The following is a 72,089-nucleotide window of genomic DNA, read 5'->3' as shown; positions in this document are numbered from 1 at the left end:
AATGTCACAGCCTCTGCTAGGCTATGTAGGGACATTTATCAAAAAGACAGCTGGTATAAGATTGCTATGGTCTCTGCCCCAATGCAATAAAAAGTACTTTAAAAATGTTTTTAAATAATTAAGTTGAAGCCTATTTTCCAAAATACAACAGAATGAGGATTTCATTCCTCCAGTTGATGAAGTTGTTCCATTGATGCTGAAAAAGTCTCAGAAACATGGTATTATCCTTCCTCTCAACCTCCACATAGGCCAGCAGGTATTTCCATTAGGTACACTGTGCACAAAGCACTTGGACAAGAGGTCAGAATCACGGTTTACTGCTCCAACAAAACATTAGGCTGTTTCTTGAGAGAAACAGGAATCTGTTTCCTTGAGGTCAAGGAAACTTCTCCCTTACTCTGATACATTTTGTATCTCAAAATGCAACGGGGGCAGAAAGTTGCACAAACATCAGTGAAACTTCAGATTGCAGTCCCTCATTTGTGAATAAGAAATCACATATTTTATCTAACAATGAACAAATGCAACGCATGCAAGAAAAAGAGATAAAATCTACATGAGAAAATAAACAGCAGGGGAAAATAGTCCGAAAAAGCTTCATTTCTAACATACTTATGTATCTGGCATGGATCAAGCACCAGAAAAGATGCATGAAAGAGGAAAGTTGTGATGGGCACGGCTCTGGAATGCTGCAATGTATGTTTAAAGAAAGCCCCTCTGAGAATTGCAGGATCCCCATGGCATGGTGCACACATGGTGCACAGTACAGCATTATCTGAGGAGCGGATCTGAACACGAAAAACATCTGCATTTCCTCCTGTTTACATGGCTACAATTTCTCCTTCATGAGGGAATTAGGAGTCCCATCTGCATTAGTGCTAGCGCTAGCCAGCACACAGTTTTGCTCTGGAAGGGATTTTTTCTCTAAGGACAAAAGCTGCTTTGAGAGTTGAACTTGAAGCAATACTGATCACAATGTATAATACTTCAATGACATAAGAAAAAAAATCAGCTCTGCTACAGTTTTTCTGAATGTTAAATTATTATGGTAATATTGTCACTTTTCCAATGTGTTTCCAATGTTGGAAAGCCACCAGAAGGTGAAAAAAAAAAACCTGATTGAGCATATGTAAGTACCATGAAAGACCTGGCAAAAATAACAGTTAACCAACAAGCAGGCGCCCGCAGAACAAATGCATGTGGGTTTACCCATTTCGCTGTGCATGACTTGGCTGTGTAATACATATTTTGCATTAGCTTATGCCCCAACTTTGCTCACCCTTGTAAGAAGATCAACCAGCTCTTAGAAGGATATGGAATTACTGACACAACAGAACCCACATAAGCCATGACTTAATTCAGCCAAGTGTCCTTAGCTGGCTACCTTTTCCTAGAGTATTTCCAGCTTCCACAAAATTTCTGGAAAGCAAGAGTCCAGTATTTAAGAGTCAGCAACAGTTTCGCTGGAGTTCTGGGCTGTTCACTTCTATTTATCTTTTTTTCCCTGTAAGATTTCCATGTGACAGAAGAGTAATTTGCAACTGATACCACTGAAATACATGACTTTGCATACATTACCCACTATGGTGCAGCACAGAGATATTTCAAGCTAGCTTAAAATAAACTGGCTTGAGCACGAGAAATGGGTCTAGAGGTAACAACATGGAGTTCTGCCATGCCTCCATCTACCCCATCAAGGACCAAAAGCAACTGGCACAGCTTGGAGTCACATTAGGCTTGGATCAGTGCCCACCTCTGAGCTCAGCTTTGTGCTCAGGTTCTGGCTGTCCTACTCCATGTTTGAGCTGGCATTTTATTCAACTTTAACAGCATTTCTGGAGAGAAAGTGTAGACTCCTGCTTACCCACGTCCTCAGTGCACAACCACTTGTCACCAGCCCTTGCAGCAGCAAGCACATCAGCATCAAACAGGCAAGTTCACTGTGCCACACATGGTGACAGCAGCTGTGGTGTCCGCAGAGAGCAGGAACCTGGAGCCTCCCTCATAGCCCTATGGAGACACTACAGAGCTGTATGGGGACATTGTCCTGGAACAGTGGGCATCCCGCATCCCTGCCATGCTGGGCTGGAGTCACAGTATTCATAAAAGTAAGGAATAAAGTTTTTATGCACCTCAAAGGTGATTTACAACCAAGGAAATGGGAGAGAAAAATTCATTCTTTTTCTCCCCATCTGTGTGTCACAGGGAATATCTGGATATCTGGTTCTTCTTTATATCTTCTGGCTATAAAAATTGTAACAACTGGAAAAATAGCAAAATGATGACATAAAAATTGAAATGAAAATTCAGCATCTGAGAAACAAAAGGTTTTTTGAAATTATACTAATTGCTTTTAATTTAAAAAAATGTTTTGTATAATATTCAACATCCTCTCCTTTTTGGCCAGAGTAAACATATGCTAAATGCTCTTAGAACTGCAAAAATCAAAGAAAGGGGATCAGACATGAAATTCCTGATTATGTAGGATGAAAGTCTGTAAAACCCAAAGAGTGAAAAGACAAAATGTTTAGTGTACATTCAAAGAGGAAGCCCATGAAGCCCATACTCAATAATTCACTAAGTTTAGCTCTTCCCAGATTTGGGGATCCTTTTTTTTGTGGCTTTAAAGCACTTCCTAAACATCACCTCCACACCACCACCTGAACAAACAATGCACTCGTATGCATAGTGCATGTTTTATGACTTGCTAGACCAAGATTTCCTGAAGCATGTGCACAAAAGAGACCACATGGGTGAGGATTTCTTTCCATATGCACAACTTAATTTAATTTTCAGTTGCTTCTGTATTTTAATATTTTTTTTTTATGCTTCAGTTAAATTTCTGTTCCCTCCCCCACACAAGAAAGGAATCTAGAAATATTAAGTCCAGGAAAAACTTGCAATTTACTACAGAGGTTTACTTAAAAGAAAACCAGCCACAATGGATTAATGTATTTCCTTTCCCACAGTTTTTTCACTTAAACCATAACTGTGCGTATTTACTGCAGCTTTTCCACCTGCCAGTGCTGTTGTTCTGACACATCCAGTGCAGAGGCTGCGGGGACCAACAGCAAGGAGACAGGTCCCACCATTGCTCTCAGATGTTGTGATTAATATGGCATGAAGCCAGGTGAAAAGCTCCACTTATGGACATTGTTGACTATCAACAGCAACCCAAGTCCTTGTTATTCCAGCCATTTTTCCTAGCAATAATTCTTCAGCAACAGAAAATGCTTGTGAACGAAACCCAAAACATTCTTGTCGAAATCTTAAGTCAAGGGATAGAATCAGATTTGCTCCTTTTTCTTACAAGAAACCCTGCATACCCTGTGCAGTGGAAGAAGAAATGGTCAGTGTAGGGTTTTGCTTTTTCTTATAAGAAAAGTTGTACAACCGATGAGGAGATACTTACCATGCACAGGGTCAAATTGAGTCCACATCACTGTCAGAGTTTATCCTTTGAACCCAATCATTTCAGCAGGCATAGACGTATATAAACACACACACATTTGACAATATGGGAAGTGCTACTGATAGGTAAGTTATGTAAATGATACAGCATACTATAATCACCTTTAAACTTATTCTTGGAGTCCAGAGGTTTCTGGAAGGGATCAACCTGTCACATTGTCACTCCAGTGCTCCAAAGTGACAAGCCCATTAACTGCAGCGATGTCACAGTAATTCTCCCAACAACTTGGTGACCTCTTCACAAACCTCTCTCCAGCCTAACACAGGCCTGAATAAACCTAGCTCTTCCACAAACTGAAAAGAAAAAAAATATGCAAAAGCCTGTAAGTTGCCTTCAGGTAGCAAACTTCCAGAACAGGTGATGTTTCTCTTCTTGTTTGGGATGGCAGGTCTGGTTTTGGGTGGGTTATTTCTCAAATGTCACTCTTAATTACTAGTAAGCAAGTTGACCACAATTCTGACACTGACTTCAGAAGTCCACTACTTTCAACAAGGGTTTCATCCCTCTTTCATATTTCCTTTCTAACACTTTCTACATGAGTTATGGCGAACCCCCAGTTGCGACTGGCTGAGATGGGCAACCTCAGAACAAAACCCTGAGAAGGCCACTGAAAACCACAGGTAAATACTCGTTGTCTAGAAAGCTGAAATAGAGAGATCGTCCCTCAGTCTACAGGGAAATCCAGCCAGGCCACCAGGATCCTACTGATCCACCAAACAGCAACAACACAGCCAGGAACATAAAGTAGATACAAGTAACTCCCACACAATGGAGAACGTTGACTCCTTCTAGAGATTAAAGTAATGCAGTCTCCCTTTGCTGAGACCAATAACCAGGCTTTGTGATACAGATGCTTATTCACTGGAATCCAAACCAGACCTATCGGTTTGCTGTGCAAGAGTCACCCAAAATGCCCAACCTCAGATATTCCCAATGAGGCTGTACGCTCAAAACCATGGCCTGAGCACAGACAGCATTTCCCTATCCCCATGAAGCACCCAGGCAGGTGCCTTTTTCTTAGAGCTGACTATTACTGTTAATGACCCACATCAATGCTTTTCATGCTCATTTGGAAAAAAAAAAAAAAAAAGAAAACCAAAAGGCACAAGCCTTCAAGCCTTCTTAATTCTCTGCCATAAAACTTACATCTTAGCACAAAGAAGATTCCCATATGCGGAACACTCGTTTCATCTGTCATCAAGCTGCACAAAAAAAAGTCTGCTGCTCTTGACAAGCTAGAAGGTAAGAAAATGACTTTTGGTCCAGAGTGTCAGATGATATGGCAAACTCATCAATCTCATCGAGGAATCTCCTAAGAAATGCCACCTATAGGTGTTCATAAACCTGACACTGGTTTGGCTATATTCAATTACAAGCAAAGAAGGATAATTAAGCAGCTCATGATATGGAATGGCTAAAGCATGTGCAATCTTATTTATGTTCTTTGCACCTGTGTTTTCTACAGTTTAAATTATAATACTGATCTTTTAAACTGCACTCAGGGAATATCCCAGTTCATTCACATGAGACAGAGTAATATGTTCTATTTTTAATCAATATGTAAACAAAAAAGGATGCAATATCTTGTAGAGCCTTACCAGTAGCCAAATACATATATTGGCAAATTACTATTAAATTGTTTACTATTGTCTCAAGGCAACTTGAGTACTGCCAGAACTAGTCCGTGAGCCCAGTTTACTTGTCACTGTAATTCACCCCTTTGTTCTCTCCACATTTATTATCTTCTCTGTTGTATTTCAACTCGCATTATTTAATTCACAATATTATGGGAACCTCTTGTAGCTCATCTTTCAAACTGGACTGTAACCTCTACCCGCGTAAAGCCACAACTGCATTTCCCAATGCACGGAGCAACAAAACCACACGATCCTCGCTAAAGCCCTCTAATCCTTGACAAAGTCTTTGAGGTGTAGGCGGCTGCCCCCACTAGATGTGCACAGCGCCTACGGGAACAGCACCGCTCAGCCCGGCGCAATCCGCATCCCCGCAACGCTGAGAGCTCCGACTGCGAGGCCGTTGCTGCAGCCCCATGCCCTGGGATGCCTGACTGTCCTGCCTGTCCTGCCCGCCACCTCTCAAGCGATGCCACCGTGGAGTGAGCGGCAAGCAGCCCCTGTGCCTGGGGTCCCCTGCGCACACCTATGGCCAGGTGGGTCACACAGCAGGTTTGTCACAACTGCCCAGTTTTTTCTATCATCGACAGACTGTTCAGCCCCTAAACAACCTAGGAAAGACAATATTTTTACTGAGTTATTACATTTTTGATTACTTATTGCAGTATAACAGTGGATTATTGCATTGTCTGTCATTTCATCCTCTCTATATTTGTCCTCTCTATATCCTAATTCTTTATATTCCAGTCATTACTCTTGACAGATCTCACAGGAGTTATCAGCTATTTCCCAGGTATTTTTTTTGTGTGTGTATCCCTTAAAACTACTAGGAAAGAAAGCACTGATAATCGGTCGGGATATATTAAAAACAAATCTAGTGCAAACTCTATTTTTTGAAAAAGCCAGCTAGGTTCAAGCCTCCTAAATTCACCTCAAAAGAAAAAAAAAAAAAAAAACCAAAACACCAAACAAAAAGACCCAAAACAAACATCATGTACAAAAGAAAGAAGAGATTGTATGATATGTGTGTATCTGGACAGGGAATTCGTGACACATGCAATGCTTCTGTATTTCCATTCCATTTTAAAGTGTACTGGTAACACACTATGGAATTTTTGTACGGTGAACACTTTCTCTTAAGTTAGAAGAACAAAACTGGCTCCATAAAGGAAAAGTATAGCTATTCAATTGAAAGGAAATTAAACTCCTTTCAATATATTTAAATGCACGCAAAGTTAAACAAAGTTTTTAACCTTCAAAATTTGACATTAAAAACATTTTAATAGCTAAACATAAACATTAGTTGACTTCTGTACTATAACATGTGGATTAATTATAATTTACAGTATTTATGTAATACAGCTTTTATACATCCCCCCAAAAAATCTAATGCCAAACACATCAAAGACTTGGCTGACATTAAAAGCTCGTATTGTTCAACTGTGGTAGTATACTGACATTTAATTATAACATCCAAATACTCTTACATTCATTGCGTGTACCCTCTGGACAGCACAGAAAAAGACTTACTGAACTCAGTGAGGATTTTAAGAAAATTTACTTCATTGCCAGCATTAATATGAACATAGTAACCTCAAAGAAACAGAAATTTTGTAACATTTTAACTACGCTCATATGCCGCTGAAGTGCCCTGTTCAATAGATTCGGTGTTTTTCCTCACCGTCATTCAATGATCCTTCATCTTTGCTATGCTTCTGTTATATTGTGTCTCTTAGAAATACAGAAAAATATACTTAAAAACTACTAAAAAAATTACTTCAAAAATATTTGACTGAAAAGGATAAAATGTGTCAGTTCAAGCCATGTCTTACTATTTTTAAAAAACAAGATTCTAACATAAACAATTTACTTTTAGGGTATTCACAAAGAATGGGATGGCTTTTAAATAAGCTGTTTCTTCTATAACAGTGAACTTCTAGGGAAAATTTCCTTGTACATTTTTCCAAAAAGCCAACAGTGTAGCAGCTTCTAACTACGTGCGCAGCTCAAACCTCTCAGAACAGCAATATAGAAAATCAGTTTTCTTAAATGTTGAATAGACTGCAAGCAGTATGCTAATGGAAAATTATTCTACAAGTTATAGATACAGTTATATTCTATGGTACTGTCTGCCAAGTAATTAGAAAAATCTCTGTTATATACAAGTGTTTTTGGTTTTAATTGTTACTTCCCCCCCCCCCACGTCTCTACCTTGTATTTTGTTCCACAGAAAAAAGCAGTGCATACCCAGTTTTAAATTACAAAGGATTACGAAGTGTTGAGACTGTCAAAAGAAAGAGTGAAGGTAAACTCTGAGCCAGATTAACACAAATGCTTTGTCACCTGGGTTTTCCTCTCACCACCTAATTTCATAGGGTTTTTTCCATTCAAAATATTCTCTGCTTCTTAAATTTAAAAGTAATCCTTCAAACAATCTTACTGTTATCTTTATTTGAACTGATGAAGTAGGAATGTCCTGTGCTGAAGTTTCAGTATTTTGCAGACTTCTCTGTTGAGGAGGATGTAACCAGCCCAACTGACACATTAACTCTACTGTAGTTCATGGGAATTTAAAGATTTTCTTTCAAGATTACAATTATACAAGAGATGAAATTGAACCTTCATTCTTTACAATCGAAACTGACTTCTAAACCAACCAAGCTTTACAATTCTGAACACATCGTTCAGACTCGTATTTGAGAAAAATCAGCAGAAACTCAGCAGACCAAAAAAACCACGAACATCCTTAACATTTGGTATTTACCATAAAAATGAAACAACAAGAATTAATGTACTCGATTGCCTCTCAATCCGTACTGCATACCCTCCTTAATAGACAGGGGGTTTATTTCAATATTAAAACCATCAAACACAAGTCGATGAACTTTTAAGATTACATGCTACAATAAATGACGAATAGTGAATACAAAAAGCAGTCATTAACATACTCACCTACTAGTTTCAAGAACACATAATTACTGTCAACCTTCCCATTTCAGAGTTTTCCTGCAAACTTTAAAATTCCAGAAATAAAGACGACTGTAACCACATTTTTTACTATGACTCCTTTCTAAAAATATATTGTAACGTATTCTGAACCAGATTCTTTATGTTTATATCAAGAAATTCTACATTTATTAATATGCAGTTAATTAGGCCACTGATTGAAAGAAACTATCTTTGAAATACAAAGCAGAGCTTTTGTAAGTTGCCCAGACAAGTTTCATTATTGCTGTTCCAGAGATCTAGAAGTGTTAGAGCCGGGACATGGTAGCCCATTATTGTTTCCCCATTGCAAATTAAACAAACAAAATAAAAGAAACCAAACAAATCCTCTTGACGTTATATACAGAGTCCTAAGACAGCTTTAATCAAATGAAACATCACTACTCATTTGAAATTGTTGACAGGATTCACCAACAGTATCTTTAGTTGAAAACAGACAGATGAATAATTTATACGACAAAGCCTAGAAACAATTTTCCTTTCACAAATTTTCCACCAAAATATTTCTTCTTCTTTTAATTAGCTAGCCAATTATCTGAGTAACTGCTGAATCACATTCTGTTAAAGCTGACTGACAGTATGGTGCACTTGGGCCATTTTCATTGCACGTTGATTGCAGGAAACACTTTCAGGCTTTACTGAAAAAGCACGGCTATTGCAGTTCACTTTCAAGCACAGAACGACATTTCCTTAAGCAACCTGGCTGTGTGCTTAGTGTTCTCTGCTCTGTTGGACATCTACACAAGTGAAATCAACTTAAACTGAAGGCAATTAACAAAAAATAAAGGTATAAATTATATACATTTGCTTATGAAATTCTGAGTGGATACTGAAATGCACTAAAAATTACTCAAAGAATTTTTTGGTAACTTTTTTTTTTTTTTTTTTAATAAAAACAAAAATCAGGCTAAACAGCCACCCAGAAGTTATTTGGTGAAATTATTTTACAGCTTTCCAAAGGAGGTGAATGGGTTAAGATTTTAGGGTCCAGATCCTTCAGTGGAAAATCTGCCCTAACACTTTTTTTCCACAGCACATGGAAACTCAGCCGCGAAAGGCATTTAGTCGATCAGAAATCAGCTCCAGTGATAAGCTTCAAATGCTGGGTCTGGCAATTCCAGGTGTTCTCAAAGCCGTGTTGGCATCACAGATGGAGAGGATTTTTACCCTTCCCCACATCCTGTTTTAAAAAGCAGATGTGGGGGCTCCCAGGACCCTGACAGACAACTCTTTGTTCCCACTTGACTGGAGGGCGTCCAAGTATTCTTGCTAAAGAAAATGGGGTTTCTGTGTCCCAGTTGTGCTACGAATGAAAAAAAAACACTAATGCCACAGGCTCTTTAGGGGCACTTTTTGATAAGAGTGGCCAAGATCACCAACACCTCCACAAGTCCGTCAGTTGATTGATTTTAAGGTCATTTTTTTGTTGTTTTTCTCTCAAGCCCAAAAATATAAGTAAATGAATTTCCTCTAAGGTAACAGCTCTAAGATTTAAGATCCATCACGGAGAATTAATTGGGCTTGGGCTTCAAATTGTCCCATGTCAGTTATTCAAAAAGTAGTATTTGAAATCACTAACTGAATCAAATGCAATTATTTTCCTGCTCAACAAAGCCAAGATTCCCATTCTTTCTTTAGTCATTTTACTGAAACATTTAGTAGTGGGCTGTTTAACAAAGCTTAATACTGGACATTAATATCTATTTTGCTCAGATACCAGGGCGTGTGGGGAGGGTTACCTGACGTGTTCGCTCAAGCAAAGATTCAGAAAAAGAACTGTTAGTGGTAAAAAGGACTAACAAATAACAAACAGAAAACCCCAAACCAACTGTCTTTGGCAACTTCACACATGAATACAATTCTGAGAGAAATGAACGGGAGTCTCTAAAATATTTCTTTCTAAAAGCCCACCATGATATATGATGAAGAGACAGGAAGGAATATAAAATGTATTTGCAGATTCCTGGCAAAAAAGAGTTAACACTCCTTGCTGCTTTTTGGGGGTAGTAAGATGGAATATATTTATTGGTATAACAGGATTTCTAAGACTGCATGATTTGCTTAGTTGTATGCCTATAATGCCTATGTACTGGGTCAAAAGATACATGGAAAGAACTGTTCCAGAGCTAATTATTCACGAGGAATATAATTCCTTCTTGGTTTTACCAGTGTACCTTAACAATGGCTTCAGAGTATTTTTAAAAGATTAATAAACCTCATGTTCTATTAAGATGATATTTGATACATTGCGTAAATGAGTGTTTTGCAGCTGAAACTCCTTCACAGGTTCCCTTACTGCACTGTATGCAGCAGGTCACTGCTAGAACTAGAAAGCTTTAGCTCATAGTTTAGCAGCTCCAGTCTTAAGACATACAGTGCTGCATCAGCAACAAGATTATTGGATTCTCTTTGCCACTCCATTTACTTGGAAACACTATACTCAAACTATACTGAAGATCAGCAATAAAATCCATTAAAAAGAAATTTCTATAGTTTTCACTCCAGGTAAAACAAAAGTAGAAAAAACACGGGTCATTGCTTTAGAAAATAAACTCCTATTGAAGGGACCGCTAAATACCACTGAAGTAATCCATCACATTCAGCACAATTCTAATACTCTGCTGACCTGTATTACTTGTTTGATACGTTAAGAGCCTGAAAGTTGGGCTTTGGTAAATTTAAAAAGTCACCATGACAAATTTCAACAAAGAAAATCGTGATATGTTGTGAATGTTAAGCCATTTCTACTACCCAAACAGAACATTTTGGGTGTTTAAATCCTTGAAGGTAGGTGGCTTAAAGAAATCACAGCTCTCCAAGTGGAGAGGTGGAAAGGATCCGGCTGGGACCAAAGCAGCTCATTCTTTAACAAAGCAGTTCTTTAACAAAGCTCCTTTTGCTTCTCTTTTTCTCCTCTACACTTTTTTCTTTTTGTGAGTTTCAAGACAGGTAAATGACACCAAGAAAAGATAAAGACTTCCATACGGCAGCTCTGCAGGTCTCTAACCAGAAAACACATACAGTCCTCTGGATAACAGATAGTACACTTTTCAGCATTTAAACATTTCCGTATCTAAGCATCTAGTCCTGGGCATCACTGGGGATTCATCTACACTTAAAATGCATAAAATTAAAAAGTGCTTCAGAGCAGTCTGTGCTGCTAAATTTGTAATTTTTATAAGAGTATTTAACAAATCTATGTAGCCAGAACTACAAGCTCCCAGGACAAGGAGTGACCAAGTTGTGCAATTTGGATGTTTTAGTTAACACAAGCAGGATTGTATCCTACTTAATACAGGAGTGGCACTCATGGGGATGACTGCAACAGAAACAATTTATCATTATAGCAAATAATAAGATACACTGTTGACATTTTCCTAAAGGATATGAAGATCTTTGCCACTAGAGGAAAATATGGGCATAATTATGCTGCCATTTATTCTCTAGTTTTAACGTAATTCCTGTTTTTCACCTGAGACTGCAACTGAAAATATTATCTATAGTGATATAAATAAGAAGTACAATATCAAGGAATATCTGTTCAGCTCTTTAACTACTTGTTAATCTTACTCAATACCAACATGTAACACTTGTTTCCATTTGCTACAGAAATATTTTGAGTCAGATTATCATTAGTCACATCTCATAAAACTCTTTCCAAACATTTTAAACCAGTTCACACAAAACCTTATGAGACTAATATTGCAGGTAATGAAAATTTAGACATACATCAGTTAAGACACTTAAGATATCCAGGGAAGACATAAATGAGCTACAGGACTGTGTGAACTGCTACTGTGATGACCATGTTTTCTCAAATTAAGAGTTTATACTGAAAGAGAAAATAATTTCCATTTCCCTTTGTTCAAAGTAGTATTTCCTCCTCATACAGAGATTTGCATCCATTGTCTAATAAGATTATATAGATGCAGGTGTTAAATAGTAGCTTCTGCCAGGCTGCACTAATGCAAGTTCAAATAGATATTATTTGTCGCCTTTTGTTTTTCAGGTGTAATTCATCACTATTGCTGATTACACAATGATTTTTCATGTCAGTATGCGTGCCAACAAATAGCATTTAAAAAGTCAGTAACCACTGACAAAAAGAAAACTCCATGTTGCTACATGAGGAAAGTATTCTGGTAATATTCTCCATGGTGTGATTAAGGTGAAGAGACAGAGGTAACTTAACTACTATTAATAATTACATATTTATACAGACTGAATGCGCTAAAGAGCATTTTGTTTTCTACTAACATATAAGCTCATTCATTCGCACCTTCTCCTTCAAAGTCCTGCTCTAATTTTGCAAATGTGTCTTTAGATAGGGAACCATTTACCAGTTAAACACCCATATTGAATCAATTGTTTCTTCTCTTTGCCTCCTTGCCTCCAGTAAAAGAGTTGTTATTATATGAAAGAGGCTGAAAACAGATGACAAACTATCATTCTGCCCAAAACACCAATATTTATCCGTAGTGATACTGTAAAAATAAAAGGCTATGTGTGACATCTTAAGAGGTTTTTTTTTTTTTTGAGTTGACACTAATTTCTGATGGAAAACTGTGCATTATATTTAGCTGCAGATTTCTTAAATTTTCACAGTGTTACAGTTTGTTTACACTACTTTGTTCTAGTTTTAAAACCCAATATAAATAAAGCCAATTACGACATGTAATTTGTTTGTCACAAACAAAGATGGAGTAGTAACTCTGCAGTTAAACTGCTTTGCTCTTTCAACAGCATGAGGTCCAAGAATTTGGGATGGGGGGCAATGTCCAGCCAAGACACTAAACGGTTAAACAAAGAAAATAATTTAACACAATGTGAGTGAATCTGGCTACTACCAGCCTCCAGCACACACCAAGCACTCTTCACGCGTTCTAATGGTTTGCACAGAACTCAGTGTGCTCCTTCTATTCACCATTTTGAAGTTTCGTTCAATTTCTTACCTTTATGAAGGCATAGAATTGCATTTTAGCTGCTTAGCTAATAGTAAATCTTAAAAAAAAAATGCACGTGAATAACTTTTACTTAAATAAAACACTATGTAATTGCAGTGGTCCTCCTTAAAATAAACAAACAAAATAACTGTTTAATTAAAACTTTCCCAAATGTACTTTTCCTGAAAGTACACCTACTAAAGAAAAACAATAAATAAGTAAATACATAGATGAGGAGGTGTATCAAATATTTGATACTTGCAAGTTGTTTATGCTTACATAACGCAAATTTATGATTTTAATACATCTCTATTTAACAAAGCACTGTGGAAGGCAACATGTGTTTCTACGGCTTCCCAGTCCCACCAGCAGTGTCCTCCCCCAGTTTCACCCCACAGCCCTGTGCTCACAGAGCCTCACTAGCAACTTCAATGAGCATCCTTAAAAATAGAAAAAGAAGTTCATGACTTCTCCTATCTAGGTGTTTTAAATACCAGCATTATCAAGCAGTCACCCCAAGACCCAGGAAGGATAAGGATATGTTGTCAGCAAAGGTAAAAAGAAGATAAGGTCTTCAGTGCCCACCCCCTGCCCTGACAAAATCCAGGGCTTGATATTGGTCTCCAGGTCAAAAATAGACCGTCTGCATCTGACAGCAGCAGAGAACATTTCCACAGTTATCTCATTGTTAGTTGTTTTGCAAACCACATTAAGCACTTCACATAACGGCATCCCTATCTGCTGTAACCCATTTGGAAACAACAGCTCTGAATCATGCTCGAGAAAAAGCGTATTTGCCAAGGGCAATAGGAACAATTAAGAAAAATAAATCCTACCTCTGAGTCCTTTCTCCTATGTCTGTGCATTGTGCTTCAATAAAAGTAGATATAATCTTTACAAATGCCACCACTATCCCATTCACAAGAATTAAAACCAAAACCCATAGACCTTCATCTGCCTTTGCTAATAGCACAATAATATAACACACTGGAGACACAAACGCTTCTATCAAAAGATTGAGCAGCTACAGACAGCAGTAAGATATCCTACGTTCTCTTCCTTTCCATAGGAAAGAAAATTCATTAATTATTAAACATTATTCTAAGTAATAACAACAAACTAATATAATTAAGTTAAATGAATACGCTACCTTTTCTGATCCATTATCCTTACTTTTGAGCTTTTCCTCTTACTGATAGAAATTCAGTAATTCCCCATGTTCTTGCCGAGCACTCACGTAAGTTCGCAAGGTTCGACTGCACGCGGCGTCCCAGCCAGTATAGCTTAAATCTCCAACAGCCGGCAAGCCCAGCAAGATAAGCACTGGCCTATGGAAAGTTTATCTTTTGAAAGGGAACAGGATGCTTGAAACACAACTTAAGGCCAGGACAGTCTGCAAATTAATGTTTTGTTATACTTTGTAGATTAGCAATCAAGTAAATACATTTACGAGATCATCTGCCAGGTTCCACTAGATGTTACCAATTACTAATCAGTTCATTTAATCTATTTCGAACAGGCAGGTATTGGACCCACATTTTCTTCACCACAGATTTTTATAATTTCATAACAAAATTAAACAAGCTAATTTTCGAGATACACAATTTAACTAATAAAAAGATGGTGTGCTTTTTAGCTGAAACATGCAGATTTCTTTGCAAAACAGCAGAACGAAGCTTTTTTTTTTTTTGCAAGACTGTCTTCCATAAGAAACCTTTTCCTTTCTGTTTTGAGAAAAGTCCTTTGATTTTATTTAAAAATAGTATGTTCTAGATTCTATAAAGTGAGCACTGATAGGCTTTTCTTGAAGACTATACAATAACCAATTTCTGTAATGTTTTTTAAATTCAAAGTCAGAAACCAAGTTTTAAAAACACCTTACTAAGTTGTAATAGCTTAAGAATTCTGCAGCATTACTAGATCACATTGTTGCATGAAGACATTTTCACTATAAGAACTATTGAAAGATGATTTTTAAAACTGCACAAGAAAAAATTTCTACTTGCATTTTACTCAAAATTTCTAGTAAAATAGAATTCTACCAATAACCTTGATGTTAAACAGAAAGGTTTAGAAAATAACTAACACAATACCTTCAGGTACAGTGGGATTCTGAGGTACTGAACAGTTGCAAACCGAACAAAAATTTCATTACATCAAGGGGCAAAATCATCTGTATACAGTAAATGAAATGACGGGTATTATTCAGCCATATGTCTCTGGTCACAATTAACAAAGTATCAGCGTATAGAACAGGATCCCTATGACACCAGATGAAATTAGCATTATTCCATGAAATTTATTCTTGGATGTGTATATGTTCTTATTTAAAAGATTGGTAATCACAAATTTAAATAGTTATTTCCAAGCCTGATTTAAACAAAAGCAAAACAAAACCAAACCAAACAAACACACACACAAAAACAACAACAACGAACCACAACCATTGAATATTTAAAAATAAAAAAGCGCAACGTTATGGAGGTTCAGAGACACCTAAATCTCCTTCACATGATATATTTTTAGTTTAGAAGTGATAAATAATTTCACCTGCCAGTCTCGAATCTGAGATTCTAACCCTGAAGGGACTTCCCTTTGCCAGAAAAGTAAACTGCTTTTGGAAGATATGTTTTTTTTCAGTGATATACAATCCTTTCGATAGGATACAGGCACAAAAATGTATTTTCCTTCTGCACTACATATTCATATATACAAGAATGTGAAATGATTTAAACCACTAGTAAGCCAGTATCTCTGAGAAGGTAACAGCTTCTCATAACTTAAATTTCTGTGTTCAACATACCTAGAGATTAGGCACAAAAACGGGAAATTTTTGCAATCACCTTCAAGAACAGAATACACTGATATAGTAAGCAAGAATAAGCTATAATATGAGCAAATATGAGACACCATTTCATTGAATGATCTCTAAATAGAAAATATTTAATTATAGTACAATTGTCTGATGTGCCACAGTATGTTATTGTTGATTGATGGATAAACATGAGTGATTGTCCATTTTGCTTGTCCCATCACTCCTCCATAACCTACTCAAAGGAGTTTCTGCATAGAACAAGACTTCTGCATGGTTATCAGTTTACCCGTATCTATTATCTATGGGGATAAATAAGTAATGGAGTTTGATATCATATTCTATGATTTTTGCAAAAAATATTCTTCTTTCTGTAAGTAGAACAAAAGATTGAACAGACCCCGTCACTTCATAAAGACCTCCGTCTTTAAACTGAAAAAGGGCAAGGTTAATATGTACAACATGACGTTTAAAGACTAAAATAAATGATTTATGCAGGAGAAGTGACTTATGCTTTACTCTGTAGCTTTCCCATAAAAGTTACGGTTTGACGTAGTTGATTTAGATAAACATAGCTCCTAGGAAACAATGACAAAATATGGTACCGCATTACTGATTAACAAAAATTTCCTAATTTGAATTAAATAGAACTTGGGGGCTGAGATAGGAAGAAAAACATAATTAAGAATTTCAAAGGAATGTTTGCAACATTAAAAAAATCTTACTTGCGTCTGAATAATTTTTTTAACCAATTGCTGCTAAAAAGATCTTGTACTACTTCTGCAACTGAAAAGCTGCATGGAAGTGTTGCAACCATATTATGCATAAAGAATTTACTTCTAGACAGACAGCCTTTACGCTTACAGACAACTTCTTTCTCTTAAAATGAGAAGATGACTGTAAAAATCACAAAAAGCCTCAGGGTAGTAAAATCTTTTAAAAACGCTGTATTTCGATCAACTGATTTTCCTACTGGCAGTAACGCTTTAAACTGCAGAGGAATTTAAAAAGCTGTCCCAACATATCGAAACCAAACTCAGAACATCTTAACAAATTTCTCAAGTTTCTATGACTAATAGTGTATCACAGAGTTGATAGTTATGGGCTAAATGCAATCCTGACCTTTTGCGCTTAACGGCTCCGAGACCCGCGGTCTGTGCGCTGAGCCAACACAAAGTCTACGCTTACAGCAGCGCTCTGCAAGCCAAAAATCCTTCCAGGCAGGATTTCAACTTGTTTTATACAGGCTCTTTAAAACACAGGAAAGGGCTCCCCACTCCTCCCGGGAAGGCAATGTCTTTTATAGTCGCTCCCTCCTTCATCAAAGTCAAATTTTCTTGGAGTAGGGACCATATAGTGCCAGAAAAACGCTGTTAATAGAGCGTTTTCAGGCCTTTGATCAATGTTACAATTCCAGTACATAAAGTTTTGTCTTTCTATCAACTCTGAAAACCTCTGGCTTCTCTCAGACAAACAAATATTGACTTCCCATTCCCACCACCTTAAAGCAAGTCAGTGGGCTGGATTCCTGAGCAGAAAGCTCTCCAGGTGTCAAATCTACTGTGATTCTCTATGGTGTTTCTTCTAAACAGGAAAAAGCGATGGATATTTCTTCTTTGTGCTTTATACACAAGGTCTAGCTGCTGAGGAAGAAGCAGACAATTCTTACATAAAAGGCTAAAACCAAAGTTTGGTAGAGGAGAAACTAGGAATCAGGCAGATCAGGACACGACAGCACATCAGGAATACTAGAAAAATATTGTGTGGCAGAAAACATGAAGGAAAAGTTACTGAGGAGTAGGGGAGGAAAGTGAGAAGGGCTGCAGAAGAAGGGCATGGAAACATCACCCTTTCAGGACTCCTTCCCTTTCTCTGTCCCCTTTCCCAGCCCTTATTTCACTGGAGAGCCCATGTTCACATACTCTTTGCAAAAGATGTGGAGAAAGAGGCGAAGAGGCTGTGCAGAACTGAGCCCCCTGGACTTGGAGGAATATTTAATGAAAAATATAATTATCTCTCTGCTACTCTTCAATTTCCTAAAGCCACTGTCATTTATTTTGTTTCACAGGACAAGCCATAGAAATCAAAACAGCAAAGCCCATTAACCACCAGCAACACTGCAGTGAGCAAAGACAACTTGAGTCAACAAACATGCGTGGACTGACTATGAACAACAAATGCTCCTTAAAAGCAGCTGAAGATCATCAGGAAACTGTAAAAAAGAGACATGTGCATCATGTATACCTCTTTCCCATCTCCCCTGCATGGGGGTGTTTTGACACTGAACTGGGGAATTCCCCAGAGACAGGGTAAAGGAAAAATAAAAACAGCTTCCAGCCAAGCAACGCCAGGCATGATAAAAACCAGTTGAGGAAGTCACTGCTTAAAACAGTAAGACATAGCAAGCTGTTAAAATGACAATTGTGTTGGAAACTACTCTTTTTCCCAGTGTTTCTCAGCTCCTGTTCAACCCTCCTTGCCTGAGCACATACAGACAGGATAGAAAGCGCCATTCCAGATCGGATGAACCAGCCCAGCGATGTATGTCCTACCAAAGGCAGTCTACAGGCAACTGCTCCATGGATGGTGAGACAACCACAAGATATTAAACCCACTTCAGGAAATTTTCACCTCCTTTCCAGAAGCTAGTTCATGCCATGTATTTAGGCTTCTTATTATTCTTATCTCCATCCCATTTTTCTGGGCTTCGCCAAAGAGCAGGATAGCCTAAAAAAGTGTGTACAAAGCCCACCCTACAGGATAACTGTCAATAGATTTACTACACCAGCCTTAATGTCCCCTGAAGACTTCTTGGACACAGGTTCAAATGAGAAACCCTACACAGCTGGATGTAGGGATGCACAGGGAGCTGCTGCACCCCATGTACTCCTCAAATCCTGCCTCTGCACAGCACAACTGCACCTGTCCCAATGCAGGATGCCTGGCGCCTTCAATTAATGCTGAGAAAATCCTGAGCAAAGTACCTACTTAAATTTGATGGGTTTGCCATTTAAAAGATGGTCTGTCAGCCTAATAAAAGCACTAGTTAGTAAACAACATTATTGCACAAACACTGGCAGAATTATGAGCAACTGCAAGCTGCAATTACTTTGACCTTAGTCACCATGCCCACACAACCAGTGATGCTAGTGCTGTGGTTTAATTTCAGATCAATGCAAACAACAACTATCAAACATTCCCATCACTTCTCCAAAGAGGAATCACCATTACCCAGTTCTGCTAGAGAAATTTACAATTGAACAGATGTAAACTACTTCATAGCCCTGAGGAAAATGGAATTCATTCACCAAAGTGTAGCTTGAGCTAAGCTAATCCGAGTTGCGTATCTAGTTTTTGCAGAGCTTTGAGTAGCAATCAATCTTCCTACATTCACCAACAAGTGATTTGTTAATCTGCAGTTTTCATAATGTAATAAAGAACAGTTGGATTAACCAGCTATCGTCATAACAGCCTGATGAGCTTCTTAAAGTCTCTTGGTTACTTATTGGGTATGACAGAGTACACAGTGCAGTGAAACAAACTGAGCAGTATGGATTACATCATGTTCTGCCATCTGGAAAACATTATAAGATAACCACTAATACTGTGAAGTATCCTGAATCCATTCTTCATTTATAACACAACCACTTGAGCTCCAGAAAGAGCATCTGAAGAACGATTTGTAAAATATGTTACTGAAATCTTAACTACAATATTGTTTTAAATAAAAACCATATCTAAGTACAAATTTGAATTTCAGCTTATATCCTTAACTGATTATATACTGATACAAATCTTTACTAATAATTTCTCTTCAAATCCATTCCTGCAGTAGAGTAGTTAGGTCAGCAAAGCCATACTGGGATACAGCTCCCCAGGACCAGCAAGGTGATTTGAAGACTCCCCAGTAACTGATTAGCAACTTCTATTAGTTATGCAGCAAGATCAAAAAGTGTGATGGCATTTGACAGTAACACAGAAATTCAAGTTCACTGCCCCAAACAGCTCAGTGAGCGGGTGGGACAGGCTGGCAGCAGACAGAGCCACTGCAGTCATGGGGCTACAGGTTATTCCTGTGCTATACATTATTCCTGTGCTGGTAGGGGCAGTGCTCACAGTCAGCTGCTGAAGAGAAATGCTGCCTGAAGAATGCACCGAAGAGCAACTCAGCAGCCAAGCATTGTGTTTTGTGTAGTCACAGTTCCCTCTAGCATCACCTACTTCTCCCATCAGGAATGCCCAGCAACCTGTGTGACTTCTGGCCCGTGATGCACATCCTGCAGGGCTCGGTCACGCTGCCAGAGAGGCCAGACATGTTCCTTGCCAGCAAGGGTCTAACACCACTTCTGACACGTGAAGCACAACAGCACTTAGATCCATTTCTGTAAAATTTCCTCCATGGCTGAAAGCCAACAAGGGCCAACATGCAGCAGTTTAGTTTCACAGTGGATCCGCTTCACCCGTAGCCCTGGGCTGACATCCCACTGTGCTCCTGGAGATATTTTGTTCAGGAAGACAAAGTCAAGCCCTTGACAGGGCAACCAGCAGAGACCTCAACAAATGAAATCTCTGGGCTGGCTTTCCCAGGCAGCCATTCACATCTTACTTTCAAGACTTTAGTATCCCTAAGGAGATATGCAAGAGGGTTATTATCCACAGCTCGAGAAAACATTTATGTATGTATATATATACGCATAAAAACGTATGCATACATACACACACACTCTCTATACAAAGCTGTGCTCATACAACATTCTCAGCTCTTCCACAATCCCCAACCCTCCAAACAGTCAGGTCAAGCTAATCTCATCACAGATTTAATATCAGTGTGGTAAAACCTATGGAAGGAGTACCTCATAGAAGGTGCTGTAAAAGTTAAGCCATGCCACAGGCCATGCAATTATCTATAATCTCAGCTGACAGAAAAGCCAAAGTGCTGGCAGGAATTTGAAGCAGTTGAGGTTGGTTTATTTTTAAAATTATGCCTTGAAAATATAAAGACAGTTTCCATCGTACCAATGCTTTGACCCAAACTGCCCCAGAAATGTAGTAAGAAACCAATAGACCTCTTGGACAACCCAGTTTATAATTCACATCATTGTCCTGACAGTTTCTACACAATACCCTGGTTAAAGGAGCACAGGTCTTTTTAGAGGACACAACAGATGTGTGGGAGACCACAACAGGGTGTTTATAAGTTGGGAAAGGTTAGCAATATTAATAGCTAAAATTGTGAATGATCTCTAAAATAGGAGTTCCTTAAATAAGTATAACTGTATATAAGTGCACAAACAAACACATACACACATAAAAATGTTGATACATTACCTATATATTTATTACTAATGTTGAGATGTTTTCTATTCCACCTGCATGATATGCTACACAAGAAAGATATTTCCTCTGGTTTCATTATCAGGTCCCATGACAGGAATCTTTGTATTATTTAGTACATTTTAGTGAACACCACTTTATGACCTGGTTCTTTAGTTTTATCACCCAGTTAAATAAATACATTCCATGGGCCATTTTTGGAAATAAAAATGAGGATGTTTCAAATTCATCAAATGAAGACTGCTATTAAAACTATTTAACACCACAATATGAAGAAAACTTCAGAATTTTTATAGGCTAGTTTTAAAACCAGATGTTTAACTCAGCTAATAAATATGTTCATGCAAATTCTGCAACATTCAAACAAATGTAGAAAGGTCAAGCTGCTAAAAACCAGATACAGTTTCTAGTTCTCCAGTTATTTAATCCAATCTATTGAAAAGAACATTAGAGAATTTAATATCTGCTTTAAAATGAGACAAAGCTTGTAAGATATTTTTAAAGACGAAGAGCAGTTACAAAAATAGTTCATTTAGCCACCTTGAGAAATGCACTGTTCAGGTTATCTAGAAGCACAATTCACAATTCCACTAGATTTGCATTATACCCGTAGAATTCTCCTTTCCCTTTCAGAGCTTTACAATGAATTTTAAAGGTAACTGCTCTGCTGATCTCCAGCTTATATTGAACAGATGAGATCTCGTAAATCAAAAGCTGTCCAGATCTCCTACTGTGGATTAACATATACATGATGGCTGCTTGCCCATGACTGGAAATCCTTCTGATAGCTTAATGCTGTCAGGTGCTCCATTTCCAATGGCCAAAACATAATGTAACATTCCAGAGGACACATTTTTCAGGCTCCATTTCAAGCACAGAGGTATGTTAACACCATTAAAACCCGCTGATTTTGTCACAATGCTTTTGTCAAGCATATGTTTCACTAATGCATAATAACTGTGTTCATTTATGAAAACACACGCCAAAAAAAAATCAGTTTGAAAGCTAAACATTAGTAGATAAAGCAAAGATGACAGCAGCAGAAGTTTTTTGGGTACTGATAGCATAATTTTTCTAATATTGGACTGCAGTCTCCAGTTGGAGAAAATAAAATCTATAACTTGCCTTATAAAAACCCCACTGTCTAGGTGAACACTATGTCCATATTTCAGTCTTAAAATGCAACACTGCATTTCTAAAAGGATACAGGGTTTGTGTATTTCTTTATGAGACATAAAACGCTCACATAAATCTCTGTACTGACAAATCTTCTACCTCAAGTAAAAAATGGGCAACAGGACATCAGGAAGTGGGGCAGTAGCCGGCCCAGGCAGGAGGATTTACAGAAAAGAAGGTTTGCCAAGGGTTTTCTGGAGAGGGCAGGGAGCGGGTGGAAGCTTGGAACATATTAATGGGCAAACTGTTCCAAGAACCAAGACTGGCATGGGAAGACGTGTCCAAAAGACTACAGCTCCAGGTTTGTGTTACTTCACCTCACTGTCTAGCTATCCAGCTACACTTCACTAAACACCGTGAATAGCAACATGTTTCTCACCAGCAATATAAATGCGCTGTCATCTAACACCCAAGCCTGTGAAATCTCTAGTATTTCTGGTAAGCGGGAGAGGGATGTATGTGGAAGTTTATCAGTAAGATCAACAGCATGTGGGATTTGCCTGGGGAGATGTAACCACACTTAAATCCCCACATTCCAGCCACCCTAAGACAGTTTGCAGCAGGCAGTTCACTCATTTAGCTGTCAAAGGTAGGACTACATCTAGACTCCCATGTGCATGCTCCAGGAGGATGTGGATGCTGAAGGAAACACCTTTCAAAACTCACCACCTCACCCAGCTTCAGGTACCTGACAAGACATAAAGGACCTGGCACAGCAGAGCCTGATCACTGCTTGACCAGGCACGGGAAACTGCAGGGACGACTCTCAATATCCCCCACACCACAGCTGCTCCCAGCGGCAAAAGCAAAGGAACCAGGAAAACCCTGAGGACAAAAGAGCACAAATTTTGTACTGTGCTTAGGATCAACAGCCAGTCCCAAAAGAGGATGCAAAGAAACACTGTGTTCCCTCAGGAGTGTCCTTGCCACTGTGAAAGGGCTCAGCTGAGAAGAAGTCCCACAACCTGTGCTTCAAGCAGCTGAGAGTCAATGAAATCGAGGGACAGATGTCACTGGGGACAGACAGACGCCCTTTTCCCTTCACACCTCTGGGTGCAACGCCAGGTTCTCAACACACTGTCGGTGGGATGGTGTGTTGGGGACACTGCGCTGGGAGGTGATGGTTTGCAGGAGGAAAGCACACCCTCTGCAGGCTGAAACCAAGAGACTGGAGAACATTACTTCTCTGTGCAAGCAGGGAGCACGCAATTTCATTTCAAAGGTGCTTGACAGGGGTTTTTCATAGATACACTCAAACGCAGGAAGAATAATTCGGTATATTCAAGTCGGCAGAAAAAAGAGTTTATAAGCAGTTCCACTGCAATTCCTGGACTGAGGCCACATCATCCCTTCCACAAAAACAAAAGAACAGTCATAAACAAAATAAAATAGGGATAAGCTTGCACAGAACAAAAGATCTGAAGAAACAAAAGTGTAACAAAACATTTTCAGTTATTACACCATTTTCTATTATTAAGGTCAAATGAAAAATTATTTGTTTGAACTTTTTACTGATCTTGTTTGTTTGTTTTTTAAGCAGACTTCCTCACAGTATTTTCCAGAAGAAAAACATGGAACAGATATGCAAAAACATCATCTACTTGCTAATTCTTTAATAGAGCAAAATATATTTTAAATGCCACGAGCCTGCCATCACTGTAAATAACTACAGAACTATAAATTAAGCATGAAACTGATTAAACAAACACCAAGTAGCTACAGGGTGTCTATAGAAAAGATGAATATATTTATAGCTCAGCAATTGGAGAAGAGAATATTTTGAATAAGTAGGTAATTAAGTTAAGAGAGCCTAAAGAAAGATTTCACACTCACATTCATATGCTGAAGCAGTTTAAAAATAGAGAGCAAGAACTGCCTGACTTCACCTTTTAATTTTAGCTGGGTGATGAGCTGGTCCCAAAGACAGAAAGGCACAGCAGGATTTTTTTCTCAGCAAAGTGCCCTTCGTATTTTTATGTGAAGGAAATGCAGTATGTTCTATTAATAACCTGCTGTAGCCCTAGATAAGTCTAGGCACTCTTACAATCAGGAAAAAGTTCTGGTTCATTTCTCCAAATCACTTGTACTCTCAAAGACATACCTAAGAGTTGGAGAACCTCCTGGCTGCCCCGGCCACTTCACAGGTAAATAACCCACACAGGACAAGACACTCATTTAGTTTTCCCATCAGTCACCTCCTGCAATTACTAAAGCTGGAAGTGTGTCACTTCTCTCATGAGGACGAAAAGACAAGTAACTGAGTTTGCACCTTGAGTTATGTTTAATTTCATTCTTATTTTAATTAATAGCTGGAAAAGAAAATGTTGATACCAGTTAGGCCAAGACTACATTGCAGATAGGAAAAAAAAATTAGAGTTGTTTGATGTAATGCTAACATGATGTCTGTTTTTTCCCAAAGAAGCTGGGGAGAAATAGATGGGCTTTTCTCTGCATAAAGATTGGTGTTTCTTCTGGGTACGCCTCCCTCAGACATTTTACCATCATGACACATCTCTGATGAATCTGACCCAAACGCAAGCTTCCCCAGAGCAGGTCCCACCTCAGCCAACACTGTTTCAGTCCGGGAGATTTCTTCCAGCAGGGCAGGACTGAAACCCTTCTTGGTCCATAGCATCATACAGAGAACTTTTCTGTCCTTCAGGGAATGGTGGAAATGGAGGATAACCATCATGCAGATCATTTTTCCAATATATTCTTCCCAAAGTGATAGCTATCTAAGTGAAGGTCAGATTCTTCTCAAAATCCTCAACTGTCTCAAAAGTGCCTTTTTAAGAAAGACTAATTTTGCTTGATAGATGGTAACAGTTAAAGCCTAGGCAGTAGTCTGAGTTAACCCTGCAGTGAAAGCAAGACCACTAAACTCTCCCCTTGTGATCCACAGCTGCATTCCATCGCTTGTATTTTAGAGCAACAATCAACAGCAAGACTCTGGATCCATCCACCCCCTCTTATGTTTAGCCTGTAATTATGGATCCATCTCAGGCTTCACCTGTAAACTTCTTAAATGTGTGAATACTGGTCAGTGATTCACTCCAGCTGCTTCTGTGAATAAGCATTTGCAAATTTTATTTGCCAGGCAGATGCAATGGGAGCTAGTGCAAGTTTGCATTAACATCCTGCTGGTCAGCAAGTATCAGGCAAGGATGCCCAGCCATTCTGATCTATAGCCCCACTATCTTGGTGAGCTGCTGGCCAAAAAGCAGAAGTCCATGCTATCCTCTTAGTGACATGCTTCCCATTCAATCAGTTCCTAAGGAAATAAAGCAGAGCACAACACTTATGCAGGTGAACCTAGGAAGCAGTTTGCTTACAGCTATCTACCTGATATATTTTGGTTTTAATCTTCAAAATATTTTGCCTTTTATTTTTTCCAATCAGACCTTGATCCCAATTCATGTTAGAAGTTTCTGATTGTCCTGAAAACCTTTTTCCACTATGATACACAGCTGAAGGGCATCGTCTTTTCTTCCAGCTGAAGGATGCTCTGCATTTCATTTGCACACGTGATTAGCACATTTACTCTTATCACTCCTAGCATTTCTAGTTTAAGTGTCAGATACCAAAACTGACCCTGGCACCAACAGCAATCTGTCCCACCACAGGAATGACATCTTCCACTTGACTTCTTGCATCAGATGAAGTTAAAGCGCTTGAAACTAGGGATTGAAGAGGTGACCAATTCCATTTCTTTTACCAAAAATCCTTCTATTTTAATCAGATGTCTCCTTGCAAGAAGGTTTTCAGCTGATATTTTCACCTTCTCCTGCTTAAGTTCAACACAAAGTCTGTAGGGCGAGATCATCACTCACTGTATCACTATTTATAGTTACTTGCTCTATCCTTATCCTAACAAGACCCTAATCAACAAAGCTTCTGACCCTCCCAAATTCAAATTTTAACATGAAGGAATTTTTATTTGAAGAAGCTTTTAATGAGTGAATTTTTTTGCTTTTCTTGCTCTAAAAAAATTATTTGAAAATTCAATTAATAAACCACCAATTCTTCTTCCTTTCCATTTCATAAATATTTCAAATAGTGCTTCTCTGTCACCCTCCTGTGTAAAGAAATCATTCATGGGCTGTAGGTATGAGAGGCTGGCTTTGTGTAGCAGGAGATAGAGAGATTCAATTTATCTTTGCCTCTTCTAGAAGGGGAAAAAATATGCCTTTGGAAGAGTCCACCGTGCAGACACAGCTCTTTCTTCTACAGTCCCCTTGTCCTTTCAGCAGGATAACACACCAGACTCCATCAAGTGGCCAGTACATCTTTGGCAAAGCAGTTCAGATTTCAGAAGGAAACGTACAAAATATTCATTAACTGCTCAAAAAAGCAACAAAGTCTGAATTTGCTCCCAGAGCCCATCCAACAGGATCCAAATCCAGGGGAATGACAGAAACTTCAGCTCTGGCTTTATCAGGCAGCCAGGTGGGGGTCTCATGTATATGAAGCATTCTCCAGGGCTTATCGAAGATGCAATATAGTTGCTACAGCACTGGTTCTCCTGCATATGTATAGAGCAATGAGCCTGAAAGGGATGTGGTCTCCAAGCCAGGATTCCAGCTGTTCCAGCAGCATCGTTACCATCAAACCCTGGCTCCCACAAGAAGCTGCTCTCACCGCTGCCACCCGGGCAGTTCTGTTCCTAGAGCCCTGGTCACTCTGCCAGCTTCACTACAGATAAATAAGTAAAATTACCTCAGGGAATTTAAATTAAGAGCCATCTCTCTGTCTCACAGAGTTATATATTACTCTGTCATGTTTAAGCATTTTTTCTGCCTCCCTTGGTGATTCTGTTATTTCTTAAGAGCAGGGGCTGGAGGTGGGGGGTGAGAAGTGATGTACTTCAGGTCTCCTCAAATTACTGAAGTGTCTAAGCTCAGATCTAGGGTCCATTTGTCACAAGTCACACCCTTGGACAGTCTCTGCCTTGTCCACAGGGAGCGAAGCAATGAGCCCTCCTCCCATACTGCACTGTTTATACAAATCACCAACTTGGAAGGAAAAAGTAGATACAGACCTGATAAAGTGATTCACTGCTAGTGAGGTCCCTCTGGCATCCAGCTAAGAGGTGAGAAAACTAAATATAACAAACTTAAAACTACAATTATTGTAGGGGAGCTTGCCAGAGCTGCTCTGAAGCTCCTAATGGTCTGTCGGGGATTTATGGATCAGCTGTGAAAATTTACTCACAGCTAAAACTTGCCAATCAAGTCCTCAGCTTTGGAACACCGCTACCAACTTTCACGTAATACAGCTGGAAATTATAGAACCGCCAAAGCAAAATAGTAGATTTTAATGCTTCAAGGAGGGACACACAAAAGAAAAAATTATCATATTAAACAGATCATTAAGAAATATGGGGGGAGTCTTGCTTCTCTGTGTTTGTACCTTTGTGTAAAAGAGTCTTAGATTCTACAGAAGGGGAGACTACAAACAGACGAGTGCCAAGTGCTGCTGAAATGCACAGTAAGACACAATATGTTGTACAAAAAAGGCTACAAATGGCTCTCTAGAGCAGATTGCCCCCATAAATCATGCCAGCAATCCAGAAAGTTATCTTAGTTGCTGATATTTTATTTCCTTGCCATATGGATTAGGATAAGATGGGATCTTTATAAAACTTAAAAAATCTCCTTTGAATAAAGTGGGAAACACAACAAAACTGTATCTGTTATTTTCATGTTATTACATTAAAAAACAGCAGCAAACATAACAATGACAACAAAAATCCTGGAACTTACACAGAAAACAAAGCAAGTAGCCAACTTAGATGCCAGATGTAAGACAGCACCTTTTTTCTCCCAGATGTTCCACACAAACTGGAAGCCAGCAGTGATGGCCACTGTAAGTGCCACGCTGTGCAGAGGACATGATGGGCTCTTTGTACCCTCTTCACCTCTGACTCTACAAATCCCTACAGCTGGTAAGGCTTTAACACTCCAGAGTATTGGTCTTAAAACATGTCAGACTATTAGTACACTATTAAGTAGAACAAAGGAACATGGATCCATACTCCTCCTTGCACAACTTCATGCTCTCTTTTAAAAAAGTGATGTTTCAATGCTAGAACACAAGGTAACTTTCTATTCTTTTATTTGGCTTCTCCTGTATCAGATTTCTGCTCTCAGCTATTACTGTTCTCTATATCTCTGTGCAGGATTCCTAGTGACCTGGCAAAGATAAGCAACAGTCAGGAAGTCTTGCAGACTTAGGTGATAGGATCTGATCCTCTAAAGCCTTACACACATAAATAATCCTCATGTGCATGGATAAGGCTTTGCAAGATCAGTCTCATAGTATATACACTATATCCAAGGAGGAATTTAAGTCTTATTTAACACTGACAAGTGAACAGGCTTGGCCACCTAACATATTTATGTAATGTACAAGGTATGTTTGGTTTACTTTGCACAGATATACTTTAATCACCCAAAAAAAACCCCAAATAAATCACACCTAGCCCTTGCAAATTTCCATTTTACACCCCCCCCCCTTTTTTTTTTTAAAGAAATTCAATCCTTTAACACTTTGCAATACAGAAAACCTACAAAACCTAGGTTGAACAGTAACAATCCCATATCCTTTAGAAGTGTGATCTACAAAATAACTTAAATTTTATTGTCAAATTTGAAGTAGTTAGTTAGTACTTTTTACTTCTCCAGGAGTAAGACAGGACCTGTTCAAATAAAATCCAAAACAGTGCAGAAAGACTAGATTGACTTGGATTCGATTTTATTCTTTTATTTACATCACTTTTGTAGAACCTCTTTGCCCATGCTGCCAATAGAGGTATCTATAAACACCATCACAGTCACCCACTATTCTTCTGTATTACTCCCAAACACTTTCACCTGCAGAGACATCACTGACACTCTTTTTGGTGTAATGCACCTCAGAGCAACCCGAGGCAAACCTCTTGGGTCATCTCCGAGGGTCAACAGAAAGATGCCAGCGGAAGGGTGAGCCCTGCCTGTACCATGAGGAGAAGGTGTTGCCACAGGATAGAACAGTGACCTTGAATAAACGGTAAATAAAGAAAAGAGCCCAATGTTTGGTTGTCGGTTGGCAGGACAGTGGAAAGTTCTAGGTGACCTTACAAGAATGTGCCATGAGTGGGGCACAAATGGATGGTGTAGAGCACATGGATAGCAGGGGTGTGAATGTTAAGATGTGTTAATAGAAGAGTTTGGAAGATAAGAGGAGCCTAGGGCTAAAAAAAAAAAAAAATCTCACCCTAGTTTGCTAATATTTCTCTCCACAGTTTTAGGAGACAAGTGTCATCTTTTCTCCAAATCCCATCCTCAGTCTGAACTGTGCATAATCACTGACAAAGAATTTTATGAGGGGGGAGGAGCAGAGGAAATATCTGACAACATCTGGAGTGGCATTCAGACCGCAAACAACACAAACACACACAGCTCTGCGGGGACTGGAGCAAACTTCTCTGCACCAGAAGTTAATCTGCCCTCACTCCAGTTCCAGGCACAGCAGAAAACAGGGTAAAAAAAGACATTATTAAAGCATTATATGGCATTTTGTTCTCAATAAGTATTTTGAAATTTTATTTTAGAGTTTTTTTAATAAATTGAGGCCAGAAAGCGAACAATGAAAGTTGGTCAGTGTGTGGTGGAATTGTGTGTTTAATCATCCTAATAAAATTACTTAGCACATCTGCCCCTAAGAGGAGAACACATTAATCAACAGGCACAAATAATATTTCTTACTGTAGAAACAGACTGTGGTCAATTTACTGCTGCTTTGCCCACAGAAGTAGTTTATTTGTTATTTCAGTAAAGGAAACGTCAGCTACCAAGTCACTTGTTTAAGAGATACATAAAACCTACTTCTTAAAATAAAGATTCAAACGTAAGTAAAAATGCAAGAGTAACATCTGCATGTTTCCAAAGAAGCGGCCCTAGCTCCCACAGACCATCAACTCAATCTCTCCCCTCCAGGAGAAAAAACACAACACATAAAACTCTAGCTTTCGACACTACCAAACTCAAGACATTTTACATTGTCTGAATTCTAATACTCCACAGCCCGCAGTACAGAGAATCGCAAGAACAATGGCAAGTTGAGGAAAGCTAAGACCAGACAACATCGCATGTTTTTAGTATCACAAAAGCCAGTAAGCGGGGGAAGAGAGCAGATGACCAGCAGTCAGCCGAGGAGCTGGCACGGAACTTGCCCACAACACTGTTTTCTGTGTCCATCCTGGCCAGCAGAAGACTTTACCCAAGGTAACAGGAGCTAAACCCTTCCGTATCCTGTCCCTGCCTTCTCCTAGTAAGAAGTATATCCAGAAGTGATGAAGCAAAATATTAATTATTCCATCCCTCTTCAAGCAGTCACCATCACTAACATTTCCCATAACACAGGCTTTAGCGTTACAACAACACAGGAGATGGACTACAGTTCACAACCCATGTAGCTACAGATTCCTATCAATCCCCAAGACAGGCAGAATCATGGCATGTCTGGAGCATTCTGCAAAGGCTACTAAGACACTGGCACGTCTTTAAACAACGAAGGTGATGGAGGACAGATCTGAACAGCATCATTTAGTGCAACAGTCACTCAGCACATCTCCACCCCAGTGCCACACACCTGCTGGTCCAGCTCATCTCCCAACACAGACATGCAGAAAAACAACAACAAATCCCTCTTCCTTGTAGTTCTTTGTATGCACGGGATAAATATGCAGTTTCTGGTACAGTTAACGTGAGTTAAACTCGCGTTTCACAAGTGTACATACACACATCAAAAAAAAAAAAAGCAGTAAGCCTGCAAGAAAATAACTGCCTATGCACTCACAAATACTGATCCTTTAAGAAAACAAGCCTGAGCCCCTTCCTGCAACAGAATACCCAGTGCTTTTATTTGGCATTTTTTCTAAATAGGCAAGAGGCATTTGTAAAACAGGCTGGGTTTGAGTTGTCAGAACAAGACAGATATTAAAGGTTTCTAAAACCCAAAAGGGCAGGTTTTCTGGTTTCCCCCAGTGTGCCAAGTGACAGCTTCACTGTGACAGGTCATTAGTGTGACAAAGAGAAAGCAGCTGGACATAGAGGGGCAGAGGCTAACAGAGCGATTACATCCTTAAATCAACTATAAAATGTTACAAAGCATGAAGAGGGTGAAAAAGCGGGCGGAGTATATTCAGGGGAATAAAGTCGATCTGATAAAGCGTCTGGCTGCAAATCAGATCAAAGCAGTTCGTTTAAAATAAAAAAAAAAATCAAGACAGCTTACTCTTCAGAAAAAGCAGATTCTATTTGAAGGAGTACTTTAAAGTGACTAAAATTATTATTTCATGCAAATAAACCATTTTTTTACCCTCCTAAATAAATTTCTGGAGTCCTCTATGAAGTATAAATCTATTTTTGAAGACATAGTTCCTCCCACTTTGACAGTCCCTGGAAAGGATCAGAACTAAAAAGTATTGAGGTTTTCACCCATCTCCATTTTCCTTCCCCCCAAATGAGGTCAGGAAGATTTTAGCATCATCTGCAGAGCAGCAGTAGTGCAGCAGGTCCCACGTCACTACTCACTGTTAGGTGCATGCAGCTTTGAATGGACACGGGCTGAATTAAGAGGAAAACCAAAAGAACACATTTCCCAGTCTTCTCATTGATGGGAACAGGAGTATAAAATTTCCAATAAATGAGCAACATCCAAGCAACTTAGTTACAGTACAGAGGACTCCATTGCCATGTGTTGTGGTCCAAAAACCACTTGTGTTGCTTCTTATAAGGTACGTATTATTTAACATTTTGCTAAACTTGATATCACTGCTGTTATCTCTCCGCTAAAATATATGAAAGAATTTTAACATTTCTGAGCAAAGAAGAACTGATTGATAACTAATAATACAAGCCAGATTACATGCAGATATTTGCATGGAAGGCATTCCTTCTAAATTCTTTTTTTCTGAACCCTTTCCACTTTGTACCTCTGTGCTCCCTCTTCAAGCCTTAAACTCAATTTTGTTGTGTTTTTCTCCCAATAAGATGCTGGGTTTTAAATGAGAGTTTGAAACAAACACATACAAAAACCAAACAAAAACTACTGGGTGGGGAGGGCCGGGGGGTGGGAAACACAACACCAAAACAGACACAAACAAAAGATTTCAAGACAAAGAAGCCCACACTTCCAGTCATTTTTGTTTTAAACAGAGAACATTCGTATGATGAATTGACCTTTAAGCTACGGGTCACACCTGGTATACAGGAGGAGTCACTAACTTCCATTTAAAAAAGATTTTAAAAAAAAAGTATTTTAAATGAGAAATTATAAGAGAAAAGAGATATTTCAACTACCTGCCTTGAAGGTAGTTATCATCACCCATTCTACTTTTTGTAAGCAACTAAACTTAAAAGTGAGGCACCCCCAGGCATCCCTGTGCACAGACACATTTGGCACCTGGATTTAAAGTTCTGATTTTAATGTCAGGTGAGGTCTGACAAGTCTCCATAACCACACAGCAAGGAGCCGGACAACTCAGAGAAAACTGAGCTTCCCTCGCTGTGTGTTTCATAACGTGCAGAGACGATGAGCAGGAAACGCAAGGAGGAGTTTAATAAGGCGGGTTTGGTTCCCACGTTCTCTGGCGCGTCCCACACCACGCAGTCGGCTTTGTCAGCTCCTGTCCCTTGTTTTGCTAAGGCTGCTCCGCTAAAACAGCTACAGTGCTTTCTGTTTTGTTTTCATCGCCGTTCAGGGCTGTTACAGCTGTTACAACACAAACTCGATGAGTTTTGAGGGCTCTGTCGGGTAGAGAAACAACTCAGATTCTGGAGATGCACTTTAAAAGGCAAATAAATATGGAAAGCCTGGATCAGTAACAGTAAGACAAGAAACAGTAAAACCAGTGTTTCGCCTAATGTCCCCTTGTTAAGTATCAGTTTAGCCTTTGCCATATATGCCAAACTATTTGCCATGACTAATGTATATAATGGGAGTACATTTCATATTTTATCTCTCCTGAGAGACCTTGAGTTGCGGTGGGGGGAGAGAAAGGAAAACCCCACATTTTACACAAAATAAGCACACAAGGAAAAAATAAAAAAGCACATGCTTAAACGTAACAGGTTTAAGCCTAAAAAAGTTGGAGGTCATTTTTTTTATTATTTCCTGACAAGTTTCCTCCTCACTGCTATAGAAATGAAGGACCGAGAGCACTCAGCACCAGCCTGCTTACTCCTGTCTGCCCCAGAACTGGCACAAACTGATGACGACTTGGGCACAGATGTTGGAAATTCCATCTTCCTTCCAGAGGAACTCAAAATCTCCAGGACACAACCACTCAGGAGCAAAAAGAGGGAAGAAATTTAAAAAAAAGCAGCCCACTTTGGTTTTCTCTCTGTTACTTTAAAACGCCTGTATTCAATTTGTAAAACAAACATATGCTCCTATATCAAACACAGGGAGTTAAAAACAGCTCCATGTCCACTGGGCAGATATTAGCCATGACAAATCCTTAGAACTGAAAGCACGCAACCAGCCATTGAAACATACAAAGAGACTGCATTTCAACATCATTAGGTCTCCTATAATTATGGAGTTTACTTGTGGCATGTTTTAAGGAAGAACCTTCACAGAAATCGCTCTTCATGCAACATCTTTACAGTCAGTTCACAGCCACCACTTGGTCCTTCATCTCAGTTATTTCCAGCTAGTTGCTCCATCCGACTGCAATGAATCACACACCTGGAATTATTAATAGAACCCTCCACTCTCTCACACTGCTTAGGCACTCCAGTCAATCCAACAGCAGGTGCTAAAACTCGTCACACACTGAGCTGTCAGCTGAAAATTGACATTTTGCAATGTAATTGCAAATTATAAACAAAACCTCCAAATTATCAACAAAAATTTTCTCATAAGAGCAAACTTACCGAGAGGGGGAAAACCCAACAAACCAGCAGTTCCAACTGCACATTAAAACATTTCTGTGCAGAACAGGTATTTGAGGTCTTCTCAGAGATTTCCCACACGTGTCTCACTTGCTGGTACTGCAGACCCTACCCCGCATTTCCACTCCTTCCACAAAACCGCAGTAAAAAACAGTTACAAACACCAAACAACACCATTACAACTGTCTTTCTCCTTCTTCTCAGTCTTCTGCTTTATTACATATGCAAATGGACGTTTTTGTAAGTCCTCCTTGTAGGGTGTAAATTCAAGTTTCCCTTCCCTGTCCACTTTTCATTCTCAGCTTTGCAACCTGAGGGCTGTGACTGCAATAAGGCTTGTACTTTTGGAAAATAACAAGTATTTTTCCCACCCAACATCACAACAACTTGCATAGATAGAAAGCTTTAACTGCTCTGTAAATCTTATGATTGGACCTTTATTATCAACAGAAATGACGTTGTCACTCGGGGTGAAAAATATAACATGTACGCAGTGTATTTCAATTTGTATCTTCTTGTATTTTGGAACTGTTAGCAAGGAATTTCAAACTAGGTATTTGGTTATATTTTAATACTAAAATTACATTATAAATGTTAAAGCAGAGAGACATTTAAACAATACAGTACATGCTACCTGCAGTGAGTGAGTGCAGCCAATGTAACTGCTACCAAAAACATTTCAGATCTTCAGTTTCACTACATTTTTATCCTTGTTCAGTGCTCAGTGTTCACAGTGGAAGTTTACCAGCTGCCCATGTAGGAAGCCATTTTTCAAAATGATACTGGTCCTCACCTAATATCTGCAAATATTTCTAACAAAAGTACTGAGGGAAGAAAGAAGGAATGCAGAGAGCTTTTAAAGTATCAACGGCATAATGAAAAATAGAAGTGTTGAAACAGTTAAACGCCACACAATATTCTGGCCTACACTGCTCTGAATTAGCATTCTGCAACTGCACACATGTTTACTGCAGCTCACAGAGCAAAAAACATGGCAATTACTTAAAAAAAAAAAAAAGTAAAGAAAATCAAAATGTTTGGGGAAAAAGGTCGATGTTTTCTTTCCCAGTAATGAGACCACAACTTTGTTTTGTAGAAGAATCACTGCTTTCCTTCCCATCCTATTTTCCTCGTCATAATACCTGTTCTAACATATTAGAAATATATTCAGAAGAGCAATTTAAGATATTCCCTAACATCTCCATTTCTTACAATTACTGAATATCCAATTCAGATAATAAAACACCAAGTTATTACCAGTGAATCAAAACATAATTTGCCCGTGGTTCAAGTTAAATTCAAGGTGGAAGCATATTAATTATCAGGTAAACAAAGAGACGCGCACCAAATTGTACCGCACAGTTACAAAACCAAACGATCAAGTTACAGAAGCTTAGATGGAGACATTCGACATTTGCCATTCTGCGCCACATTACCCTGATAAAGAATGGTTAAAACATGGCACCTCTCTCTTTCCAGTAAAGATAGGCTCAAAAGGAAACTAATTTCAAGTTTTCCTACATACAATTTGCTTGCAGGCATGACCAGCAAAAATGTGACACCTTTGTATTTAACATGTGCCGTATTATTATAGAAACAGAATCGTGAAGCCGTCTTGACAGCTTTGCCCATCTGACTTGCAATATGCATCCGCCTGAACTCTTGAAATGTAAAAAAATGGCCATCTTTAGAGACTATAGTTTAAGACTGATTTTGAGTCAGTGTAAATTACCTTCTGTTACACAATAATTCGTATGTAGCCCTGTGGGAGTCCAGCGAGCTAAGGAAACAACCATTAATGTTTCAGTTTCAACGCAAGCTTCCAAGTCTGTATTTCCAATTAGGAACAAAAACATGGGTAAGAAGAACCACTAATGTTTTCGTGATTAAGTTACAAAAATACAATTTAAAAGCAAATATACAAAAAGAAAACTAGGCATCAATATATATACAGGCCACACTCTACAGGAAGTGTTAAAGTCTAGTTTCATACATATTTATAAATAAGATAACGCAATTCCTAACTTAAAACAAGCCATACTCTAAGTTTGTCGTAAAGTTAAAGCACACATGCATATATATACATATATTTAGATACATGTATATATGTATTTTGAAAATACAAGTAAGAGGGTTGGAATAACGTCCTCTGTTAATCACATTGCTGGGTTTTGTTGACAAACTGGTAAAGGCGAAGCCTCAGCGCCTTTCCCGAGGGGTTGTCGCAGGGAAGCGGCGCAAGGCCCGCGGCGAGCCCGCCGCAGCCCGGCCCTGCTTTGTCACACTGTCGCCCTGCTCGGCGGCCGGACACAGGCTCAGGCCGGTTGGTGGCCTGGGACATCATGACAAAAGCGTTTCTCAACCTGCGCCACTGCGCAGCGTCCTGCTCGTCAAGCCAAGCAGCAAATCTTAAAGTAATAGAAGGCAAATTCTAACGGCTCCATAACGGGGCGTTCGTCAGTAGATTCACTGCTCTGTGAAAAGCCCCTATCTCTTTTAACCTGTTACGACTTGGGAAAAAGCAGATACAGTGCATGCAACCATCTTGAATCACCACAGAACAACTTATGTGTTACTCAGGCTTCACGTACTAACTCTGGAGTATTCGGTTTGTCTTCAAACTTCTCACTTAGCCAGAAAAGTATCGCTCACAGTACTGTATCTGTGTGGCAAAAGTACTTTTCCCTCTCCCTTTACGGGTAGAAAACGAAAACAGCAAAAATGCCGTTAGCATCACTGCTTCCGTTAATAAGCCTTCCACGCATGCACAGGCTACTTTTTCTGTGACAGTTTTGCAGAGATGCGATCGCTCCGGACACAACACGACCCTTCTCCCCAGGCCTGCCAAGGAGACCCCCGAGCCCGCAAGCAGAGGAGCGGCTGCCGGCCTCGGCACACGGCGGCGATCACGGAAAAGAGAAGAAAAACTTTCGCGACCGAGCGACCCGCTGCCTGGAGGAGACGCGGTGCCGGGGCGAACCTCCGCAGAACCGACACGAGCGGCTTTTCGGGCAGTAAATTTCTGCTGGGATGCGGGACCGGTGCCGGTCTTCAGTGGGATACGTGCCCCGGATCAGCGGGGACGGCCGCTGCGCCGAAGAGGAGGCTCAACCCCGCGGAGCAGCGCTCGACCAGGGCCGGTGCCGGGCCGACCCTCCGCCCGCCCGGCTGTCAGTCTGGGCGCGGGGGAGGGAAGGGGGGCACCGCCGCCGGGGAGGGGAAGCGACCCGCGCCTGCCCGCCCGCCCTCCCGGCCCGGCGGAACGCGGGGCGGCTCTTACTTGTGGAGGAGCTGGGGTAGGCTGGGCGGCGGCGGCATCCCTCGGCCGGGGCCGCGGCTGGGGGCCCCGCTGCGGGCATCGCTCTCCGGCGGGTCAGCGCCGCGGGGGGCCGGGGCCTGGCTCATGGCAGCGGCGGGCACCATGCGGGGAGGCCCCTGCGGCGGGAGGCGCGGGTGACCGCGCAGGGCACAGGACCGGCCCTGGAGGCAACCGCGGTCCCCCCGCCGCCCCCCCCGCCGGGCTGCGACCGGGCTGGCGACAACGGGACAGGCAACCCTCTGCGGCTGCCGCCGTGGCTGAGCCCGCCCTGCGGGAGGGCAGCCGCTACCGGCCGGGGGCGGCCGGCGCCGCACGGGAGCTTCGCTGGCGGGGCCGGAGGGGCGGGCGGTGCCCCCAGCCCGGCCCCCCCGCGGGCCGCGCCCGCCGGCCCCACCTGGGCACCGGGCCCGCTCGCTCCCTCCCTCCCTCCCTCCGGCGGCACCTGCCCCGCAGGACGGACCCCGGTCCCAGACAGCCCGGTCCCGGCCGCAGGCAGCCCGGCGGCCAGAACGAGCGGTTTCGCTCCGTGTCCTGGCTGGAGTGCACCTGGCCGTGCCCGGGACTCGCCCTTGAGACAGAAAAGGCGGTACGGTAAAGAGCAAGCGGCTCCGGCAGTGGTTTACAATCATCAAATCTTTCCCCAAGGGCAGGGGGGAAAAGTGTGCATATTATTTTAATCCCTCACCAGTAACACCTCTGCAGAAATGCTATTAGTCATTTATCAGACATAGGCTCTGTCAGCTGATACAAAACCGAAGAGGAGTATGGCCCAGACAACAATATAAAACTTCTCGGGTAACAGAGTCATCCCTAAAGCAAATCCCCAGTCTGGGCTCAACCAAAGAACCCGTTTTTAATAAAGGATTGTCAGTCTCGGGCTCCCTCCTTTCAAACACATACATTAGCAGGATCAAGACCTACCCAGCAAGGCTTTACCCACTGCTGTAGTAACACGGGATTAAGAACTAGGATTACAGGATGATGATACAGTGTGACAAAAAGGTGTTACCTGCATATATTTTGGGAGGACATTTCAGATGACCGAAAGAGCAGAAATTGCACTACTCGTACCAAATAAGGAACACTGAAAACATTCCTTCCAGGTCTTGTTGCTTTCTTCGTAATGTGCTCTGTCAGAGAGAACTGAGTCAAAGACCATTTCAGTGCTTGATCCTGCTCTGCCTCTGTCTGCCATGCACCCTCTGCCCAACACACACACGCACCGAGGAAAGCAGAAACACCCTGGTTTCTTTGAACAATTAATCCTAATTCAAGGGAAAGATAAATTTTGAAGGGGGTCAGGTTCTCCTCCCCTGTGCACCTGGTATAGTCATTTACAAGTATGTAGCCTCGTAAATGGGTACAAATTACTACCATCAGTGACTGGAAAATTTTAAGTTATTTGCATTTATCACGTACTTTGCACTTTGCAGATGGATAACAGTAACCAGGTGCAGGGAAGTTGAGAATCAGGTCCTACATTGGTTGCAGTGTTACTCAGTAGCAAATGTAACACCAAACGCACCTTCCAAAAACGAATGGCAATCACTACTTGTTAATACACATTGATTTAGACAATATTCTGAGAAATACAAAGACCAGAGCTTTACATCCTTTCCCCCAGGGAAGAAAAGTTTGCAATATTGCTTCCTTCCTGATTCAGCAAGAGCCAAGGGGTGGTCAGAGCTGTGGAGCTGATAGATGGCTGATCTTCAAGGAAAGGTAAGATCTGGCAGGCAGGTGAGGCAATGCAGGGAAACAAGTTTAGCATGTGGCACTAATTTAGTCTGAGGTTCAAAATGCGTCTCAGGTGTCCATTGATCATCCACAGAAAAAGTGGCTCTGCTTGAAGTTCCTTCTCATTACAGCAGCAGAGGAAGCCCTGGAGAGACCAAGCGACAGGCACTTTCTGCTGCCTGTAATGATGTGAGGAAGTGAGAGATGGTGACTCAGGGCTCAGGGGCAGCAGGAGCACAGCTATGACACCATCGCGTGGCCCTGGATTAGGAAGTGGATACTCACAAGAACGTGTTACTTCACGCAGACAGTTACATTACATCACTTGTAAAAATGGATCGAGTGTGTTTCACTAGGCACTACTATTTCTGCATTTAACACACTCTATGTAGAATTCAGACTCTTCAAATATTTTCTCCGTTTGCTTTCTTTAAAGCCACAGACCTCATGCCCACATCTGCTCTTTTTGTCCAGGATTTTTCTCTCTTTCTGCCACCCCACAGTGTTTGATTTGGCACAACCCAGCACTGCCTTGTGGCCCCCACCCTGAGCTTGTCCCTGTTTTACCAGAACACACTAACACAAGGCTCCCTCGGATGCCAAGATATTTCACTGGCTGTCCTACATGGAAATAAATGAGTAGGTGTATTACTGCTTGTGAACGAGCACAGACTGACCACAAGCTTCATGGACTTTCTTATTCAAGACATTAGCACAGTTTGCTGTCCAAGCCTTGAGATATTTCTGGAACTCTTCCATGAGAGAGAGGAAGAACAGCAGGTGTGCCAGACAATGTAGTTTTAGGGTCTGGATTTTGCAACAGAACTGAACAAGCACAAACTGCTGTACAAGTGCTTCCTGTTCTCCAAATACAGAAGGTGATTTCTTATGCCACCATGGAGAAACTGTATCTGTAGGGTTTTCCCCTGGCTAGAGCTTCATTCTCTGTTAGTGTAACTGTCAGCAAATGGTGATTTTGGCACTGAACTTGCCAAAACACTGACTTGCCTGTTGCTGATGTCCACTTTATTGAATGTCTATGATTCCAGATTTAAACTGTTGATTTTTTCGATGTATCTATGCCATGGGTGTTAATGAGCACTCATGCAAAAAACACTCCTAGCTCAAATTTCATTTGAGGTTAAATTGCTTACTTGCATCTCCAAATACGATTAAAAACAACCCCCACCTTTTAAAATGCCTTTTTTGGTTTCCAGTTCTAGGAGTCTGCATGCTAACACTGAAATCCTGATCTGACTGCTGCTCTGATTTGCATGAGTATAAATCAGGAGCAGCTGTCTGGTGTACATGAACTCACAGCCAGAACATTTAATTTTTAGGAGAGCGGATTAGCAAAGGCACAGGCAGAACCCAGGAAAAAGAAAGGGATCGTAAAGTAGAAAAGTGATGGAGCCAGGCACACAGAGGATACTGTGTCCCCAAATAGTTCAGCGTCGAATAACAAAAATAACTATAACTTCATTGCTTTAAGAGCTCGATTAACCATGGAGTTACACAGTAGCAAGGAGACACATCTAAGAATAAAAGATTATATCAAGTCGATATGTCCAACTACGGCCTTCCTTTGGTCCATGCCTGAACCTGTCTTTTGCTCTGTGACCTGAAATTTAATATTCTATGAATTCAATACCCTAAATGTAATCCTCTGTGAAATTAATATGTAATCAACCCTCCATTATCAGGGGAAACAGGGGGTTGAAAAAACTGAAATATGGAAAACCTAGATAATAGAAGAACAACTGGGCTAGAGTTGTCCTGTTTATAAACACTGTGCCCCAGTGTAAACATCCCGCTTAGTTAAGCTGCAAAGTGCAGAACCAGTTTAGACATCGCTGCAAGTGTAACGTGGCTTATTCCCAAACTGAGTAAGGCATCCAGAAATAATGGAGAATAAACTCTGGTTTTTACTGTTACTACAGTGTGCATGAATTTTAATTCATTTTTATAAATTGTGATGTAGTGATCCAGACAGCATTGTGATGGTTTTGCAAGCAGCAATAAAATAGTCATTAAAATATAAAAATAATTTCGCAAAGAATAAGATGTCAGCTCTTAAATAGAATTGAAGCACCATAAGTATCCAGTTGCAGGAATGAAAGACTTCATCTAGGGAGAATGGCAACATCGTACTCCTCAACGCACTGTGGAGGGAGGCAGGAAAGCACTCTCAACTTCCGAAACTAACAAAGAAAAATACCTACAAATTCCAGGAAAAGGATGAAAAACACTTCAGGCCTGATAGATTGTGACTATTAACACATTAGCTTTCCCCAGGTTATGCTGAAGCCTGTGTCTGGAGCTCGCTCTGCATGTTTGCTTCTTGTTCTCCCCGATCGTTTGGATAGAGTAGCTGAAGACTGCAGCAGAATTTTCCAGTGCCTGGGTATACAAAACCTGCCTTCTGGGTAAGTCTCTATTCGATTCTATGAGCTTTTGCTATCAGCTTCTCCTGAAAGAAATACTTCAGTCAACACCACTTTTCACTCGTTCCTCTTTGGTGATTTTCTTTTCACTGGATGTGAATGGAAACAGGTGGTCACAACTGGCAGGTTCTTTTGCGGTTACTCTGGCTTTGCTTTTTCTGCCCCGCGCGGGCTGCACTGCCCATAACTGTGTGTCAGTGGGATGGTGATGTTCAGAAATAACCAGGGTACATTTACAAAGGACCAGGTAAAATTTAACTCAGGGCTGCAGGTTTCTTTATAAGGAAAAAACAACAAAAAATTGGCTGACATTTGAAAGTATGGGAAATTTTCCTAGTGGTTTGAAAGGAAAATACAGGGGAGATCTAGTGCTTTGAAAGTATTTGGCTACAGAGTTAATGTTTTTATAGGGGAACAGCATCATTTGAAGAATTTGATTGAACACATTAGATTGGAAGCAGAATAAGCATCCCACAGACAACCAGAAAATCAAGTTTATGAACGACACACCGAGAAAGGCAGCCTGCTTCCAGATCTATGAAAAGAGAAAGACAAAACTCAGGAGATGGGCTGACTGCTCCACTGATAATCATGTACCTTCAAGATTTAAGCAGATCAAAATGCAAAAGAATAACCTCTGGAGACAAGCTAGTAACACTCAACCATGGATAGCTGAGACTTTCAAATATGCTGGGGCAGCCAGCTAATGAAGGGCAAACACTGCAGAATTATATTCCTGACGCAGAACAACATGGATTAAATTAATGTTGCCCTTTTGCATTTAGTGCGAAAAGCTGTATACGCCCTCAGCACCTCAAGCCGGTGACAGTGTAATCCTCAATTCACAAACTGTAAATTTAGAAAAGATTGGAATGTGCAACTGATCATACCTTAGATGTTTACACATGCTGTTTGATCCCAAAATACTGGCTTATGTCATTAATGGCTTGTGTCACGCTCTTTTCTAGCTCCAGAAATGGCCAAAGTTTACTATTTTGACTGCATTCGCGAACTGCTTGAATAAAAGCAAAAAGGAAGCAAAAAAAGCATTATGCGCACCGTAAAAGATGGATGTTAAATTACTGTGAAGAACAACCCTTACTTTAAATATAATCCTTGATGTTACTTTCGGCTCTTGAGATAACCAAAATATGCATGTTAATGACCCAACTGATCTTTCCGCGCCTTCACTGTTACATACTTGAATTCATATCATGGCATAACTGGTCTGTTTCCAGTCATCCTCACTTCTGGTTCTTATCCTTCATGACCCCAGAAGTGCAAGATAATTTAAAATAATTGCTTATTTATTTGTTTACCCCAGCCCTTTCTAATGCATATGTACTTAAATTGGGCATTTTTCCCTCTCATACCTAAAGCTGTGGGTATTAACTAATACTCTTTTGCTATTAGTGAATATAGCCATAATTAATATAATTAGTACAGATTTTACTTCAGTCACTTTTAATTTTTCAGCACATTAGATTTGAAATAGTATCCAACCCTTAAAAAGCTTATTTTTTCAAGCCTTTAAGTACCAATTCTTCTTTATGTGCATGCAAGTTCTATGGATATATGCATAGCTGAAGGCAAAGTCTAAACCTTAATGGTTTATTTCTCCATGGAAAATCATTGATTTTTGCCAAGCTGCTGAGTACCATTTAATAGGGATGAATAGTACTGATGTTCAAGGACAAACTGAACATAATGCAAATGCACGAATGCAAAGTAGGGCCTTTTTCAATATTATATTAAGACAATTGATTTCTAGTACGCATGAGTAGTTCAGTACCAAAGACTGCACATCTTATGTGCCTATAACTGATGTTTCGCCATAGTGATTCTATCATCATGTAGAGCTGGGTGCTTATTAACCGAACAAAATATTAATTTTGTTGTAAAAATCCTGCACGAATTTTGCTGCAAGTCATTTTCGTATCCAAACTGAACCCCTCTTCACTTAGAGATGCACTTGATTGTTGATTGTACCCTTCTACTGATGCTGAACACCAGCAGGGACTAAGCCGAGCATTTAATGTATCTGGGGTTTAAAACAAGAAAGAAGAGTGGATAGCTGTCAAGAAAATCTCTATTTCCTTATGAAGTATGGTCGTTGTGGGTTTTGTGCTTGGCATGCTGTCCCCAACACAAACAAATTCAGATTTATTTTTTACTATTATTTTTCCTATGGAAATTTTCTCAGATGCACGTATTGGTAACACCTGGTGACTAATGGAGTTATCAAATCTAAGTTCTTTGGTGTCCTTAGAGCCCAGCCTGTGACAGACAGTAGGAAAAGACAAATATCACTGAAAGCAGCCAGGGATGAGACATATCCCAGTCAGGAAGGCTGGTCTGGACTAAAACGACTGACACACACTGGTCAGGCCTATGGCGAACAGATCTATTCCTGGGACCTCTCACTTGCAAAAGATGTTCTGCAGGACTGAGTTTCTGACGGCCATTTGTCCCGAGGCCCGTCTGCCGGGGTGACCTGCCAAGGTGCTGGACTCGGGGAAGGTGCACGGCTCGTGACGCCGGAGCTGCGCCGCCTCCCCAGGGACCGGACCCGGGGAGGGCTCCTTCCCCTCCTCTGCTGACAAATTGCACAGCTGTGGTGTTACATGTCAGCACTTGCATTGCGGATCTCCAGAGACAAACCAGGAATGTTCTGCATGCCAGACAGTGGCGCTGAGCCATTACATTGAGACAACCTTCTTGAGGGAACCATAGGCCCTGGGTGAACAAGAAGAGCGGGGAATCCTCTCACGTTCTGACCCGCAGCCCTGTAAGGAGAGGCAGACTACTGCAGTGAGGCCAGATCTACAGCTGAAAGAGAAGATGCCTTGCAAAAATGTGCTAAATCCACATAGCTTTTGCTACACAGATACTACACTGATTTCAAACAACTCGTGTGGCATTCAGATAAGGTAGGTAAGACTCTATGTCCCTGAATTCTGAGGTATGCTTTCATCGACATTCATGCAGAGCCTGAAGTTATTCGATGATGTTTATCATCATCTGGAACACTGCCAGTGGAAAACATGATCTTGCTGACCTGGAATCTAATTCAGCTCCTGCGACCTATATATTCAGGGTAAGAGTCAACAGACAAATTCACGTTGACATTTAATGCAGAAGAGCAAAAGACACTGAAGTTACCCGAAATGATCTGCTCACCTGTGGAGGTCGTCTTCTAAAATGAGCCTTTTGGTTCAGAACCTACAGTTCCTGAACTATCACAGCTACTAATTTTTTTCCAGGTCTTTTCCCTTTAGAAAAGCTAAAAGGGTTTTTAAAGTCATATTCCTACTGGGAACCTGAAGAATCTCCTTTGGATTGTAGAAATAGATTTTGAAAATATTTATTGCATGGACTGAAAAACGACAAAGCAGTCTTGAGAGACAGATGATTGTGGAGGGGGAAAAAAAACCCTTTTATTGTAATCACGGAAGAAAAATTAACCATTATTATCTGTGACAAGAGATCAGTTTATTGAAACATATGACATCTAGAATAGGGAAAAGACAAGAACAAACAGAACTTTGACTTGAACTATGAGCGCTTCTCCTTTCTTACCACTTTAGGAGCAAGTCTCCCTCTTTCTTTATCAGTGTTTTGTGAGAAAGGACATAGAAAAGGAACAGCAAGCACAAATGTTGGGATAAAACCCATGAAGACCAGTAACTCATGGTCACAGGTAACACAGCAAAAGCTTCACTGCCTCAGAAAATCATTCTTAGAAGAAAACTAGTGACACACTGTAGATGAGGCTACAAGAGGATGGATGCACATCTTCTTGGAAAACTTCACTCACAGCTGGGGTAAGTGGTTTGCTGTCAAACTAGAAAGGTGTGTGATTTGGGAATCTGTAAGGGTTAAGTCCTTTTTCTATATTGTTATTTGGCAGTCTGGGTAACAGAACAGATCACACATTTGAAATCTGCATGAGGGGTAAGGTGCCATAGACAAGCTGGAGCAGAAAAAGAGATTTTAGAATGATTTGGAGAGATCAGAGAAACAGTCTGAAAAACACGGGATTCAGCTGAGCAAGGACAGGTGCTAAGTCCTGTGCTTAGGAAGGTAAAATGTTGTCTGGGAAAGTACAGGATGAGGAATGACTAGACAGATAACAGTTGTTCTCAATAGGACCTGGGGAGTATTACAGAGGATCAGAGCTGAACATGAGTCAACAATATCATGCTGTCGCAAAGAAGGCATCCATCAACCTGAGCTTTATAAACAGGAATTTTGTCTGACGTAATTCCCTTATTTCTCTAGGTGGTGATAAGGCCTCAGTAAGAAATGACATCCAGTCTGGCAGTTGGACTTTAAGCAGGAAGTGGACTGAGCAATTCAGAAGAAAGGCAAGGGCTAATCAACAGCCAATTGTTCAGTCTAGAAAGGAGGAGACTGAAAGCAGAAAATAACCTTTAAAGAAGAGTGGAATAAAGTGTTTTCGATACCCAGGGTGGAAAAGATGGAAGAAATCAGACTTAAATCACAGCAACAGAAGTTCAGATTAAGCCTCCTAATGGCAAATGAGAGAGTATGCCAAATTTTGAAACCTCTGATACTAGCAGTTTTAAAAATAGGTTGCACAAAACATCTGTCAGGAATGATTTAAACATGATCCACCTTTTGGGCAGGAGGAGGGATTAGATCACTCCTAGGTGTCTCATTTTATATGGTTACAGGAGTGATCAGACTCTGGGGTAGCAATGAAATATGCAAAATCTCTTGGAAACAAGAAGTGCAAAAGTTGATGTAGTTTGCAGGCTCCAGCCATTCTTCACAGCCCATACAAATCCATGGTTCAAGAGGTTTTAAGGTGTCCAGCGGTTTATGTTAATAAATAGCAAGACCACTCATCGAAAGAGGGTCTTGAAGGTGATGAATAGATACAGTCAAAGTAGGAAGGAAGGAAAGGACAGTTAATTAGGGAGACAGAAGCAGAGATCACCCAAACATTTTAAATATTTGTATTTGTACCTCGGGAGAAGGTAACTCATGGCGCATCTCTAAGAAATGCATCCTTCATCCAGGCACAGGCACTAACAGACAGCAAGATTTCACACGTGGAATATGTTTTAAATTCACATCTGTCCAGGAAGTCCTGAACCAGAGCTTAAGGAAAGCTTAGTTTAACTGACACTTGTTCAAGTCCAAATTATTAAATATTTCAGCTAATATGCAGTGTCTGTTTAAGCAAGAGCTCTGAAGAAGCCATGTCAGCACATACAAAATACAAAATAAATACTGTCATGTCAGGATACCCTGCACTTACAAAGAGTCCTGGCTGAACAGAGTCGGGCTCTTTAATTTGCTTACAAACCCAGCCCCTTTTCTCTCCGCTGTTAAAAAAAGATGTGTGATGAGTATGTGGCTAGTAATCCCGGCGTGAAAGAAGTGGCATAAAACCCACCCATCAGTCACAGTCCGCAGACGTTTTACTTGGGCCCTTGGCTGTGATAACACGTCATTACTAATCTTCCAAACATTGCACACATACAATCTGGAATGCAAAAACTACCATGCAGTCCATAAACAGACTGAAGTAAAAAGCCATTGGATTAGTTCAGTCTCAGGATTCAAGGAAGAACAAAAGCACCCTTCAGCTACGGAAATCCCTTACCTGAAATCGCTTATGAAATGAATTCTGATTTCCAGAAATGCTCAGTTATAGAACTGGGAAAACTCACAACAGTTTCCTTGAACCAAACAACACACAATCCACTTTAGGCACTGAAAGCTCCCTCAGCTTTAGTAGTTTACAAGGAAATTAATTAGGTTATAGTTACAATATAGAAACTTTTCCTTTTTTTCTTTTTTTTCTTTAATTTGGCACCTGCTGGATGAAAAGCAATTTTAAAAAAAGCATCTTTTAAAATCATACCTTTCCTCTTCTTTTTTTTTTTTCTTTCCCTTTTCCACTTGTTTTTTCATAGAGAACTTGACATTCCACACATTTTTTTCCAGTAAGCGGTTCAATTGCTAAAAAAATGCAGCCTCAGGCAAACTTATCAATGAGCTCATGTTGAACTCAGCCCACGAGAGAGGTAACATTTCTGAAAGAGTTATATCATTCATCTTCATTTTTCTGACAGTTACAGTTGTGTCCTTACCCGCTCAGTTTCAAGAGAGACAGTAAAACTTCATGCAGCATCACAGACATCACAAGTGAGGTCACCTGCTCAAGGAAACCACTCAGGACCCCGGGACAGAAACAAAGGCCCAGGGATAAGGACAGAGGGGAGGTAAAACAGATTCCCAAACAAAAAATTAATCCTGAATAGTTCTAGTTTTATCTGAGTGTGAGTAACTAAAATATGTTCTTTGTAAAGAGAAATGTCAGGAAAGCTCCAACTCTTCCTCTTGCCTTTTTAGAGAATGGATTTGAACTGAGGGTTCTCCAAAGATATCTTGATTACCAATTTGCTAGATTTCTAGGACTAGTTTTTTGGTTTGTTTTGTTGGTTGGGGGGTTTTTGTTTTGTATCAAAGCTACCTTGGCTAATATAAACACACAAAAGGCAAAGCAGCAGGAATACAATTCATACACACATCACCACTCCCTAGGTCTGATTTCTCGTGAAGCTTCCACAAGATCAGAGATGACTGGTTTTTCTCTTTGTTTTGGAATTAATATTTAAGCATAAAACTTCCTTCTGTTCTCAAAATATTCTCATAAAAGTTGTTTATTGGGTCAGGCTGAAACAAAATGGAGTTTGGCCAATGACCAGAAGCAGTTCTTTGGCTGCAGCATTTGCTTCCAGCTGACATTTTCAATGGTCTCCAGCTAAAACGTTTGTCTTTTCCTAGGACACGATTACAGGGCAATATATTAGTCGGTTCACATTGTGGAAAACAACTTTCCATCAAGAAATTTTGCAGCTCCATGAAGAGAGACATGAAGAAGGCAGGAGATCCAGCTGCTCTTCTTATATTTGCTTTTTCAGGGCATACCGTGGAATAGGAGAGGCAGTGGGGAAAAAACACCTGTCAGCATGGAACCAAGCATGCAGACCTCTTCAGCAGAAATGGGTGATGGAGGGTTGCCCAACATGGCTTTTATTATACACCCTATCTGCCTCAGCATCAACACTGAGCAGACAAGTCAGGCATGGACCCTTCCTAGAAAGCCCTGTGACAGGCACATGGGGTTTGTAGGCAGCAGGAACCAAGGCTGCTCCTCTCACAGGGGCTGCAGCACACACAGCTGCAGACATCTTGTACTCCGGGGAGCTGGGAATGAGGTAAGGAGACACAATCTCTTAATCTTTACCCTGGCCCAGCTACCTGAGGGTCAGTGCAGTCATCAGCAGAGCCACGTCAGAGTTAGGCAATGAGCTCCCTAGAGATTCTGCTTCACTGGCACAAATCATGATGCTCCAAGCGGCTACTAAACATTGCAGTCTGATAACATACACTTCTCCCCTCTTCCTCAACTGTGTTTTCCAAGAAATCTCTTCTGCTCTGTTCTTGATGTAGGCAGGAAAAGCCAAAAGCCCTAATTAGCTTCTGATTGAACTTTCACTAACTTAAGCACATAGGGCTTACAGCCATTATCACAGCCTGGAAGACAACATTTGTTAGACATGCTAAAGTAAGCTGGCACCAGTCTCACTAGGTAGCCTCAGGCAACCCAGGGAAATGTCAGTAAACATTTACCTAGCAACAAAATCCTCTAAAAGAAGATCCAAATATTTTCAGAAATTGCTGGTCCTTTCTCCCTGTCTTCTGTGGCTAAAAGCTTGGGGAAAAAACGCAATCTCTATGCTACATTACCTTAAATTCCACTTTTTCCTGGTAATTTTTCTGCCTTATTAGTGCTATGTAAAAGAGTTTTTCTGAGTCATCTGAACAATGTCTTGCTTTTTTCACATAGGATTTGGCTGAGCCAGCAGTGATTTAGCTGGTGGTGATGCACACCCAGGCAAGTATCAGCCTGTGCCGAGCGTGCTCAGCCGAGAGCTGCTAACACTCATCCCAGCTTCCCAAACCGTGACTGCGAGCCCATCTCCTGCTGACAGGAACAACCTTCCTGCTGGGCCCTCTGAAGGGGACGAGACCGAAAGGTGCAGTTTATGCACCTTATTGCCTGGAGTGACGAAGGATTGAAGTGGGGCTGGGAGCCAGAAGGGAGGTAGCAGTGGCTAAAAAAGGACGGAAGTTAGGAGATGAAGGGTGTAGGGAGCCAAGGACTGGTTGGACTTCCAGGATGCGGTCTCCTGGGTACATTCTGGCAAAGCAGTAGCAACCAACCAAACAAGCTGAAGGTGGGGAAGCTGAGCTCTTCAGAGAGGCATTCAGCGCTAACCCCAAGGGCCCTGGCCTGAGCAGAGACAAAGCATTGCAGCAGGAACAACACTCTGGATCTGGAATTCAGCACAAACAGGCAATACCAACAAAAGACCCCAGAGAGACATACGGATGTATACATATATATTTAAACCAGGACAGAGGGCACTGTCCAGCTCCCATAGCTTGCAGAGTCTTCTTGACAGCACCAAAAACACCACTATAGTTTATGAGAGATTAGAGCAGACAGAAGGACCCAGGCCAGTGTGTCTGAAGGTGCGGCACTCATCAGGATGAGATGATGGAGGTGCGTAATCTCAAGGAAATGGCCCCAGTCACACGAGTTACAGACAGCTCTGCCATTCCAAGGCAGTGAAAGCAGACCCCCTTTTCCAATGGGACATCCACATAGAGGTATGGCTTGATGACAGTACATACTAAATGATACCATAAATTGCTTAACATCGTTCCACTGAGGTATCTGCTTCATTATTCCAGCTGGTGGCGAGTTTATGCTCTGAAACATGAGGGTTGGTGTGCTCTGACATTTTATCCAAGCTAATCTGACTACAGGTTCTAATCCTACATGCCTAATCCTCATTTTCAAAATATTTTTGTCTGGACAGCATCCTACAAATGTAAGCACCACAGGTTAAACAGAAGTTATTATCTGTTTTAAATTAGCAGTTTATAACCCCACCTCTGACAAGAGCCATGAAGTGTGAGACTGTGTGGAGAACCCTTCCCGCTCTCCTCGCTTTGAGCAATCCCATCACAATATCTCATCCTCCTTTCTGGATATGGCCGTCAGTGACTTGCCCTGAACCATTCAAGATACTTGCGGTAAACCTGGGTATTCAATGTAGCTCTCCCAAAGGCTCATCCAGAGATTATTTAAGTCAACAAAAGTCTTTATGATTTATTTCAATTAACTTTTGAGCAGGTTCCGAGTCTCAGGGCATGGCCCTTGCTGTGACAGCATGATTTTTATACTGTTCACTTTATACACCTATCAGATTTCTTCCAACAATCCTTTCCAAATTGAATTGCCTTAGGCTGCAAGGGAACATTTCAGAAAGATGAGGGACTGTGAGATACCCTATTTTCATTGAAAAAAAAAAAATCAATGTGACTTGGATACTTATCTGCAATTTGTGTCGTTTTAAATTATCCCCTTAATCAGGCCAGACTTTTCTACAATGCCTTTCCCCATTTTTATCTCTTTTCTGTGGAGCACTTTTGCTGCCCTTTCTGATGCAAATGGGAAGATGACAGGGGATCCTAGCACAGCTGGATATCGAACATTGCTCAGAGACTGATGCACCTGAGAGTACAGTCCCAGAAAAAGGATTTATTAAAAATGACTGAAATTAGTTATTGGTTTAGTTGAGATGTGCTCCTCCAGTTTTATCCTCTGATTACAGTAGTGCACAAAAAAAGCTGGAGTACTGCCATGATAAACCAGGCCTATCATTTTCCAGTGGCTTTAATATGGGTCAATATATTTAATCAGCCAATATTAATTTATTTTAATATTACCTGGGGAAACCTAGAGTGACTTTAACATAGAGCTCCTTCTAGCTATTTAAAAAAAGAAGAAATGGAAGGACACCCACTGTGATTTATTTTCTCTGGATGATCAGTGGAGAAATCAGATACGCATGACACACATTCATTTAGTCCTCACTTCCCTTTGATGATTAGGGCTGAATTTTCATTCTGGTGTATGGGGATTTGTGCGTGTCTCTGCAAACAAGTATCATACATCTAAATCCAAATGTAACTTTCCAAGAGCGAAGTTCAGAGGCACAAAACTCCAGTGTAAGTGGCCAAGATAGAACGTAATAATCGTATGCAAGCAATACTTATGCTTGGAAGTTGAAGCTTGAGCCTCAGAGAGGTTTGAATGAATTTGTAACTAAGATCCTTTCCCCAGCTTTGGTTAAAAAAAAACACATGAAAATATGTCTGAGCATCAACTTAATTAAATCTATAACAATTGATTAGCCATTTCAAAACATCTGTTACTTGGTCCTTTGTACAGTATCGCAAATAACCTCAATAATGAGGTGTGACCAATTGTTTTATTGCATGAGCATTGCGGCCTCAGCAGAGGAAGGCTGAGGAGGCACAGCTATAGCTCAAACTGATCACAGTGAAACGCTACGTCTCTGTAGCTGAATGACAGAAGTTACTTTGGTTTTAACAATCATTTGCTTATTAATATAACTTTTTACGCACCATGAGAATCAGACAGAAATGTGAACAACTGTTGCTCAGAATCAGTCCCCTTAGCCTGCAGGACTACCTGACATTCACTAGAAGAAAGGAGTTCTCCAAACAAAAGCTAATGGAAGGATGAAAAAAATCCTTTATGATGAATTATAAAGCTTTGTAATCACTGCTGGCAAACCCAAAGGTGATTTGAAAGGCTACTAGTATGGCGTAATATTTTCCAGTTTTCACACAGTCCCAATGTCAAGTGATACAAGCAATAAAGCTTCCCCTGTAAGACTATTCCATACATCACATTGTGAGCAAGTTTTATTTTTGGACTGTGATGAACACCTCACAGGATCGGGCCAGTAGCAAGGCACCAAGCACGTGGTAATGATACATCACATGGAGTCAGAAACAACTGCCTTCCACCACTGGGTGCACTCACTGAAATGATCCCAGAATTAAAAATACAGTGCAGTCGCGCTGCTGCCTAAAACCCAAAAACCCATAATCTTGACTAAATAATCACACTGCACTCAGATACTAAATATCTGGTGGATCTACTTGAAGAATAGGTGTGTGTCAACCCCTGGACAGGTCTCAGCACTAGAGCAGGGATTCAGTCCCAAGGAATCAGATGTGAGCACTCACAGCGAGAATGGGAAGGACTGACCTTAAATATGCTGAGCTGTATCCAGCAAAAGGCAGGTGGCACCAGCAAGGGACTGAAACTCTGCTTGGAGGAGGCAGCAGCCAGGAAGCTGCCTCTGCTTCATTTGCAGATAACCATCCTCAACCCAGCTCATGGAGGGTGCTAAATCACGCAGTATCTGCAACACATCAGTCTTCTGTATACATAGATTTTATGCATAAGTCTGGAAAGGGTGAAAAAAAGCAATAGAAATATAACTCTTTGCTATCCAGGGTTTATGTCTGGTTGTTCAAGGAAACGGCAATTCTACTAAGCTGGAACAATGCTACAGCTCTGTTTTCAGCAGTGAATCTTAAAACAAATCGCTTGAGGGAAGTGAGAGAAGAGCAAAGGTTTTTAATAGGCAGTCATGCAGAAAGAGTGAAACAGAGAGAACGTTCTCTTCTGTTACTCCTCAGCAGAGTTCAGGCATTAGTGTTACAAAACCTTTGCACTGGAAGCTCCAGAGGACTCCTGTGCCAGCAGGAGGCCTGGGCTGCAACGCACTGAGAAAGCTTAAGTCTGAAAATCCTCACACAAAATTTCCATGCTGGACCATTTAATATTGTAATTTCCAGCACACATGGATAAACCCCTGCTGGAAGCATAACACAAAACAAACACATTCCCACAGGATGGGCTGTTTCAGCTCTGATTGCACATAATAGATTGCATAATACACTCAGGGAAGCTGTTTTTTCAGCATCTTCACTGAATATTCTGGAAGAATTTGAGTGGAAACTGTAATACTAACAACGTCCTATGCACACAGGCGAGGGACAAGCAGGCCTATGAATTCATTCCAGCTGGAAACCTTCCCCCAGGCTGTTCTCAACCCACATTTGCTATTCCACCTCCCAGACAGTTTTCCTGACAGGCTGGGCAGCCAGTGAGGGATCTTTCCCTCTGTCACCATCACAGCTCAGGGACTAAAGAAAGGACTTCTGCTGCTATAAACGGGATTCCTTTAAATGACCAATAAATGACCAGTCCTAAAACTCCTTTGAATCATCTATGGTAAGATTTTTCATTAGGGCACAGTTTCTGGTGCTGTTATAGGGACGTCAGTATTGGTGGAAAGAAGATTAAGACAAGTCCCATCCGAGTCCCAAACTCACAGACCATCTCTGATACACTCCAACAGGGATCCCCCCAATGAACATGATTTATGGACCATGGGTTCTGTTAAAGTCTTACTGTAGAGAACTGTTAACCACCATGAGTTTTCGTTGGCTTTAAAAGTATTTTTTCAGGAGCTAGTCTTTTAGATCATAGAATATATATGAAAATTTGGAAACAGTTTAGACTTTAAGACTAGTTATTGATACACCCTAGACAGTTTTGGTTTTGATTTCTTATTCTCTTTCTCTGCAATTTCTACAATGAGATGGGTAAGGACACATTTTGTATGAATTATTACACTGATAGAGGTTGAAAGCACTTAGCCTACAGCCTTGTATCTCACCGCATCCACAAGGCCTCCAGTAATCCTTCAGAAATACACTGTGCATTGAATCTTGTTGCTTCGTTAGAGGCAAACTTTCCCTGAAGATTTGTCTTTCCCACTTCTGTTCTCAAAAGAGGATTGTATTTTCCCTAAATCCCAAGTTTGCACAGAGAAAATTCAAATTGAATAGAGGTATTTTTGAGATCTGATTAGAAAAAGTATGGGAAAAAGGTATTTTTCCAACTCTTTGTTAGGATGGGATTGTTGTTTGTGTATCTTAACTGAACGGTTTTTAAGTAAAACTATTTATTTTAATTCATTGTAACAGTACCACTATTAAAAACAAAACAAAAAAATCCAACTCCTGTACTTTCGACCCCTCAACATGCGTAGTACAGACAGCATAATTAACTGATTGTATATCCCAGAAAGTTCCATTTATGTCTCCATCACCGTCTACTGCTTCAACTTTTATGTTCTTTAACCAGGCATACTGCCACTCTCTTTTGCTGTAGAGTGACATGAAAACAGCTGTTAGCATTGCAACCACATGTGACGATTTCCAATAAATTTCAAAATTAAATAAGCCCCTTTCTGGTGATTCTTTGATGTCATCTAATTTTCTGCCAGTTGCTTAAGTCTGAGAGACAGAAGTCTCAAAGTAATCTGAATTTTATGGTTCCAAACTTTTCTTCCATACAAGGAGCAACCCATTTTCTGCTTCAGTCTTTGAAGGATTATTAAGACAGAGGAACTATTATAGCAACAATGAAAGGAATGTTTGATTTTCATATCAACTCACAAGCCCATCTCTGTTCTTGAAACTGAGATCCCTTATGCTGTGGTAGACACTGACAACTGATCAAGAGTTGCCCAATCTCAAAGGCTCATTAGCACTTCAAGACTAGTAAAAAGCATCAGGAAAACAGTGACATTGAACTTTTTATTAGTCTTCCCACCACCAACATCCCTTTTTCCTCACAATGAGTTTAAATGCAGTCTGCTCATTTTCTCTTCCTTCAGGCCACTCCATAATAGGAAGGCCCAAAGTAACAAAGAGAGATGCTTCAGGGTTTCTTGAGCTAAATCCCAGCAGGAAAAGCGGAGGCCACACCTGTGCTGCCTCTCATGGGAGGGCCAAGGCTCCTTCATGGCAGATCTACTTATTCTCCGTTCTGTGGTCCTGCAAATGCCTGTGAATGTATGTTCTTGACCACATGTGAGGGGTAGCACAGCATCCAGCTGCGACTCAGGTGCCTGTGACCGCCCTAGGACCAACCTCATGGTGCAGCATAGGCAGGGCCTAATCTCAGAGCAGCAATCTCATCTGCCAGTAGACAGCCACAGTTGAGTCCAAGCAGGCTCTGATCTTTTAAAGAGGCTGGATTCTTTTCAAGGAGTGAGAACGGCTATTTATATTTGCAGTTATCATCCTTCAGCATTAACTTCTTCAGCTGCTTCACTTCCAGACAGGACTGCTTGGACCCACAAGACAAACCTTTGAACATTGCAGCCCAAACAGGTGCAAAACCACATAGTTGAAATAGCCAAGTGAAAAAAAGAGCTGAAAACCAACAACCTCTTGGAGTTGTTGGGCTAAATAATATTGTGCATAGAATTTGCATAGCACTGCTCATATTTTTTCCTTGTCAGAGGTAATCTCAATCTAGAATCAAAAGACAGTTACTCTTCTCCAGGTATGTTACATCTGCTCTGTCATCAGGCATTGCATTTTGACTACTTTCCACGTGTAGGAATTTCCCCTTCTTTCTCATTGCTGGTCAACTCCTTTAAATCTCGTTCCCTTACTCCCTCTGCTAGCGCAGTATCACCTCTTCCAAAGATGTTAATGCAAATCTCATTGTACTCTCTACCATCTTTTAGCCCTGTGTGATGGAGTCATATCACTCCATGGGAGTTTCAGGTTTTCATTAAAAAGAAGTTCCTGGCCCTTCCTGGGAACACACGACTGGTTTGAAATATCGTGTGCATGCACCTTTAAAGGCCAAAGTGGAAGCATCAAACAAAAAGAATCCACTGCCTTCTATTTAAAAACAAACAAAGTCCCATGATTTCCATACAGTCTCACTTTTTTTTATATACTTGACTCATCATTTTGTAATACCACTGGCAACACTGCAGAAGTCCCACTGTTGTGGAGCTGCACAGGCACTCATCTATCCCATCCCTATGGTGACTGCCAACAGCAGTAAATAAGCCTTCCAGTCTTACACTCATGCTAAAAATCTGGCTGTTTACAGAAAAGCTTCCCAAAGATTTCCCAAGTGCTTGCAGAGGTCTTTACCACTGCAAGCTGTTACGTAAAGTCTTTTGTATCTATGCACTTAATCCAAAGCCCAGTAAACTCAGTAGAAAAATTCTCATTAATCTCAGACAGCTTTGGATCAAGTTCTACAGTTACTAATGCTACCTTGGTTTATATGGGTAAACCTTCATATCTGTTTGGCTGCCCATACTTACGTCACTATCATATATTTTTATTTCAGGCAAGGGGCAAAATGGAATGAGCCATGACAAATTTACTTGGCTTCCTGTTTCTGTTTCGTCAAAGCTCCCATCTGTCTCAGTGATGTCTAAGTGTGTCTGCATTTAACATTTTCAGACCTATGTTCAATCCATTTGATTTCATGTGTCCTCTGCCATTTTTGGTGCAAACCAGGAAGCATTGTATTGACATTTTGAAAAATTCCATTTACATTTTGAAAAACTAGCCCACTTGTTAATTTTAGGTCTAAATAAAGTAGTATTCATGTACTAGCTACATGTGTGAAGGAAGTTCCTATTATCGCATTCTTAATGTGACTGTAAATGGATCCCTCCTCCTTGCATGGCATCTCAGACCTGTGGGTGCATAACATACTGGAGAATTACCCTAGGAAACTGAGGACTGAGCCATCATGGTCTCAGTGGTGAAGGTCACAGACCTGGGCTCCAGACCTTGACCTTGGCTGACTGTGCGACAGTGTGAACATACCAGGAAAGAGGAGAGTGGGGGGAAGGGTCAGCAGACATGGGAGACAGATGGCCTAATTCATCATCCACCAGAAATAAAAAAAAAGCTGTTCCAAGCATTACACACAGCGACGATTGTAAATTCCACAACTGTGGAGACCTGCCAGGCCATTATACACAGCCCCATACTGCAGTCATTGTGCATGGTTCCTGAAAGGTGAAGTCAGGAGAAACTACAAAGCATAGAGGGTACTCAGCTCAGCCCTCAGGAAATTGGTTCATAAAATGATTATCCAAGCCCCGGTGGAATGAAAAGCACGTAGAAGTCAGGGACTGACAGGATATTACAGTATATTCATAAACAATGCATTTATGCAATGCATAACTAAGTTATCCATGGATATGATTCTAGATATTATGTACCTAATTAGCTTCTTACAACACCAGTTTTTTTTGTTTTGCTCTTAATAGTTTCCCAATTGGAGCTGCTCGATTGCGTGTCCTGCTAAATAAAGTTCTCTAGTCACCAAGCAGAGTACCTCAAGGGAACTGGCAATGCTGGTGACGCTGTTCGGGAGGGGCAGCATGCAGGCCAAGTGGAGGTTTCCCCAGACCACGTTCTTTGGTTTCTCTGCAAAGAGAATGAAGTAGCATCCTGGATCCTGCCTTGGATTTTTTGGCACCTAGAAATTCACAGAGAGCAAGGAAACAGAGCGGCATCAGTCATGCTGTTTGTAGCATAGGCTAGGTGCTTCAAGCAGCTTTGTGAGTACAACCTCCCTACAGACAAAGACAACAGCAGCCATTGAGTTGCTGAATGTCAGAAAGCAAGTGCCAGAGAGCCTGATCACAGCCTTCATCCAGCCTTTTGGCTCACTTTGTATACAGGCCAACATCTATGGACTTATAAAACAAAGAGTTATTAATACAACCTCCACAATCAGCCAGTGTAAAAACCCACACGTAGGTCCTAGGGCTGCATTCAGGGATTCCTTAGGAATGCGTGGTACGAATAACTCTGCAAATTCTCATCACCAGTCTAAAACTGCTACCCACTGAGCAGTCCTTCCTTTTATTTCCAGGTGACCTTGGAAGGTTCAGACATCAGATGGGACATGTTCTGTGTAAGCAGGTTCATTAGCACACACCCCGGACAATCCGAGTGTCCTTATCTGACTGCCAAGCCTCCATGTTTGTGATTCTAGGTTGCTCTCCTCGAAGCTGGTGGTACATCAGAGGACCAGCACGACACACCCTTCTGCTACCTCAGAGCCCCCAGGGGCCTCACAGTGAAGCCACTTCTCTTGAGCTCTTACATAGCCAAGATAAAACCAACACAAAAACAATAAAAGACCGGCTGTCCTGGGAACCTCCTCTCCAGTTTTATCGTGCCAGCTGTTTCTGTCCATGCTTTCCCCTCATCTCACTGCACATTCCAGAAATCAGACCAAGTCGCCTCACTCAGCAACTCAAAAACAAGGAGGAATTAGACAAAGCACAAGTGTACTGTGCTGGATATTGCTAGTTGATCTGCATTCTGACCTCAAACACTTCACTTGCTGTTTGAAAAACTACCCTACATCCAGAGAGCGCCCCCACCTCCTGAGGAAGGCAGAGAAGAGGAACTAAAAGCAGCAAGCAGGCATTCTCCAGTTTTCCCAGCTTACTTCAGCTACCAATCAGACTATCACTTAATGAAAACAAAGTCTTTCTCTTCCATTCAGTTTGTGGTCTCCTTGGTTTACCTTTACACTGGACACTGAGGGAATACTTACATCATCTACCTTGAGTATCTAATCTAGGTGTGATCCTCTTACAACTGGAACCCTAGATGTCTTACATAACTGATGGACATATCTCCCCCAGGAGACAGCTCCACAAGTTCATTAGGGGTTCAGGTGACACACTGGCACCACCCAGTTATTTTACTTCCCCACCTCTTTTGAAGGAGCAGAGCTGAGTAGGTTCCCTTCTCTTTTTTTATCTTAAAATCTGCAACAGACCTCTTACAGACTTCATCTACATAAACAGACCATTGTGCATGAAAGCTTTTACAAATATTATGTAAGTACGGTTGTAAACACACCTATTAGAGCGTCCCTTATTAAACAAGAGATTTTAATGTTGCTGTGCTTCCAACTTGTGAACCCATCTGCCTACCTGGCTACCCATCTGAATCTTTAGCATCAGAGCCATCTTACAAGCTTCAGCATAACTACTTTTGTGGGTCAGAGAGGATTCAAGAAAGTAAAGAGATCATGTGATTTTAAGCTTGGCCTCAGGAGCATTGCCTGGTCCACCAGAATGTTTTTCTCTTGGAAATTTGTTCTCTGAATGAACCAGAGAACAAAGCTGATAATGCCCAGGATCCAACAAAAATCAAGGCAGATCAGCTTGAACCTCATCCTCAGTCTCTGCCACCTCCAGTAAGGCTCACGGAAAATCCTGAGGGCCAAAGAATTGTCATACATAAAACATAGAGGCTTGGCAGAAGACCGGGGTTATGGGTTTTTGTGGGTTTTGGTTTTTTTTTTGTTTTTTTTTTTTTTTTTTTTTTTTTGTGTTTTTGTTTGTTTCTGTGGGGTTTTGTTTGTTTTTGTTTTTAAAGAGGCTGCAACTGTAACAGTGATGGGTGGCTTGGTATCAGTTCAAGACAAATAATCAGCACCATAACCCATTAAATACTTCAAAACTGCTATCTAGTGGCAAATGTACATGACAGTATTGTAGGCAAGTACAACTGGAAAAAGAGCTTAGGACTCCATAAGTGTCCTGGCACAGGTTTTGAACCTTTTTAAAAGAACATATAAAATTAGAAAGAACGTGTTTTTAAAAACAAGTATTAGATACCACCACTGTGCACTGTAATAACTGCGTAAATATGTCCTCCACATTACAGTGCTTTTATTATCTAAGCAAGCAGAAACCATGCCGTTCAGGTTCCAATTCAGACAAAATATTTAACATAGCACTAGCTTAAAGTGAAAGAGTACTTCCTTAATATATGTCTTTATATATCCTAAATATATTTATATGTATTGTATATTACTTTTAAAAATATATTGTAATGTATATTATGTATAATATACACTTATTTCTAAAATTTAGAATTTCCTCCTAGCTGTTATGGCAGCTACACAGAGGAACCCTAGTATAGTTTTGGGTTCTACAGTATCTGCAATTACAAAGCAGTGGGAATGCAATTTTTTCCCAAGTAGCCAGTGTTGCGATCTGGAGCTGTACTTGAGAGATTCCAGCTACTCAGCATTTACAAGCTTGAATTCTAAAACTGATCAGAAATTCATTTACAAGCTCAGACTCCCGCAGTTGAAGCAAGGGGAGGTGAAGCATTTTCCCTGCACTGTGGCCCTGCATCCAGCTGGCTAGATGATGTTCGGGTGATCTGAACACTGAAGGTCATGGATGCATTTTTATCTTTAAACTTTAAGTAGAAAAACTGGAGCTCTTCTGGAGAGTCAGAAGCAGATTTTCATCATGCTCAAGGTTCTAGCAGCATCTGCTTAAAACCTTGAATAAATTCAACAGCAATTAGATATTGTACTTCTCACTCACATACATGCTCTATGTGGAATGAATCCTATTTAAAACATAGTATATGCAGATGATATATCATTGCAACTCAACAACATCTTACCATTTTACCTATACATCCTCTTGGGGCATAGTTGCAGAAGGGGATTCTTAAATGCTTATCCTACCCAATGTAAATCTCATTTCTAGAATGGTGGGAACTGTCAGGCATCGGAACCCAAGAACGTGCATGTCATTTCTCATCTTTATATTTCCACACAGAAGAGCAAAGCTATCCCAAATGCAAGCCATGACTGTAGTAAAAAAATAAAAAAAATAATAATAAAAAAATCACAAGTTCTTCTTTGCCTTAGCAAATAAAAAGTAGGAGGTATTTCGGAAGAATAATGGAATTCTCATAGAAGTGAAGTGCAACATGAAGCAGCTGCTGATTAATAAAACTGAAAACATGTTGGGCTCAGTGTTGTTATAAAAATGTTTAAGCTAAATGTATCCTCCTTGAACACAGTTAACACTTAGCTCAAACTGCAGCAACAGAGGTACCCAAGGACTACTGAGCAATGATTTTGTCCATCATTGTTGCTGCATTAGGTATGAAATGTTTGTCTGAGACAAACTATATAGGCAGAAAACTAAAATGAAAAAGCTGAACTTCAGGCAATCAAGGTTAATAAAAACAACAGATGCCCCCTCGTGGTTACAAAGGCAGCAAATGAAAGGGAAAGAAAAACTACACTAAAGGAAGAGCAAGGCAGAATAACTAGAAATAAGGATCTCAGGCTAACCGGCTTCTCTCTGCACTTCAGCTGATTGTAAGCGGGAGAACAGGGACATCATGCCAGGACTGAGGTGAAAAATGCCTCCAATTAAAATAATCCCCAAATATGCTTATAATGACGCTAAAAGGAAATGTTATGTATTTGCTTTTCTACAAAACCAAATCCACTCTATTATAACTCTCTTTGAAAAACAAACCAGTATCATTAGTGAAATGAACTTCACTGCACATGTGAAAAGATTTAGATTCTGTTACTGGGAATGCTTTTATTGACTATTAGGGAGATAGTAAAATCACCCATTGTGTCTAATGAGGAATGAAAGCAGATGTTGGAAAAAAAGACCTTCCAAGGTCTAAGGTTACCTTTCCCTAGGAAAATATTTTGAAACAATATCTGAAGGCTCTCAGCTTGTAAAGTCAGCAGAGCCCCAATAAGAGTCAATAAAAATGTGCCCTTCCCCACAAGGTGAAGAGCTGGTATCTGTTAGAACCCCGTGCTCCAAAAGCAGGGCAGCTGCTCTTCAGAAGTGCTCTTGTGAGAACCGCACTCTGACGGGAGCTGTGAGGGGGTTCCAGCAGCTGCCAGCTTCACCAGTCAGGGTGACTCACTGTGTACCTCCAGCCTGGGGGAAGAGTTTGAACAGAAGCCGCTTGTCCCCTCTGTTCATCCTTGCTGTGGGAATCATCACCTCCCATGCCCACAGGTTCCGCTGCAAGGACAGAATGATGACTTAAGTTGCTAGAAATAATTATTAGTTATGTCTATAGAGGAACTAGATTCTTATACTTTTGTGGCAATTTTGCCTTTTTTCTTTATCTGTACAGCGCTTATTTTTACAGAAAATGATGCATACATTTTTCTGGGATGGCACAGTTCTACCCAATAAGAACATTTTAGCAAATTATTAAAGTCTTAAGAGCTTTTATAATTCTTAAAAGCAAACCCTGTAATTTCTCCCCATTTACTTACATTCTTATCCACATAAAACTAATTTTAATTTTTATTTCTCTTTTTGTTCAGGATCCTCATGGGTATTCAAACAGTCTCTGGAACTCCAAAAGACTCACGAAAAAAGCTTTGAATTTACTCTCAAGTTGTAACAATAAAGCAAATTTCATCTTTGCTTTTAGTCCAGTTCAGCGCCACCTGCTGCCCAAAGTTACAAGCTACACCTTGTAACATTTACATAAGATTAAAAATACAAAACTCAAACGCATTACTGTTACAAAGTATTTGAAGAATGTTTACTAGAGATGAAAACTATCCTAAAATATCAGAAATTATCAGTGATTCAGCTGAAAAGTTTTACATATTGATAATTAAGAAAATGAACAGTTGAACACCTATATTGGAGACATTCAACAGTTACATCAGTATTTCCCAGGTGACTTTCAAGCTTACAGTAGGAAACACATCCCCAGTTGGGCATCCAGAAAAGAACAGTTGTGTTTTACTAGAACAAGTATAACCAGAGAAATGAGAATAAAATGGTAACATTCTTAAGTTTCACATTTCTGAATCTTCCCACCAGTGATCTTCTCCCAGTACACTTGGGCAATAGAAGCTGTAACACCCGATTCTGACTCAGAACACAACCACAGCCTGTGCTGCCATGTTTCTGAGGAGCATCTACCAGAGCCACTATACAGATCCAGACTCCTTGGGCATAAAGAGCAGCTGCACCACGGGGCACCCAGGATGCCTACAATTTCTGGGATTTCCTGCAGTTCAGAGCAAGCGTATAGTTTGACTGAACTCGGCCTTAAACTTCCAGGTGGAAAAAAAACAGGACACACATGAAGAATCGCAAGGACACAGTAACTCCCAACAAAGCTTATTTTCAAGGAAGAACGTAAAGGACTAGCAAACAGAAAAGGTTAACTTGTGAACTATGATACTGAGTGGACCAGATATGAACCATCACAAACAACACAACACACACCTTGGAAACCTATCACTCCAGCCACTGACTTTTGCAATGCCTGTCAGCAAATCTTTAGGGGGCAGACAGGAAAAAACTCTGCCACTGCTGACCTTAATCGTTGCCAATACCAGGATGGGAAAAAAATAAAAATCCTCCACTAGGTTGTGTGTACTGGCAATTTATCAAGACAATTCTTTCTCCTTTGTACAAGAACTTTCCTTAAAACATACAGCAAAGGATGAGGTTCTAGTTTTCCTTTCATGTAGTTCTCCCTCATACAATTTCTTTTCCAATGTAGTGAGTTGGTATAGATTTTGCTAAACAACCTACCCTACTACATCCCTGAGCCCTTCTTCAATTTTAACTAAAGCTTCCAACTACAGTTTCTGATTTATCAACTCAAGCTCACTGTAGAGCACCAGTATCTCACCTGCAGCACTTCCCACTCCAGTCCCAAGCATGCTGGCATTACTGGTAATACACTCAGTTAACCAGATGAAGAAATGATGCAATTTTTTTCACTCTTGCAGTATGTGGCTGCATCACAGCAGTGAGAATGAGGCTGAGAATGGGTATACTCACACGAAAACAAGGCATCAACTTAGAAAGTAGTCCCTCCAGAAATTCCACTTTTAAAGGGCAGGATAAAGTTCAATAGTCACTTGCGTTTAAACAAAAAGTTAACCACCATCCCCCCAAACTTACCTTGAAAAAGGATTCTAACTCTTGATATATCTCCGAAGTTTTGTGCAAGTAGTTCCAAACCTTGGTCTTTAGCAGACAAGAAATTGAAGTGATAGCTAAAAGCTTGTCTATTCTTACCCTGCATAGTATCAACCCAGCATTCAGCTGTAGTTCCACCAGCTTGCTAGACTTACCCATTTTAGTACTTTGCTTGATAACTAACTCAATGCACGACTCAACCCAGAGGAAAATTCCTAACACAGCTGAAATTACTCAAGTTATTCAGCTCCATTTAGGCTCTATTATGCTGAGCACTGTACAAAAATCCTGCTCTGCTACTTGCACTTCAATGAGATTATTTGATGAAATTCATTATCAATCTTGGATGAATTTAGTATGACACTTAACAAGCACAGTAATTAGCTTCATGGCCTATGAACTGCTTCCAAAATTCAAACTGTCTTCCAAAATTCAAACTGTCAAGCTGAAGCCCTGGCACTGTCAATCCTAATGAGTTAGCCGAGACTGCAGCCTGCTGTTACCACAGGCAAGTGCTGCCTTTGATGGTCATAGATCGCAGACACTTCAAGTATGTTATTAGACACATTGGATCAAATGTCATGAAATCAGTAACAGTAGGCCTGAATCTGTGGCTACATTCTTTAGGTCCTTCTCTAAACTTTGAACTCTCTTGTTTCACCTGTGAGTAATTCTGGAATGCTTTGCTCTGTAGCCACCAAAAATGCATATTCACAGCTCCGCATGCAGTGGACAAATTTCAAATTCTTCTGGGTTCTCAAAAATCTATTCAGGGTTACTTGGCTTCACAAGTTTGTTTTCTACCTTAACCTCTCTGAGAGAAGTCTACCATGTAGGTAGCAACTCGCTAGGAACTACAGCAAGCTTTGCTGTGCCACACACAGCATCCTCCTCCTTCTGGCTGGAAATTACTACCTGTATGATTAGAATTCCCTGGGGAAGTTACTCCATACCAAGCTTAGTATTCTTCTCTTACCCTGCCTGGTATGGAAAGTACATGCACTCCTCAGCTCAGGAGACTTGTAATCAGTTCACTCTCTGCCTGAAGTTCTCAGTGGAGAATAAGGGTGCTTGCAGATGAAAACCTATGAGATAGTTTTATTTTGCTGCTTCAGTGGAAGTGCCCTACAGAGTAAATGCAGTATACAAAAGCTCACTGTTTCTCACTGTACTATTTAAAGTTACTAAGTTACTTTTTAATGTTATTTTATTTATATCTATACTATCGCAACACCAACCAAATTCAGTTTTACAATTGCTTTGCTACGTAAGAAATGTATGGCTCATGGTAAAACCTTCAGTTCTCCAGAATAACATAACAAATTATTCAATAGCCCTGTGCCAAAAGGCTAGATAGTAAGAGTAAGAAGAGATTCACATTTTGGCTGGTGACTGTCACCTGCCTCAAGTTATACTGGTCCTTCAGGCTGAAGGGATATGATGGAAGAATTGTTACATTGGCCAAGGTGCCAGGGAAAAAAGAGTGGGCTGTGATTTGTCTTGATACAGCTCTAGGGTCTTTTCAGATTTCTCAGTATCTTCTGATACTTATAGGTTTTTTCAGTGCAATTATAAAAATTCTATTGATTTGGACTAGCACAGATTTGGGGTGGTTTTCCACTGGCAGTGGCAATGTTGCAAAAAAAAGGGAAAACATGGATGTAAGAATGGCTTGAAAGAATGGCTTTGTCTCATACTTCTGAAATATGCAGCTCCAATATGATCAAATACTATTTACTCCATCTCAGTGGAATCCTCAAAACAAAGACAACAAAGAAAAAACTTAACATATACAAGTTACAGCGATAAAACCAACCCTTTAATTGAAGCCATTAAAAAAAAAACATGTGAGGCAATATAAATGATAAAATTATACTTAAGAAAGAATAGCTAGCACTTTCCAAAAAGCTTTAAAACAGCAACAGACACTTTACAAAATATTTGAGGGAAGAGAATAAAATTTCCAAACTACAGTTACTGTATAAAGGTAACATTAACAATTATCTTATAAAATACAGCAACAGAGACAAAATGGATACTCAAGCTCCTTTGAAACTAAGCCTTCTGGGATCTTGGTTAAAATGTATGTTCAAAACTATTTTAAACAAGGACTAAATACTTCATATTTTAAATTTACAGGTCCCTGGCATAAACATAGCACTATACACATCTTCCAAACAAACAGTAAGTACAATTTCATTTAACCATGCGTGGTGTCATCTTCTACAAAGTCTTTGGCCATTTCTGCTGTGATCACATCAATATGACTGACCTGGTGGAACAAAAAGAAGTATACAGTTATTACAGTATCTCCAACAGAATAAGCCTTATTTCTAAAGGCTCAAGCACTCAGAAACAGGCCCATAACTCATCTCTAACTTCCTTTGAAGAATATGAAAAGAACATGACAAATCTCTGTATTTATATTCTTTCTCAGGAAGGAGAGAACTTTTACATAAGACTGCAATGTAACTAGAAACCCATTACTTGAAATATGGCGGATCCACTATCAACTCTTGTGGAGTCTCAAATGCACAACTTAATGTTCTCAGTAAATGCCATAACTGAAACATATTGTTTACCTTGTTTCTGAATTTTACTCCATAGAACTTGTCAGCTGACTCAAGCAGTTCAGGCCTAAAAGTTGTTGTAATAAACTGAGCATGTTCAGCTAGTTCCATAATCATATCTAAAAAAGAACACAAGAATTCTTTATTAGTTTAATCTTTTCAATAAAGCACAGGCCTTAATGTGAGACAGGCAAAAAGTTTGCTACTCCTTATTCAAAATGAGGTTTTGGTTAATTAAAAAAAAAAAACCCTAAAACAAACAAACAAAAAAAACACACCAAACCACCACCAAACCAGACCAACAACCAAACCAAAACCACCCAAAGAAAACTAATAAAAACCAAACCAACCAAAAACAAAACAACAACAAAAATCCCAACCAAAACCCAAACACACAAAAACCCAGACCTAAAACCAAATCCATGAAAGCTTCAGAAGGCACAAAGTTAAATTCTAATACACATTTTGGGATAAAGCTTTTATCTTAAATATCAGGGATGAGAAGACAGATTGTCACCTTCAATCAAAACGAATATGAATAAAGGTAGACACTGACCTGAAACAGCTTTTCTGTGCTGAGCATCCAAAGCTTGGTCGATTTCATCAAACAAGTAAAATGGAGCTGGATCACATTTCTGGATAGCAAATATCAGGGCTAGGGCCACTAAGGATTTCTGTCCACCTGAAAGCTGCTGCATTTCTCTCATTTCACCCTGCTTTCCTGTGAATGATACCTAAAGAAAACAATGCAAGAACAAGATGATTTCAAAATACTAGGCCACAGCATCACTTGCTTTTATAGTGAATAAAAAGGACCAATTAAATGTTGCCTTTTAAAAATATAGTTAAAAGGCAATCTAAATGAGTATTTCAAGTAGCAAAACACAGATTTTTCTTTACCCTTATGCCAACTCCAGTGAACTGGTCTACAGACGGAACACTGCTCTGAGATCCAGATCCTCTTTCACTCTCAGTGCTGCCTTCACCTTCATCCTGAGACTGATTGCCCTCCACATCTCCCTTCTTCATCACTAACGTGGCCTTACCGCCAGGAACTAACTTCTGGAATACTTCACTGAAATTTTTTGAAACCTGAAAAAGAAACAATCAATACACTGGCTCACTTCTGCATAATGAAATCAATTACATACAACAGCTGTTTTTACATGATCATACTAAATATCTGCAGAGACCCACATTCGTTCTTAAACAGGCCCATAAACACAAGTACAAATGAAAAACATCCTATACAGATTTGGTTTAAAAACATCTAAACCAACTCTTTCTGTAATATGAGAAGTTTCACTTCTTCAAGAAAACAGTAGAATTAAAATATAAAACAGCAGCAAAAGCAAGTATTACTTGTTTCAGTAAACTTCAGAGAAGATCTCAGCTAAGCAAATGATCTTTCAAGAGAAGACTTCACATACTTTGTAATTAAGATCCTCTGATAACACTAGGAATTACTGTCACTAAATCTGGATAATGGATTTGGTACAGAGTTTATTACCAGACATTCCCCAGAAAGGGCTGTAAAGAGATTTGAAAGAAAGGAAGTATTTGAGAGGTATAAACCAAAGCCAGAGTTGTAAAACAACGAAGATGAGCATCTATTTAAAATGCTAACCTGTATCTTTATTAGAATTTAAAAGCAAAATTCAAACCTCAAGTTACATGATATTGCCTTCTATTAATATAGGATAGATGTACTTAATATCTGCTTCTGCCCATATAGCTGCTACACAATGGGACAATTCAATTTCAGCACCAAGTCTTAACAATTGTTGCCATTTTGTTACCTGTTTGAAAGTCAGCTGAATTGCCTCATATTTCCTGAGCTCAAGCACATTCATGAGCTCCATAATGGATTTGTAGCCTCTGTCCAGTTCCTCTTGTCTTTTTATCAATTTTTCCTTCTGCTCTGAGAAATTCACAAACTGATCTAAAGCTTTTTTATTAACGTGGCTATATTTCTTCAGTTCCGTATTGCACTGCTCCAGTTTGCGGAATAACTGTAAACGGAAAACATTCACATATCAAAGTGACTCGCAATTCTACCCACATTTGACACTTGAGATGTATCCAACACTAAAATTTCAAGTCATAAAACATGAAACCAAGTACACTTATTACCTGCTTTAAACTTAAAGTCTGATACTTTTCAAAAGCCTCCTGTGGAAGTGAACCTAACTCTCGAATTTTCTTCATGCATTCCTCTTTTTTCTTGAGGAGCATGCCTTGCCTGTTAGTCATTTTTTCAAGTTCTTTTGTGTCGTGGTTGATGGCATCCATATGCTCCTTTTCCATGTTCTTCCAGCGTTCCATGCTCTTTTGAAGCTCTTTAATTCCTGCTTCTGTTTTGTCAATAGAATTATCCAGATCTGAGAACACAAAACCCAAAATGTTAAGTCTTACACGCCTGCATAAAATCAGCAATTATCCAGTCAAGTATTTATGAAACGAAAAGGTAATCCAAAGAAAAAGATCTGTTATGGAACAGAAAGGTAATTTTAAGACCAAAAGCTGAAAATCTCTTTTCTTCCTCATGAGTATATGGTTTAAAAAAAACCCTAAAACACAGTAAGGTCATATTGTTAAAGTCTAGAAAGAGAAGCGAAAAAGTTTGAGCTACACAGATGCTATTTCTTATCTGACAGCAACTTCAATTTTAGACAGGTTAGACAAAATTCAAGAACTACTATCATCATGCTTGTATGAAGGTTGCTTCAAAAGTAATATGCCCTGAAGCCCTAAGTCTGTAATCACCCACACATATTTATTGGTATTACAGTGTGCAGTTGTAGACACTTTCATTTATGTACAACATGCAGAAAATCTTTTCATTTATCTTTTGAAGTAAGTTCCAAAAATCTGTTACACACTATGTAACTACTTAAGTGTATTTAAAATTAATTATTACTTCTCATATAATGGTCTACCAAAACGTGGTGTGGACTTTCAAAACCATCAGGACTTTTCTTTGAAAAAAAATGATGCTACCCACCATCTGACCGTGCCAATGTATCTTTCACTCGTTTGTTGATGGCCTCAAGTTCCGATGTGGTGGCAGTAAGAACTGTGCCACCTTCTGTTTCCCGTAGCTCATTCAGTTCCTATGGGACAAAGTAAATGCCACCAAGCTTCAGCATGGAGGGGAACAAAAGTACAAGCCAGACAAACAAGTTATCTTCTGCTACTCTACATACAACTATATTAAATATTTTAGTGAAGTTTTAGAAAAGTTAGATCTTCAAACAAATCTGTCATTATGGTGGCCCTATTTATCTATAGGTTGTGTATTTAAAAGAGGATTTCTGTCAAAAATTCATATGCCTAAAATACTGTGCTGAAATTTAAATAACACACTTAGCTTGGGTATAGGGAAGCAAAACCCACCACAGATAATACACAGTAACGAATGAGTACTTATCAAATAATTAGTATGTTAAAGCCTCAGAAATAAAGCAAAAATAGATTGCAAAAGTACATTTAAGAGAAAATCCTTACTTGTTCCACTTGATCTAAGCGTTTTCTCAGATTCTCATTGAGATATGTTTCAACTCTTGTAATAATGCCTTCTAGTTTAATCCTCTCATTCAAAAGCTGCCTGTTTTCCTGAAAAAAAGAAGTATATTAATTGCCTTAACTGACTCCTAAACCACTATTTTTTTTTTCTTTTCAAAAATATTAAGACAAACAAACAAACAAAAAAACCCCACTCTTCACACAATTCTGTGTATTAAATATCACACAGTTCTCTGGACTGTTGCTCTCATTTTAACAGGTAGAAAGGACCAAAGAGTAAATACTTTTCTGTCTGTCTAGTTTTAAAGTCAACCATATAAATCAGCAAGTTTCTTAAACTGTATTAGCATAAGAATACAATTCTTAAACCCAGAAAAGCTTTAGAGATTATACTTAAGAAGCAGTATTTTTTCAACAACATGAGTATCAGATAAAACTGTAGTTTTGTCTCATTTATCCCATGTTTAAAGGCATTGTTTTATCTCCCCACACTCTGCATAATTCCTTTCAGATGCTATCCACTTGTATTTATTGTTGTGAAGTTCAAGAAGCAAGGAAACTTATGATTCCAACACAAACAGCCATAATTCTCACACAATACAGCTAATAAAATTCACCCAGCATTTGCGAAAAACATACAAACACACTTTGCAGACAAGAAAACTCCAAACACATCTACCAATGAAACACTTCTTTAATTACATGATATTCATCATAAGTGACTTTTCATACAAAAGAACAAAAGTAAGTTTATCGGGAAGAAAGGTACCACATTTAATGGAAAGAAATTTCCACTTCCTTACTTGCTGTAGTTGTCGAATTTCATCATTAAGAGCATCCACACGTTTCTGATCTTCAAGACTGAGCTGAGACAACAAATCAGTCCCCAGTTCTGCTTTTAATGATTCTCTAGTTGACTCCATAGCGTGCAAACTTGCCTCCAAGCTCTGCAAACTGCGTTGCTATGGAACAGATATTAGACAGAATCATGCCTCAGTGCAATCTGTAGATTTATCGGAATTTCACTTTTCTGTTCATGTCTTTTTGGTGACGTATCTCTAGTCTTTTTTCTATATTTCATATTACGACATTAACCAGAAAGGGATGTAAGTTTATCAATAATATTAATAAACACAATTAATATAAAACCCTTAACAGCTTTCAATATCCATACTATACCTTAGGCATAAATGTCTTTTCAGATTGCTGTCTCTTCTCCTTCAGCATTTTCATCTCTGACAAAATACTGTCTCGAGAAGCTTTGAACTTTCTCTGCTGTGTCTCGATTTGCTGCATTTGGTTCATTAGCTGGTCAATCTCATTATTAATCCATACCGTGGGCTAAGGAATACTCTGTCACTGCTTCAAAAGGCATTTTACACCTACTAGTACCCTGAATTTTTATTTCCCTTGGCATATTCAGCTGCCATTAGAAAAAATAAAAAGCAAACAAAAAAATACACAACCAAAAAACCCACAAACCTCCAAAAACTGACAAAAATAACCCCAAAAGACAAACCCAAAATATTCAAAAATATAGAAGAGCAGATGCTTACATCTAAAAATAA

The 72,089-nt window shown here is 40.1% G+C and overlaps 1 protein-coding gene and 2 long non-coding RNA genes across 5 annotated transcripts; 2 read left to right on the top strand and 1 right to left on the bottom strand.

The window, feature by feature from the left end:
* The first annotated feature begins 4,441 nt into the window (after positions 1-4,441).
* On the top strand, positions 4,442-19,615 carry LOC139826817 (uncharacterized). The gene is made up of 3 exons (XR_011736947.1): positions 4,442-4,714; positions 5,276-5,642; positions 17,936-19,615. It is a non-coding gene; the product is annotated as an uncharacterized lncRNA (long non-coding RNA).
* A 21,879-nt stretch (positions 19,616-41,494) lies between these two features.
* LOC139826816 (uncharacterized) lies at positions 41,495-65,216 on the top strand. 3 transcript variants are annotated; one of them, XR_011736945.1, is made up of 4 exons: positions 41,495-41,798; positions 42,227-45,640; positions 58,531-59,512; positions 62,800-65,216. It is a non-coding gene; the product is annotated as an uncharacterized lncRNA (long non-coding RNA). The 3 variants fall into 3 exon arrangements; XR_011736944.1 differs by lacking the exon at positions 58,531-59,512; XR_011736946.1 differs by lacking the exons at positions 58,531-59,512; positions 62,800-65,216 and adding an exon at positions 49,705-55,061.
* A 1,007-nt stretch (positions 65,217-66,223) lies between these two features.
* Positions 66,224-71,992, bottom strand: LOC139826815 (structural maintenance of chromosomes protein 3-like). The gene is made up of 10 exons (XM_071803225.1): positions 71,701-71,992; positions 71,325-71,483; positions 70,504-70,611; positions 70,001-70,109; positions 69,130-69,377; positions 68,796-69,008; positions 67,897-68,088; positions 67,553-67,730; positions 67,009-67,115; positions 66,224-66,698 (listed from the first exon to the last, which is right to left on the bottom strand). Exons 1-10 carry the CDS (start codon positions 71,824-71,826, stop codon positions 66,627-66,629), a joined length of 1,512 nt encoding a protein of 503 aa, XP_071659326.1. The 5' UTR covers positions 71,827-71,992; the 3' UTR covers positions 66,224-66,626.
* Between the last annotated feature and the right edge of the window lie 97 nt (positions 71,993-72,089).

This window comes from Patagioenas fasciata, unplaced genomic scaffold (assembly GCF_037038585.1).
Source record: "Patagioenas fasciata isolate bPatFas1 unplaced genomic scaffold, bPatFas1.hap1 Unplaced_255, whole genome shotgun sequence".
NCBI classification, from domain to species: domain Eukaryota; kingdom Metazoa; phylum Chordata; class Aves; order Columbiformes; family Columbidae; genus Patagioenas; species Patagioenas fasciata.
The sequence above is the reverse complement of the archived record's forward strand: the minus strand, read 5'-3'. Positions and strand labels throughout refer to the sequence as shown.

Bases quoted from the DNA above. Each gene is read 5' to 3' on its own strand.
- LOC139826815 (XM_071803225.1), bottom strand. From the start codon at position 71,826: ATGAACCAAATGCAGCAAATCGAGACACAGCAGAGAAAGTTCAAAGCT. The intron at 70,612-71,324 runs GTAAGGAAGTGG...TCTTTTTTTCAG, and splicing joins AAATTCGACAACTACAGCAA to GAAAACAGGCAGCTTTTGAA. The intron at 70,110-70,503 runs GTAAGGATTTTC...TTTGTCCCATAG, and splicing joins GCTTAGATCAAGTGGAACAA to GAACTGAATGAGCTACGGGA.